This window comes from Saccostrea cucullata, unplaced genomic scaffold (genome assembly GCF_032062105.1).
Source record: "Saccostrea cucullata isolate Sc308-1 unplaced genomic scaffold, CSIRO_AGI_Scuc_v1 ctg1212, whole genome shotgun sequence".
NCBI lineage: Eukaryota > Metazoa > Mollusca > Bivalvia > Ostreida > Ostreidae > Saccostrea > Saccostrea cuccullata.
The window spans coordinates 679-72,767 of record NW_026924449.1 but is presented as its reverse complement, the minus strand read 5'-3'; the positions used below and the strand labels follow the sequence as shown (position 1 = coordinate 72,767).

Here is a 72,089-nt window from a genome sequence, read left to right as displayed (position 1 = left end):
CAAGGATTGCTTTATCTGATTTACAGGCTCTTATGTATTCTGACTATAGATTTTTACCGCACACATTACTCGAAGTATCATGGCAGATACTAGGGGTATGTCAAGAAATCGCAGGAAATCCCCAAGCTGCTCTATATTCCTATCAGCAATCATTAAGGGAATACCCACTTCAAAACATACAAAATGCTTCTCTCATTCGAATCATTATATTATTGTACAGACTTTATTTCAGTTAATTTAAAAAAGATAAATAGTGAAATGTTAGGTCTGACAAGGATTCGCAATTGCTTTTTGTTCAAGAAATAAGAAATATAGATTGCTCACTTTGCAGAGTTTTCCACTTTCCCTGCGGATGTCTTTGCAGGTCAAATGTTACGCTGGGTACCCGTACGTAGGACTTCACTACCACATAAGGAGGAACAATTGAAGGCTTAAATCAATCTTCTCTCATAACAAACATTTATAAAAGTTGATCATTTTGAAACACCTTCAGATATGAACTTACATATTAACAATGAATATGTTGAGGTTCAACTTACATCTGAAGTTGTTAGTACAATGCAATGTATTCCATACAGAATTAATTAAAATAACTTTAAATCTGCAGATCAAAAGTACATCAGAAATATGATATTTCAGATTGCATGGTGCCAATAAAGATATGAAAATATACCCTATCTTGGGATGCTTCTGTATATTTTATTTCAAAGAACTTACAGTTTAAGAAAGAGAGTGTTAGCTATTTTATGCCTTTAAATACGTTACTTAAGGTTGTTATCTGCATTTCTATGGAAGAAACGTTTACAAAATGTTTGGAATTCTAGTTAATTGGTTTCCTTTTTAATTTATTGCGAGTGTCAAGTTATGAGTGTATTGATTATAAATAGGATTCTTCATGTATGTCAAGTGATGTATTTATATTTGGATGCTAAGTTTATATGCCTATAATATGATAGTAAATAGGTTCACAATGCAAACTAGCTTTATGCTAATTGTGTAATCCTTGATAAATAAAAGTTATTATTATTATTATTATTATTATTATTGTTATTTTTATTATTATTATTATCCCTAACATATCGGTAAATTTATTTTTCTTAATTATACATTTGTGAAATGTATACATGTATCTGGAATCATCGCTTACCTCCAGCTTTTATGTAACAGGAAGAGAAAAAATTAGTAATTTAAAAGAAAGACTATGAGCTATTTAGAAAAATACGAATGAAAAATTAATAGTCAGACAATGACCTTTAATTGAACGATAAAATTCGTCATATATTGTTTTTATAAATGTAGACAAAAGAAAATCATTTCATCTTCATCGATAACGACATTTACACTCCTTCTTATTGTGATTTACGAGTCTCTGGGATAATGAAAAAAGTTTGAAGATTTTATCCTAATTTTTTAGTTGAAGTCATATAATATCCAAATTTGGTACACATGTTGAAATACCAGATTAGAATAATTTGAGTAAAAAAATGTTATGGATACCTTTTCGTGATTGGATATGACGCTACCAACCGTGTATGATATAATAATTATTGATTTATCTTTCCATGTTTTTTAAACTGTCATCTCAAAATATTAATTACCGTATTTTTCTAACTAATTCTTTCACTGTTTCCACTTTACAATTGTTTTTAATAGCCCACATGGCCCTGAAATTTAGATCTTTGAGAATTTCGCCTATTTATACTGCCATTTTGGTTTGCAAGATAAGTCGGTCTAACTACCAGAGTACTTTATTGAGTAGGAAATAAGAAAATATACTTTTTTTCAATTGAGGTAAGAATTTGGAGAAGTTAATCCAGAATCAAGCACTCTTTTTTATGTGCAAAAACGCATTGCATAGTAGCTTTCCAGTTTTTCAATATATATTTATCGAGAGCTACAGTTCTGTAGCTAAATACAGTGAGGCTCTACAAGAAAAATAATTTCACTGTTTCTATTCTAGTAATGTATTATAAACGATATCATCCTGCCATTACATTAATAAGAAATATCTCATTGCGATGAACGGAAGCAACGAATGTGAGACTTCAAGGAAATTTCAACAGGTGTAATATCATTTAAACAGAGAATTCGTATCTGAAATTATATAATTAGCCTATCAAAATTTGTTCTTTACTTACATCAAATTATAAAATAAAAATTAATTAATCTAACAATGCGTTTCTTTATATATAAGGTTAATGTAATCCTAGTCTTGTTCATCTCCCACACTCGACCTTCACCTGTTTACCAGGTCTGCATGCATTATCAAAAAGCGAAAGATTAACACCTGATAATGCCTAAAACTGCGACAATTTTGTATGGTGTACACATATGTGTCAGAAAGAGTATTATTAGGTTAGTAAATAGGACACTGAGACTACTTATTCTTAAAAATACTACAGAAAGGGCATGACACATTATACCCGCCGGAATGCAAAACATCCGGAGTGTAAGTTATGCGAAAACCGGTCGACAAAATAATGCTGTCTACGCGGCATCTCATCCCTCCACCTGCATAGCTTTATCATCATCTTTAAATATTCCAAAAAGCTTAAAAAATACCGGTTACATATCCAGTAATTTGGCTTGTGAACTCCATTGTTTTTCCCAATCTCCATGCAGCTTTGTTTCGGAAATTAATTTGCCATTCTCTTTATACATGTATACTGTATACACCAGATAAAATTTCTAACTTTACTCGTTATTCTAAATATTTTGAATTGAACATTTGCATTTAAAAGACCAGACTGGGCATATCTAAAATGCCATTTTTCCAATGCACTGTTTTTATATAAGACCCTTAAATGAGTTTAAAATTCGGTAAATTGGTTTAATGTGTTAGAAAACAGAATTTGTAATCCATCTTTGTATTTGTTAATAGTTTGGATACTTCTATGCAGCTTTCAAAGTGGTTTTGGTATGGAAATCATTGTCAGCAACTGTTAAAATCAATTTAATATTGTTTGAAATCAATGTTTAAAGCACTATTGAAATAAATATTTCAATCAGCTTTGAAATCAATATTTTAAAAACTATTGAAATCTTCATTTAAAAAATAATCATTATTTCAATAGTGGGTGCAACCTGTGTTTGGTATTGAAAGGGGCTCAACCATGAAATAGTTATTTCAATGGTGCTCGTATATCAATAGTGGTTGCAACCTATGATTGTTACTAAAATGTACTCCCAGAAACTATTGAAATATATTTTTCGATAGTGGCCGTATTTCAATAGTGGTTGCAACCTACGTTTGTTATTCAAATGCACTTTCAAGCATAACTGAAATTATTTTAATAGTGGTTGTTATTTCAATAGAGGTTGCAACAGTCTCGCAGTTTACAATCAAATAATATACGGCGGTTGACTTTATCTTATGACCTTGTAGTCAGTCAGTGCCTCTGATTAAGTGTCCAAGCCATGTCTTACCCAACTACATGTACAGATTTCCTCAGTTTTGTGGAATAATAAAAATACTGGAACAGTAAACAGGCTCAAAAGTCCATTAAAACAATACAAATCTGGAGCAGAGCAAACACGGGCCTCTAGAACATCAAAGGTGGGATCAGGTGCCATGAAGAAGTAACCATCCTCTGTCGACCGATCATCCCTGTCACGTGCTCCTTGTCGTGAACTGGTTAATGGAAAAATCCAAAGCAAATTCAATGTGCAAATTATCTCCTAACATACCGCACGAAAAACGACTGTGATAGCTTGACTTATACATCGTATATGACTTTAACTTTGCTATCGTCAATTTTAATAACTTAATGCAGCAGTATACCTCAGTTGATTCGATACGCAAGAGAATGATCTGCGTATAAACATTTTTTTATGAACGAGGTAAATAATTGACAAACAAGTTCAAATATTGATTGATGTTTTTTATACCAATTGTTAGTCCATTGTTTATACACAGAATTAACGACGGGTTTTTTCGTTATTTCCTGATAATGACAAGGAGCACACGGCGGGTGTGACCGGTCGGCAGGGGATGTTCACTCCACCATGGCACCTGATCCCACGATTAATAGTTTGGAGATCCATGTTTGCTCTGCTCACCTGATCCCACCTCTGATGTTTCGGAGGTCCGTGTTTGCTCTGCTCTTATTTTGTATATTTGTTTAATGGACGTTGAGATTGAATACTGTTCGTTATTTCCATATCCTTCTTTATGGACTTTTGATCTTGAATACTGTTCGTTATCTCTATATGTTTCATATGCTGAAATGATTAGCATATCGACTGTAAAATTTGCAAAATATTGACGTTAAACGAGAATGATGATATCCCTGTTTTAGCAACTTATTTGTCAATAGCGTATCCTTGTATTTCAATCAGAACACCATCAGAACACTATCACCATAGCCAAGCAATAATTGTATATTTATTCACTATATAGATAAGGAAAGTTTACGAAAAGTTTGGCTATTTATATCAAAATAACAAAAACCTCAAATTCATTTAACCAATACAAATCGAGAGCAGACAAGGACCTCTAAAACATCAGAGGTAGGATCAGTTGCCATAGTATAATTTTGATATATTTTTTTCTCTACAGAATAAATAAGTCTTTGTTTACAGTTTTATAAATTTTCCCCCCTACAGAAACCATACTGTGTATACGGTGCAAGTTTTCCCACGTTTTAATTAGTTCAAATATAATTACACAAACAAAGAGAAAATATAAATAAATTCCTTCAAAAGAGTATGCATACGATTTCCATTTTTTAAAAATAGCAGCAATAAAATATAATCACAATCAAATACATGTACATCATAAACAAATTTTGGAGAAAAAATATTAAATTTCCTTGTGTGTGCGTTGTGTAGATACTGTCAATTTATTAAATGTATAATGAAAGTTTATTTACATTGTATTTTAATGAAATATGTTTTATTATATATCGAGCAATTTTAAGTGCATTTAATATCTTAAAAAGAAGAAGGTATGGTTTCCATACAAATTTTGCCCTGTGATTTTCTTAAAAATGAAACTGGTGTAAAAGTTCAAAAGACATGCTTTTTAAATAATTGAAATTCAATGCATAAAAATCATACAAGTCATTTTTCTCACATGTGTTTTAAATGCTAATTATGACGTCATAAACTTGTGCATTTTCCCGTATTTTCTTAAAAAGTTGCAGAAGACACCAATTTTTCAATGGAATTTTCTTTCAGGTAACATTGTCCACAGGCATCGCCCACAAAGATTTTGAGATATGTGATTTGTTATTGAACTTTGCACAAAATATAAAATAATTAACGTGGGCGACGGCTGTGGACACTGTTTTCTAAAGAAAAATCATCTTTGAAATGAGCCATTTTAAGGCTTTTTCTGCTGAAAATAGAGAAATGCTTCACTTTAATGGCATCATATTTGCAAAATGGTAAACTTTCATGCGATATTCTTTCCTGATTTATCAGAGTCTTTTATTTAACTAATATTTAAGTCAGTTATGTACAAAACTTTTTGATGTCATTACATTTTAAGGGCGCAATAAAGCTAAAAACCATACCTTCTTCTTCGAATCAACTAATATCAACTCCTCAATGCTTTTTTTTTTAAAGAGATTGATTAATTAGCTCATATTTCATTGAAACCCGTAGACAATTCACATACTTTATTCACCAATCTTCGTTGAAATGTAACAATGTATATACTTATATTGATGTGGATGTTTTTTTTTAATCCAAGTACTTGATGACTTTGATATCACCCGATTCTTGACATCCTACCCACAACCTCCCCTCACTGTCCACACTCAGTCCAATAGGACTTAGAAGTCCACAACTGTCAACACATCTTAGAAAATGTCCATTCTCATCTAATAAATGAAGGCAATCATTATTAACATCAGTTACAATGATCTGGCTTAGTGAATCCGTAGCAATGCATGCAGGAAAGAATGGCTTTATCCTCCTAGATGGTGAACCATGATATCGGAATCGGATTATTCCTCTCTTGTCGAACACCAACACCTTCTTGGCATTCATATCAGAGGCACAAATGTCTCCATTAATATTCTCTTCCACATAAACACCATAATTTCCACTTTTAAAATAATGTTGATTGTGTTCATCTTTATCTATTTCTTTTGCTGCTGCTCCTCCAAGATAACGGACTATTTTGTTATGACTTTTATCAAGATTTCCCATACTAATTAGTATGCCCCCTGACCTGGAAAAGCATAATCCACCCGGATACCATCCCCTAGGTAGAGTGATCAGTGTCTCTATCTTTCCCTTTGTGACTATGTTCACTGTTCTGCTGTCATAATCGCTGTATATCAGTTCTCCCTGTTTTGTCACTGAAATATCATTTGGATATAACTTACATTGGGTGGCAATCCTGCTTTTCAGAGATCCACGTAGGTCAATGCGTCTTATGAATTTGTCTTGACCACGAGCCCAAGCTTCATGGGTTCCAATACAGATGATTGGACCTAAGGGTTTTATTCCAGAAGAAATACTAGCAACAACTTTGTCCAGGGATTTTCTCGCAATTAAAATGGAGTTTTCCTCTGTCAGAGTTGATATCGATGTCTGTGTCAGTGTGGCCTTGTACTCTCCCAATTCTATGTTGAGTTCACTCCCCGGGCATGCTTTGAATTTCAAAGAAGGAATCTTTACATCAAATTCCATAGGAAAAACTATTTTCTTCACTTTTTGTTTGTAACCTGTAGCATCAGAAACTTTATTAGATTCAAGAATTTCTTTGTTTCTTTGCGTTATTAGTGTTAATTTTGTCCCTGAATTCTGAAGCATGGACTGATGTGATCTGAGAGCTTCGATTCCTTTCTCTTTCGTTGTTCTAATGGTTGATTGTAGCACATTGAAAATGGTGTCTACTTCTTCATTCCAGATTCTTCTCAGATTTTCCCCCTTTTTCTCCATTTCTTCAAATTTTTCCGTCATGTCAGATATCTTTTGATCAATTTTTGCTCCATTTGATTCAATTCTTGAAGTTAAAAAGGCAATTAACTGAGTTTCTCTGTTGATTTCTTCTTTTATCTGCTGTACAATATCTCTCATGTCTTTGATAGTATGTCCGCTGTGGGGACCTATGGCACAATTGAAGCAGATAGGGATATCACATTGTTGACAGTGTCTCAGACCTTTCTGGTTTGCATGAGAAGCACATGCAGAGAATACGAGCCGTTTTTTTCTCTCTTTATAAGGAACAATATCATGTATTTGGGACTTCAGACTTTCTATATGTTTATCAATGCAATCTACACACACAGTGACATTGCAGTTGTTGCAGAACTGGTGGGTGGGTTTGTCACAAAGATCACAAGTGATCACATCCTGTGCCCCGGTAGACGAAGAGGCCATCTCTCTCGTTTTTTAAATAATGTAAAATAATGTTAGTCTTTTGGGAGCTTAAAAATAGCCATATCTAATTTTTTTAATTGTAAATAGTACTTTACAGATGCCTAAATTTTCGGAAAAAAAAATATTGATGCTCCTAAATTTTAAGTATATAACAACAGCACATTACATACCACAATCTATTTCCAGTGTAAGAGTTGTGTTATCTTCTCCGATGATCCGCCCCCGGAAGTTCAACTTTCGATATTAAGTATCCGACATAATTAATTAGGGATGGAATTAAGATTTTTAACGGCCATGTGATTCAGACTTGTCGATTTATTTATTTGTTTTTTTCCCTTTAGAATCATTTTACCATTTTTGTCATATTTCTTGGCTGAAATTGAATGAAATAAGTGAAGATAACGAACAGTATTCAAAATCAAGAGTCAATAAAACAATATACAAAATAGGAGCAGAGTATACACGGACCTCAAAAACAGATTAACTTTTTTTATTCTTCGAGCCTTAAATGTGATATTTTTTATTTAGTACAAAAAACACATATGAAGATAACTTTGGAGATAATGAACAGTATGTTTAAGCACACCTGGCCTCTAAAACATCAGAGGTGGGATCAGGTATCATGGATGAGTTAACATCCCCTGTCTGCCGACCGTTCACATCTGCCGTGTGCTCCTAGTCATGATCAAATCACAGAACCGTAGACAATTCAGTGTGTAAATAATGGATAACCAAAATAGTTTGAAAATTTTCAATCAGCATTTGACTTAATGATACTTTGTATTTGTTGAGACTGGTGAGATTCTTGTTTTAGCAACTTTTCGCCAATAATTTACCTCGTTTTAGAAATTGTTCATACGTAGAGCATGTTTAAGCCTCATACGTATCGAATCAATTTTGAGATATAAACTCCATGTGCAGGTAATGAAGGTGTATATTGCTGCATAAGTAGACAATTAAAAAGTTAAAGTCATCACGTTTATCATAAAGCTAAATGTTGTTAGATAACCATTAACTCATGATTAACATCTTTATTTGTAAATATGTAACAGATGTTTCATGGCTCTGAGATATCTTTTATCTGAACCTCACCGGCATCTATCGTATCAACATAAGAATTGAAAAAAAAATCATTGTTATTGTTAACACGTCATCGATATATCTAAATGTCGAGTTGAAAGCCTTATGGGCAGTGTTTTCTTCTTCTTATGTAGATGATTTTGAATAAATTTAAATGAATACACAAAAATGGATTTGCTTATAAATAATGGGCGCCATCGGTATCCAGAAGAGGTTCAACAGATTGTTGGAAGAAGAATTTTCCAAAAACCACACAGAAATTGTCATTTCTAGAAACTCAAGCATCTTTTTTACATCAACTTATGATTTCTCATGTGTACAATTAGAATGTTTTTAACAATATGATTTTTCAAATGATCAATGAGGTAAGTAAATTTACGAGTTCCGTTTTTATTGAAAAAGCAGAGTTAATGATGTCAAAAAGACTGGGACTTATATTTCAATAAGAAGATGGGCGCATTCGGCGTGTGATCTGCAGGAATCATTTGTACGAAACATTTTTGATTTAAATGTCCATGATTTGGTTGGCTGAACATAGCTAGTCAGATTTTACAAACACGTCCATAGGGTTTTTTTTTTCATTTAGTTTGCAAGTGTGAAATTGTAACATTTTTGTCCGTTTTTCCTAGGGGGTACTATAACATAGTAATGTTTCACAAAAAATAAACACCTAAAATATTTATAATGTATATACATGTAGATGCATGATACGTGCACATGTACATAACCGGTATATAGAATAGAAGGTTGGAATTGAATTTCACTCGAGAACCAAACTGAACCAAAATTTATCTTATTCAAAATTTTAATACATCAGTACATAAAACGAAACTGACGAAATAAATGGTTGTTTGCATGAAAAAAAAATATTTATCGCCCCATGCCAGGCTCGAACCAAAAACTTTTCGATTCCAGTGCACTGAACAGGTAGCCCAATTTACTGAGCTATCACCGCTACACATTACACAGTTGATTTTAAAAGGGCAAAGAAGCACCACATTCACACATTTGGATTTTTTGGGGAAAAGTTCGTTTTTCGTGGTCTCTGGGTCTTCTCTCCATTTTTTAAAAAAGTGTATTCATTTCTTTGAATTAAAATACACAAAAATAACGTTTCAAAATCATGGAGAGAAGACCCAGAGATAGAAAATTTTTAGAAAAACGTGTTAAAAATGTACCATTTTGTACCAAAAGTCATGTGGCCAATTTTCAAGTTATTTTTTAGCAAATCAAAGCTCAATTTCGGGAAAATATTTTTCTTCTTTGTTGCACAGGAACCCGATAAAGAAAAAAAATATTCAAAATTTCATGTGACATTTCGACAAAATTTTCTTTTTTCAATTACGCCCAGATTCCTGCCGAATGTCAATCAAAAGCGCCCTCGTTCTTTATCGTGGGGAATGATTGTATATAGCTTTTTTGTTTTCAATTTAGGTTCAAAAGTTCCTGGGATTTTTTAAGTATCCACGTGCACATCTGAATACACCAAGTCTAAAATATATTGTTACACACTATTCCTGGATATTCTCCTTCCCTGCTTTTAATATTTGAGTGAAGAGTAAAGAAAGAAGCTAGATAGAACATTTACTTGACCTTAATTGGTATATCCGTTTATTTCTAAGGATATTTATGTTTCGGAATCCAGTACAGATATGGTAATTCATATTAATTTTGTTTGTTGGGAATATCAAAATTATTCAACATTAGTTTATGTATAATTTCCTCCTTAGAATGGGAACTATGGGTATAAGTTATTGGTAGACTTGTTTTTATATGCATCTGAAGCAGAGTTTATGCAAAATCTTATGCGTGAAAAGAAGAATGCGCTTGCTGTGGCCATCAATTCAACATTTAGATATATCGACGACGTATTGTCAGTTAACCTGCGTCGATGCGATATATCCTAGTGAGCTTGAGATAAGGGATACCACAGAGTCCGACACTTCTGCTTCAAGATTGGATATTTTACTTGAAAAGGACACTGATGGAAATCTAACAAATGTGACAGATTCAAGTTTTATATATTATGCACGTGCATAGCAATGCATATTGCATGTGCATCTACTCACTAATTTAATTATGTATGTTTTTACTTGCAGCACACTTCTACAGCTGAATTATACAATTATTCATTTAATCTGTAGTTAAGTGTATTGATTTTTAAATCATTCTTTTCCAGAGAGGTCCAGAGTTAGCCTCAGGGCACTAATTATATTCTGGCCATGGTCATTTTGTATCTTTTAGTTTCATTGGTTTTTGTTGTCTCATGCTTTTCTATTGGTTTTTGTGTTTCCCTCCAAGTTTTCTTTGTGTTTTTGGTTAATTCTTGCTTGGTTGCCATAGTGTTAGAAGCGTTTTGTCATTGAGTTTACTTGCTTACAAATCTGACCTTGACATAGAGACCAACATTTCCTATTGCATGGTAAGTAATTCTTTCATACTAATAAGTAATAAGATTCTAATTTTATTAAATGTGAAATCTGTAATTTTTGCACTTAATTCCTAAATCACTTTTTCTGGAGTAAATGTATAGTGAGAGTGAGACCTTAGGTATAGAGTTATGTAAATAGTAAATACATTGCTGTCTCACTTTTTCATATTTTATACCCCCCGCTTGAAAAGCGGGAGGGTATATAGTAATCGGTATTTCCGTCCGTCTATACGTCCGTCCGTCCGTCTGTTACGCTTTGGGGTACCCATCTCTTATCCGCAACTCCTCTCATATCACTGAAGGAAATTTAATGAAACTTTCACAGAATCTTTATTACATATTGCCATTGTGCACCTCCTATTTTACTTTTTGATCTGACATATATTTTGGATTTTCCAGAGCAAAACATGGATACTGCCAACATATTCATATGGGAGGCGGGGGTATCATTTAGTGAGCTCATTGCTCACAGTACCTCTATTTTAAAGTAAACTTTATTTTATGATTAGTGTAGATATCTACAAGTTGTTTATTGTTGATTTGTAGATATTGAGTAATTATCCTTTTGCTGTTTTGTGTATGCAGCTTATTTGCTGACCCATTCCCATAGAATGGTACGCATATTCATTGTTTTTATGCTAAGCAATAATTGATAATGTATATATACATTGGAATGATAATTATTGTAAAGATTTTATTATAAATATTCATTGATTAAAGCAATGGGAGATTTTATTGTGTAATTTGCATAGAATTGAGTTATCTCCCTTGATTCTGATAAAGCTATAATTATAATGATTGTACATGTATATTGATTTATAGCTTTATAGTTTTTATGCTTAACATTTATAATTTGTTATTTCACTATAGGGTTTTGATGACTACTATCTTATTGATCCATCGTAATAAAAGATACGTCTTGTCAACTCGAACCAACAGCCTTGTTGTCTATCATATAACACCATCACAAGTCTGTTACACAACCAAGCTATATGATAAACGTGATGAGTTAAACTTTTCGTCAACTTCCCTTACTTATGCAGCAATATACCTTCATCTCCTGCATACGGAGTATATATATCTCAGTTGATTCGATACGCAAGAGCATGTTCTACGTATGAAAATTTCTAATACGAGGTAAATTATTGACAAGCAAGTTGATGAAACAAGAATTTCAGCAGTCTCGTTTAATTTAGTCATAATTTCGTAAGTTCTTTGGTCGATACAATGACCTTGTCAGCAAATACAATTTATCATTGAGTCAAATGCTGACTGACGTTTTCATACCAATTGTTAGTCCATTATTTATACACTGAATTGACGACGGATTTTTTTCCGTTATTTCCTGATCATGATAAGGAGCACACGGCGGGTGTGACCGGTCGGCAGGGGATGCTCACTCCTCCATGGCACCTGATCCCACCTCTGATGTTTCGGAGGTCCGTGTTTGCTCTGCTCTTATTTTGTATTGTTTTATGGACTTTGAGATTGAATACTGTTCGTTATCTCCATATCCTTCTTGGATGACCACTTTTAGAATTAAGGTAGTCCGATCCTCAGGTTTATAAAATTAGCAGTTAAGTTATCAAAAATACTCATAAAAGTATCTCTGAATCCACAAAATTATGTAAACTTGTCCACAGTATTTCTTTAAAGTTAATGATTTAAGTTAATCATATTATATAGGGAAAATTGTCAAATCTCCAGTATTTTTGCAGAAAAAGCGAATTGGAATATGAGCAACGCATTTTCTCATTGCAAATTGATCAAAAAATATGTTTTAGATTAAAAAATGATAGGTATCCAGGCATTTAGAGAAATTTTCATGAGTTTTATACTTATTTAGTATTTTTTTGTCTTCTATTTCCATCATGTCTTCTATAATACATAGTGTAAAAGGCTTTTGCTATCATTGCAATACATCACAAATCACTTCTCATTTCATTTCATGCTAATAAGCATTGATATCTATGGCTGGATTCAAGAAAATCTTATTTCCCTAAAACTGTAATAAGTTTTTCTCCTTGTATAGGGTACAAATGTGAACTTTTATAGTACCTTTTCTAAAACTTCCAAGGACCTCGAATCTTAGAAAGATAAATAAAATGAAAATTTTTGCATGAAAAAATTTCATTTTCAAGCTTCATTTTAATGCATTTCAAATTTAATATTAATTTTTGGAGTTATCCTTCCTGGCTGAGGATCGGATATCCTTAAATCACGGTTCCTCTAAAATACAATTCAGATAATGAGCCTTACAAAAAAGTACAAAACAGGTCAATCAAAGTATTTTAATATAAGCTGTTGGCCCCCATTCTTAAATTCAAAATCTATGCCCTGATATTATTTTCTTTGGTGAAGCCTTGGCTTCATCAACAGAATTAAGTTCACAACGATTACATTCTATTTCGCCGACATTAGGAGATTTGCAGTTAAGGTTTTCCAAAGTTTTGGCATAGAAGTTGATGTAAAAGAAATGTTTGTAATCAAAACCTCACAGGTTTCGCAATTTTCACAGAACAGTTTGAAATATAGAAGACAGGGGATAGGAAAATGAATCTTCAAAGATAACTCAAATGAACTTTAGGTATTATACCAAAACTGGTAGTCTGGAGAATTCACCATTGACATATTTTTAATATCCCCGAGGATTATTTGAGGGGCGCTGATTGAACACTTTGAGTTTGTATCCCTTTCAGATTCAAAAGTGTGACGCCTTTTACACCGGGCAACGTGTCTGCCGGTATAATTTCGGTATTCTGTATAAATATATACTTGGGGACACACTTCCCAGTAGCGATACACGTTCGGTGGTTAAATTGAAACATATAGAGATAACGAACAGTTTTTAAGCTCAAATGTTCATTAAACAATATAAATCAGGAGCAGGGAAAACAAAAGCCTCTAAAATATCAGATGTTGGACCAGGTGGCGTGGAAGTTGCATCACCCACTGACACACTCAGTGTGCTCCTTGTCATGAACGGGAAATAACACTAAATCCGTCAACAATGCACTCTTTAAATATTGGTCTTACTAATTTATGAAAATCAATATGTATTTAGATAGCGAGAACTCTTAAATTTTAGTCTGATGATGAATTTGTATATAATATTAAATTTAAAACTTTTTCCATGTGAAGCAGAATTTGTCCAGAATCTTTTTCCCTCGTTTTATATGAAGATGAAAATGAAAACACGGCAGGTTTGACTGGTCAGCAGGGGATGCTCACTCCTCCATGGCACCTGATCCCCCTTGATGTTTAACAGGTCCGTGTTTGCTCTGCTCCTGATTAGCATTGTTTGGACTTTTGAGCTAAAATACTGTTCAACATCTCCATATATTTTATTAAGTTGCCGCAAGGATTGTTTAAAGTTTATCTACAAATACCCCAAGTATGACCACAGGGGCCGGTAACATACTGTTTTTGATTTTACGTAATCACTATATGTATACAAAAAGAGAAAGGGAAACAACGTCAGCTCGAATTTACACAGGGTCGATCTCGGAAATAACTCGTGTTTTCAATAAAATACCTTGCAGTTAGTGAAATAACGTCTGGGATCATTCAGTAATAATCACTCTTTAATAAAAATACCATTGCGGTCATTAAAGAATCGTGGAAGTCGTATTTTTCAGATCCGATATCCTGTCATGCCAGTGATGTAGTTTAAGTCGTCCACTAAATTCGCTAAACATTGCATCCAATATTTAACACGAGATGTGATTGGTCAATGGTGCTATTCTAGAGCAAATCTGACCAATCACGCTCCGCCTTTAACCAATCATGGGTTATTCCAAAATGTCGTCTGTTCTGGGCTCGAGCCCCTCTGTGAACGAAAAAGCTACCGTATTTATTCAAATCGGAGATGTTGTACCTTTTGATTGCAATTAACAATAGAAAAAGATTATTTTCGTGAACGCTGGATCTTTACTTTGTGTTTTCCATCTCCGGAAAGACATCAAAACTGGAGAAAATTGCGAATTTTGCCTTGTTTTAGTGGACGACTTAAAGTACATCGACTCGCACAACGGGATATCGAGTTAGTATTACCCAACTTAAACGCTATAAAAAGTAACGAGGTTTCTGTTTTATTAAAGAATGTATATTGTAGTATGATTTCTAGTTTTAATTTAATTGGCTACATTCTTTTTTCTATGAGATACGAAATATTTCCGAGATCGACCCTGTGTAAATTCGGGCTGAGGTTGTTTCCCTTTCCTTTTTTGTATATATATATAGTGACTACGTAAAATCAAAAACAGTATGTTACCAGCCCCTGTGAGTATGACGACACCAAAATAAATTATACGACAAACTCTTTATTCTGATGTCTGTATTCTTTAATCAACATGTTTACTGTACTTCATTCTACAAATAAAACAGAAGTTTTTCGACATAAATCATGAACATGATTTTTGAGTTTATAAAAATATGTTTGATCCTTCATCAATAAAACATCTCTGTATTTCAGAGAGACAACAAAATATGACGTCATTTAACTGTCTTTGGGATCTTGGTATCTCCTTATGTTTGTTTGTTCCATAGCACTTCTTGTGCTTTATAAGCACTTTTTAAGTATCATTTTTTACTCTTCTTAGAGGAACTTGATCTGCCGTTGGTTAAAGAAAACAAGATCAGATTTATTACAAAGAAATAAGAAAGAATACATTCACACCTATACAGTAAAAAGCACTTAACATTTATTCATTTCTGCTTTTAAAGTATCTACAACACATTTTTCAAACTGTAATTATTTAACTTGAATACGTCGCCAGGTCCAACAAAGCATGCGTTACAGTCATACTCGATCAGTAATGTAGTAATTAGTATGAATTATAATATAATTTGATTTTATTAAGAAGGATACGATTTGTCCTTTGTTTTGTCTTTGTTTTTACTTTTGTCTTTTGATTTCGACTTCTGTTGGGAATCTTCTGTAGGCTCCTCCTGTTGAAAACAATGTTAGAAACATAATTTAACAAAACAATCTAATTCTCTTTTGCATATTATTTTATTTACAAGATTTTCCTTTAATTTACAAATACATGTACGAAAATTTATTTTCTTTTATAATAGGAATGATTTTTATCAAGAAGCGCGATTTATCAGCCATTTCCTTTCTGTTGCTCAATATTTAAACTTATAAATAAAGATTAATAATAATCATAATCAACAAGTAATAGGTTGCATGAGATTAAAGATATCTTCTACTAACCTTGACCTTAATTTTAACATGGCCGTCTAGTCGATCTCTGGACTGATCACGTTTGCTGTGATGTTTATCGGAATCTCCATTGACCTTTGAACTGGAATGACCTGTAAAATCATGGCAATTAAATGAAAATTTAAGACAGCTATCAAAGAAAATACAAATAAATGGACGCAGTATTGGTTGCATATTTCAAAAATTTATTTTTCCTGAAACAGTTATCAATGGTATAATACTTACTATGCAGAATTTCTACATTTCGGTTTATTTTATTTGAGTTAACTGTGTTTTACCTTATTACATACTTCGATATCACTATTTGGGTTCCTTACTTTGGTCTCTATTTTCTGTCTTGGGGTTCTAAACTTCAGATAACACTTTGTTTACCTTTAGTGTAAGGATTCTAAACTTCAGTTTACACGTTGATTCTACATGTCTATTGCTGTATTGAGATTCCACATATCAGTTTATTTTGACAGTGTTTGGGTTCTACAATTCATTTTGAGTGTAAGGGCTCTAAGGGATTTTACAATGCAGTTTTCTAAGACTACCGAGTTTGGGTTTCATACTTCAGTTTATCATAGCTGTGAGGGTTCTACACTTTTTTTATATATGTGTTAGGGTTATAGGTGTCATAATATTTTGAATGTATAGGTTTCTTCATTCCAGTTTACGTTGACTGTGTTAGGGTTCAGTTTTTGTGTTGAGGTTCTTTTCTATTGTATTGTTTTTTTTTATGGTGTTGAAGTTTATTGACTGTGTTGTTCTACAAGTAAGTTAACTATATGTCGATTTTTGTGGTGGTGGGTGGGTTGTTACCTAAATTTATTTCACTTTGTGTATGCGTCTTTGTGTTGATTTTCTTCACTTCAGCTTACTTTGTGTTGAGGTTCTATATTTCAGTGTTGGGGTTGTACACTGCAGTTTACTTTGTGTTGGTTTCTTCACTTCAGTTTACTTTGTTTAGGGTTCCAAACTTCTCTTAAGTCTGTGTTTGATTTCTATACTTCAGTTTAATTAGTGTAGGTTTTCTACATTTCTGTTTACTTTGTCTTGGGATCCTTCATTTGAGTTTACTTTTGTGTTAATTTTCTACATTTCAGTTTACTTTTTATTATATAATTATTCATTTCAGTTTATTATTTGTTAGGGATCCTACACTTTCAGTTTACTTTGTAGTGGCATTCTACACTTCAGTTTACTTTGTGGTGGCATTCTACACTACAGTTTATTTTATGTTAGTTTTCTACACTTGTTTACTTTGTGTTGTGGTGTGTTAGTTTTCTGCACCTCTGTTTCCTTTGTGTTGGGATTTCTACACTCGTTAAGTTAGACGTTGGACTTACTGTGCTGGGGTTCTACACTTCAGTGCATTATGTGTAGGGATTTCTACACTCGTTCAGTTAGACGTTGGACTTACTGTGTTGGGATTTCTACACTCGTTCAGTTAGATGTTAGACTTACTGTGCTGAGGTTCTACACTTCAGTGCATTATGTGTAGGGATTTCTACACTAGTTAAGTTAGACGTTGGACTTACTGTGTTGGGGTTCTACACTCCTCCGTCTTTTTGTTTCCCCCTCGCTTGCTCCGTCGGGATAATCCTAAAAAATACATTTCATAATGAATTGAATTTACATATAAGAAATAATAAAAAATTATAACACTTGATTCTTTGACATGCGAATAACTGACAAATATTGATTAAGGGGAGAATTCATCTTCGCTAGCCAAGGGTTTCTGATCCGCTACTCTCCTCATGAACCCTTGGCATATGGTGAAGTCAAAAAACGGGATTGTTTTTGTCACGTGATCTCGGATCTATCATGTACGCACAGATTGCGTCATCGACAGAAATAAAGACACGTGTTTAAAAAAAATTAAATCAAAGTTTTTTTTAGGAATAATTAAGAAGCAATAATTGAGTTATGTTTAATTATTACTTACAGCACAAATCGGAAGCTTCAATATAGAATTTTAATCACATATTTAGAAGATATTGGATGATATCATAGCTATTCATAGAATTGCATGTTATCTTACGGATCATTGTTTACTTGCGTTTTTCATTTCCGAGATTAAAGAGTCAAGAAGTATCCCGAACGCAAATATCAAAAACAATTGCTGACTGGTCGACCGGTCGTACCGAATCCCAATCAGAACTGGAGAAAAAAAACCCAACTTCTATCAAGACCGTATATGCCAAGGGATTATGAGGAGAGTAGCGTATCGGAAACCCTTGGCTAGCGAAGATGGGGAGAATTAGGCAACATAGGGACGTATACTAATCTACTCCGCGTAAATTTTAGTGTAGGCAAGTCTTGTTTTATTTTTTTTTTTACTTAGAGGCTTCAATCTTACTTCTCTCCAAATAAGATGAAAAGTTAAAAAAAATATTAGTTTAAAGTTATAGAGAATACTAAGAAACACATTTAGATTTTATCAGTTATTACAATGCTATGGAGCGTATGAAAAACAGATGATTGGAGAAATGAGCTTCCAATGGACGCTTGAGGATGTAATTTACTTTTAATCGAAGGAATTAGTCGGAAAATACTGTTAATATTTCCTTGTTAAATGTGTTGATCTCCAAATAAAGTCATATTATCAATTGAAAAGGCTAAATATATCAACGGTAAAAATTTTTTCATCAATACTAATTAAGGGATACGAAACAATTAATATAGCTTAATGTTAGTAATATTTTTACGACTCATAGCACAGGAAACGTTAAAAGTTTCAGAATCTAACACCAGATCCAAGAGTTTTAACGTTGACAAGTTTTTGGCCGCAAATACTCGCATTCTGGAGGGTATAAAGGAAACTTGCTACAGTATATCATCCATCTGTTTTAAGAGAGGTTATTTTAACCAATAAAATACTTTCTTTGCTTTGTTAGTACGGGAATTAATGTCGCAGCTGTTGCAGAAAACCCCGTGTAAGTGGGCTATGTATTTTTTTCTGCAAAGCTGCGATGTTAACTCGAACTAAAAAAAAAAGAAAGAAAATGACACATTTTCTTGTTTATATTTACATCTGTATGAAAATAAACATTAAAAGTAACATTAAATACCTATTATGTTAAACACTGTATTATAGACATATATTTCACGTGTATGTTATTGTATGCATAAATGATGGAACAGCCATCGTTCAAGAGGTGGTTGATTAGTGTCGTTTATGGACTTATTGTCTTCATAAGAAATAAAGGAAATAATATTCAGTGGATGTAAATATACTACATTATCGGAATAAAACGTAACACCTAAGAAGTCCTGGCATTAGTGGTAGTCTAGATCAGCATGTTACACCTCATACTGAACAGAGACGTATAAGAGAATACGTCTCTGTACTGAACGACTATAGACATGTCAAAGTCAAGATGGCGTTCACTATGTATATTGATTGAGTGTATGTTGTTTAAATTCCCTCTCGAGAATTTTCATATTGAGACGCCATTTGCCGATGGTGAGCTGCAAATTTTGTCCTATGCTCGGCACTCGGGGCCATTGAGCAGTGAGGGGTCTTTTACGTGCCAGCACCTATTGCGACACGGGACCTCGGTTTATACGGTCTCATCCGAAGGACCGGTCTCCACATCCAACGAAGCAACTAATTACTAGAAGTAGTTTATATATTAATTTCCTTGATTCCCACAGCATGTCTGAAGTACACGTTTTATTTTTCCTTGAAATCATCATTAGTATGAGCCTTCTAATTCTGAAATAGATACTGTAAACCAACTTTTATTCGCGTGCCAGAAATTTTTTCCGTCATAGCGAATTTTTCTCTCCGCGCATGTCCTCAAAGTATGCATGTGCCTATCAACAACAGATCCAAAATAGGCTTGATCGCGAAAATTAATCGTTGCGAACTAGTTTATGGCCCGGTAAATCGCAAAATATATCGTCGTGAATAAAAGTCGGTTTACAGTATGTCTGTAACCATTACAAATATATATATATGTAAAGACCTACCAGACTCATCCTTTTCCTGTCCTTCCTCTCGCGTTCTCTTTCATTTGATGGACTCTGTACAATATATACACAAGTTGTCATGGTCAAATTTTAGACAGTATGAAAAAACTCAACAGAGAGAACCCTGCACAGTAAGTTAGAGTTATGTGACTATGTACAATATTTGGGTATTATCACATGTACAAATTGCTAAACTGCAGTACAAAATCTGTTACATGGTAAAGCTCATATTAATGTCGGTGACTGAAAATTTAAGAATTTACGACAAATTTGGCTAGGCAAACATTTCTTGCCCTCAGCTATACAGATGCTAGGGAGGCAAGTTACCCTAATCCTGCAGGATTCTCAGAGTATACAACTGTTATAGTTCTGTAACTTATATTTCGTTCTGATACTGGGAGATTGACTCGATCTGCTATCTTGTATAAGCTGCATGAGTCCCCAAGGCAAATTTTGTAGAATATTTTTTTAGTAGTGTTGTAAATAAATGTTGGAACTCTCAATTTTAGATAAATTTGGCAAATTCGTGTAATACATAAAATGTGAAGAAATTAACACTGATCACTCTCATAATCCACTCAATACAGTAAACAAGAGATGTTTGTAAAAGACTTATGCCCCCTCCCTAAAATAATTGGAATTTTTCTAAAGGGGCATAACTCTGTAGAATATGGTATGATTGTTCCCAAAACCGAACTTGATCTAGATATTCTTATGATAAATCTGTATTTTAAATTTCACTTCAGTATGTGCAACCTCTGCGAATAAAAGGAATGGAAATTGATAATAATTGGAATTTTTCTATGTCCAAGGGGCACAAATCTGTCCAATATGGCCCAATCATTCCCCAAATCGAACTTCATCTAAATATTCTTATGATAAATCTGTCTTTAAGATTTCGTTTCAATATGTGCAACCTCTGCGAAGAAAATAAACAGAAATGATGGACCGACTGACAGACAGCAACAAAGCAAGATATCAAAATGAACCGCGAGACAAAGACCCCAAAGACGGGATCAGGTGCCACGGAGAAGTAAGCATCCCTTGTTGACCGAAAGTATTTAGACCGACACATAGACATGCAATATACACTTGCATTTAAAGACCATTGTAGACTCTGTGAAATATATTAATTGTTCATACAATATGATTGACTCTGTCCATAATATTAATTAGAAATAGCTAAATACAAAATGTTCAAATCCGTAAGGAAAATTCTGTTCATTGTTTTACTACAAGTACAGTTGGTGCAAAATTACTTGTTAACCTAGGATTGGGATTTTATGCTATACAACTAGCTTTCCTCAACCTTTCGATATTAATTCATGCAGTAACAGTTTAAACGAATCCTATTATAACCTTCGGCGATAAGAAGCTATGTAAAGATGCAGGGAGCTAATCAGAAAACGTCAAACAAAATATTTTATAGAAGTAAATGCTAACTTTTACGCAAACTGCGATATACGTTAAAATTGAAAACCAGCTTTTTATTGTATTGACTTACATTTCTAATTCTGTAAATGCAAAGTGTACTTTGTAACAAAAACTTGACTTTCTAATTGGTTTTTCAAAGATTTTTTTAAGGGGTGGGGTGGGAGGCCAACTTTTTTCCAATGCCAACTTTTTTTCAGTACCAATTTTTTATACTACATTTCCTGACCATAGAAAAGTGTGTGTGGGGGGGGGGTTCCCGATTTTCCGAAAATATGACCTCTCAAAGAACATTTCCTATAGTATAACTAAATGTATCAAAAAAATTTAATGTTGAGTAAAATAATCCCCTGTATGCTACGTAATTGTAAGAGACAGCCATTACTTCTTTAAAATTAAGTCAGACGTTTTCTGATTGGTTTCATTGGTTCCTTATATCTTTACATATATAGTTCCTTATCGCCGAAAATTTAAATATATTGTTTAAACTGCTACTGTTTAGATTAATATCGATTTATTGATGAAAACTTGTGTAGCATTAACTTATATTTTAGTTTAACGAGTTATTTTATACAAATAGTCAAAAAATAAGCAAACCAGAAAGTATTTGTCATTGGGTGGGTCAAAATAACAGAATTTCTGGACTCATGTGGTTTTTTGGTCGCACAGGACGTTGAGTGAAAATGTCTTAAGAGAATGTCGTTTCTATTTTGTACATGTATAATAGGGTCAGACTAAGCGATGTCACCCAAAGTGTGAAACTAGCCAACATCATTTATTAATACTAGGAGGCTTAATTTTGTCTTTTTTAAGCCCCCGTTATCAAAGATTCAAGATATATACTTTTTGCCTTGTCTGTCTGCAAAAACTTTAACCTTGCTCATAAACTTTAAAACTCAAAGGATGGGGCTATTTCTTTCATACTTCATGTGCATTCCTTGTGACAAGACCTTTTCTATGGGTACCACTAAATGTGACCTCTTGACCTTGAAGTTTGACTCAACTGCACAAAAAATTTAACACTTCAATCCTGGTCAGATTTTTTGAACAATTAGCGCTAGGGCTTTAATATTCCAGTGCAACCTTTCAGTGCGTATACATATTTTTTACCTTGACCTTTCAGTTTGACCCCTTTTAAAAAAAAAAAACAAAAAACCAAAACTTTAACCTTGGTCATAACTATTTAAACAGATAGAACAAGGGCTTTAATATTTCATAGGTCAAATTTCCTTGTGACAAGACCTTTCTTTTGGTACACCTTGACCTTTGCAGTTTGACCTGCATTTGAGAAAATACTACTCTCTCCATAACCTGCCGTAAGTGGGCATCAGTGTTTCACAAATACATTTTGTTATGTTGCAATTTCCATTGAGGTCCTTTGTGAAGAATTTCAATATGTTTTAATGATCATGGAAACCCTGCTTTATATTGTACACTTTTATTGAATATACAAGGCCTCATCAGGATACATGTATTCTTTCCATGGGAATAATATTTTGTACTTTACCTTGAACTTAGTTTGACCCACACTTAAATCTAAGCCACAACTTTTGAACAGTAAAAACAAGGCTATTTCACAAGTGTATTCCTTGTGATAGGACAATAAATTTTTGACCTTGACCTCCTTTTGAAATACATCACCCTTGGCCTAACTTTTGAAAATCCAGTACTACAGCTATAATATTTCACAGGTACATTCTCTGATACAAGACCTTCAATTGGATTGCAACAATTTTTGCCTTTTGTCCTTGACCTTATTTTAACCTTGGCCATAACCTTTGAACAGTTAGTACTAGAGTTTTTATATTTTCTTTTCATAAGAAATACACCTTTAAAATATTAAAATAAAAAACCATACTAACTGTGCAAAAGTTACATCAGAGGTTAAATTTCTCTTTGAAATGGGTCAAACTCTAAGGTCAAAGTTTCAATACCCATGGAAAAGTCTTGTCACAATGAATTCAAAAGTGAAGTATGAAAGCCCCTACAACAACTGTTCAAAAGTTTTAGCCGAGGTTAAGGTTTGACAGTTGCTGAAAAAGTGGGTAAAACTACAAGGTCAAGGTTAAAAATGTATATACCCAAAGAAAGATTGTGCTACAAGGAATGCACATATGAAACATGAACGCAATAGCTATAGACAAGGTTTATAATTTCAGCTGACAGACAGACAGGGTAAAAAACTTCAAATCCCTAAATCTATGCTTACTTGGGCATAAAACACATTAACACCACCCACAAACAACTGCCCTTTCAAAACTCAAATTGACTCAGTAACCAAATGATATAAAACAAAATTGCTGACAGATACTGTGCAGCAGGGAATTAACTCACAGAGTTAATATTTGCTCTATTTGCGGAAATAGAAATTCCCCAAATTCAACATGTGCAAATATGCATGAAAAGCCCATTAAAATACAATTTTGAACAAGTTCAAATAGTACCAGACTGCCAGATATGTAGAATCATTTTATTATCCTGTATCTATGGCTAGAGAACCAATCAAATATATCTATCTTAATCTACGCATGATATGGATCATCACGTGATCTGATACAACTTCTTACCTTTCTGTGGCGGTCCCGAGTTTCACTGTGATCCCGGTCCTGGTGAAGAAGAAAAAGAAATGAAAAACAAAACACCCAGGTGGTTCCCTGGCACCACTCCTCATCTGTGGCTCCTGATGACCTCCTCACGGATCTAAAAGCCCCCCATCAAGCACCCTATCCACCCTCATTTTAACTTAATTTTAATTGTTCAGTGTGAAAATCATACATAATTCTGATGATCAACAACAATATTAAAACTTTTTCACAATTGTCTACTGTGATTTGAAATGATGTTGGTGTAAATTTCTGAAAATTATCCATCAAATTAAAATGAAGAAAAAAATTAACCGCATTATGTTTACTGCCTCTTTTTTTCAAGTTTGGCTTAAATGTATTGCATGCAACCCCTTATCAATCTGTTCTTTATCAGACTTTAAAGCAGAAAAAAATGTACAAGAATATTTGGAAAAGAAATAAATAATCATTAACTCCCTTTATAAAATCATTTTCTCCCTAAATGGCTGTTAAAAGAATTACATTTAGACAATTGTGCCTTTTCCATATTCAAATAAAAAACATTAATTCATAAGATGCAACATTTAAATCATGAATTTTTATAACAAAGCCAGTTCACAGACATTTCAACTTGAACACATGATATAATACTCATTTTAAAAAAGAACAACTTCCTTGCTTTATAAAATAAAATGAATTCAACAGAAACATAATTCCATTTAAGTTCATGTATATTCAACCTGAATTAAGCACTATTGTACGATAGCACAATTCGCTGTCAATTTAAGAAGAACCAACCAGTTAAGTTCATTTCAACATGATTATTTCAAGAAACTAAATGTTGGATAAAAATGCTAATTAGCAAGATTAAAAGTTGATATGTATTCATTATTATAATAAATCCATTTCTGTGTATCAGCGTTTCTGATATTGTCATTTGTTAAAAGCTGCCTGTACTTTCATATGAACGCATAAAATAATGTTAAATCTTGACGTAAAAAATACAACAAAAATTTTAAATGTAAAACTCCATACTCAAAATAATATACACACTTTTCAGTGTAACAACAAAATCTACAACATTTAATAATGCAAACTAACAGAAATGGATTTCTATCATAAGAACTGAGACAAATTTGGCAAAACTTCATTAAAATTGGCATAAATCACTCAAAAGTTTTTTTTTAAAAAATTTCCCTGGAATGTACAGCACTTAAATCTTACTTAAGGATTTCTACAACGGATTTCAAATTAACAAAGCTTCTTAATTCCATATGGCACTAAATCTTCAGTGAAGAACAATGATTATTTTTAGCACAACAGAAACTGTAGCCTTTCACATTATCTTCATCCCGGCCTCTTCATAAAAGAATTTAATCCCCTAAGAAGCATCACAAATCACAAACAAACCACTTAACCTTAAGAAATTTCACAATCACATCAGCATTGTCTCCAAGGTATTTGATTCTTTTTGGTCCCCAAATATTTTGAAGGAAATCTGGCGTTATCATTCTATGTCCTGGTGGCATATAAAATAGCGGGCTGGTACGTCATTCTAATCATCATATCCAGGGAATAGTAAGGACAAGGATGGTACCATCATACAGTGGGAATACTAAGAGCATTGACTGGAGGGCTGGCAAGGGTATCTTATTTCCAAATGGCAGTGACTTGTAGAAGAGAGAAATTATTACTGGATTTCATGAAAACCTCTTATATGGGTGAGACAAATTATTACTCAAACTCCTGGAAACGTGATGTTGGTTATTGGTATAATGAGGGGGTTGTATCAATGCATCAGCTTTAAAGTAAGACTTTCCATCATCTGGTAGTGGTATGATGAGAAATTATTACTCAATCTCTTGGAAACCTCTTTATCATTGACAGTGGCATCTGGTATGATGAAGGAGTTGCATCAACATATCAGCTTGGAGACAACACTTTTTATCATCAGGTACAGTTCTTTTGGCTATAGAAACCTCATTTCTTCACCAATTCTCACTCAGGAATACACACAAGTCTTTCTCCGATATGGATTTTTCTTCAAATACTGGTGGTAAATATTTGTTAACCAGGCCCCAATTTTTCTACAGCTCTTGCATCAAAGTCTTTCTATTTTAATACTTATATCAGATATGAATTCGGGTGTAATATGACCTCTGGCTCTTTATTTTGGCTTTATCATGCAAATTGCAAGCTTCATCATTTCATTTTCATTTAAATATGGATGCTCAATAAACAGTAGAACTTATGGATAATTTGGAAAAGCAGATATTTTACTTTTTGCAGTCCTTTCTTACAATAAAGGGCAAACCAGAATGAATGCAAACGAGCAATGGTTGAGAAAACATATACAATTGGATGGACACATGGTGCTTTGGGAAACTTCTTTAGCAAACACTTTGGCCCAAACTCATTGGCAAACCTCTGATTCTTTCTTCAATTATTTCTGGGATGTAGTCCATAATCATCACAATTTTCATCTGGAAAACCTTCAGAATACTTTCTTATTACATTATTTCATAATTTAAGTCCCTTTAAATAGCATGAATTTAAATTTCCCATGGTAAAAAAAATTGAAAACTTATTTTCCAACTTCTCTTTCCTTCCATTCAGCTTTTCTTTCTCATTTTAAACCTGGACTTTAATCCTCTTCTAAAAAAGCTCTTCAAATTCCTGTTTTCCTACATGGCAGGCACAAACCCTAAAACTTAAAAACTGACAAGGCATTTAAATACTGAGGATTCCACAACCGCTGGCCTTTACTGTGAGTGCAGGTGACCCTCTTTCTGTCGTACACAACATGACACCAATATTACGAGTAGACTTCCGTCATACTAACCTTTGACCCTGAAGCTGATGAGCTTTCCAATTTTCGACGTTTTGTATCTGAAAAAGAAAGAAATCATTTATTAAAACTTCATTCCTTGGATTTGCACAATGTCAGTTGTTATTTTGCAAAACACAGTGGAAGATGATAACAAGGAAAAAATCTACTCTCCAGATCTCAATCTCTCTTTTTTTTATTTCCAGACTTGCATTCAGTTGATATCTAGGGCTGGGACGATACTGAACTTAGCCGATCCGATACATATCACGATACCTTAGGTGCGATACGATACATATCATGATATATTTAAAACCAAATAAAACTAGATAATTTTTTTTAGAACTTTTAATTTGGAACATAACAGTGTGAGAAAATAAACATATTCATCAAATGAACTGTCAAATGAACTGTGACTTACTGCCATTGGGTTTTGTTTATTTAACATAATCTGTCTGAAGCCATTTTGAAGCTTATATTTTGAATTCTGTATCTCCAAGATGTTTATACTTTATTCTGTTTGTTTAAACGTCTTGATGACTAAAGACTAAAGTACTAAAAATTTCTAATTCTAAAGCCTGGATATTTTTGGAAATTAAAAAAAAGTGCGGTCAGGTATCGTGATGCTAAATTAGATGAATTGATCCGTAGATCGTCAAAATGAATATTGTGATGCATCGGTGCACCGATGGATCGTCCCACTACTATTGATATCCAAATAGATTGACAACAATAAAAACAGCAAAGTTTAACTTAGAAACATCAGTTTGGTTTACAATAGCCTTCAATACACCAGCCTACATATGCTGTCCTACTTGATCACTAAGCAATTCCTACCTCTCTCATCATGTGACTTGGACGCTGATCTCTCTGGACTCCTCCAGGCTCGACTCTCGTGGGCCCCGATGCTGGACGCTCGCTCCCCCCGGTGATCTTTGGGCTCCCTGTCCTTCGTCTCTGAGGGACTGTGGATCCTCTTGATTTTGATCTTCTCTGTCTTCTCCTCTTTGACCTTCACCTCTCCTTGACTGACGTCATGACCTTCCTTTCTGTCCTTGACCTCTTTCTCGGTCCAGTCCTGAGGTTCCTCTTTTATGCGTATTCTCTCCTCCATCTGAGGAATTTTAAACATATTTTCAATTGATGTGAAATTCATTAATGTGAATAGATACCTCATTTCAAATATCATAATCTTACATAGTCTAATGAAAATTGTCATCAGAAATTCAGAGGATTTACAATATCCTATATTTGCATTATGTAGGTCTTAAATTTGAGCTGAAACTATCTTCTTTTCTAAGAGAGTGTACTCCACCCAACATAACAGAACCCTTGAAAATACACTTTCACTTATATTTGTCTGCAATGCATATCTAATAGACTTACAAAATGTTGTGAGGAATTCTGATTTTCAAAACAACATACAACTGAAAACTGATGCAAAATTTCAAGAACATGCCTCCTTTACATTATGGTAGGATGGAGATCCTGGGACAACGACATTGAGAGTTTTAGTGACACCAGATAAATCCTGGATTTATACAACAAAATTACTGACATTAAAACTAATCCATCCTCTCACCTTGTCTGGATTCCTCTCCTCCTTTGTCCCTTTATTCTCTTTATTCTGACCCCTCCCCCCTCTCACACACAGTCTCTCATCTTGTCTGGGTTTTTGTCCTCCTTTGTCCCTTTGTTCTCTATATTCTGCCCTCTCTCTCTCTCTCTCTCTCTCTCTCTCCCTCTCATACACAGTCTCTCACCTTGTCTGGGTTCTTCTCCTCCTTTGTCCGTTTGTTCTCTTTATTCTGCCCTCTCTCTCCCTCCTCCTCGGGCTCTCTCTTCACCCCCTTCTCTTTCTCCCCTCACATACACAGTCTCTCATCTTGTCTGGGTTTTTGTCCTCCTTTGTCCGTTTATTCTCTTTATTCTGCCCTCTCTCTCCCTCCTCCTCGGGCTCTCTCTTCACCCCCTTCTCTTTCTACCCTCACATACACAGTCTCTCACCTTGTCTGGGTTTTTGTCCTCCTTTGTCCGTTTATTCTCTTTATTCTGCCCTCTCTCTCCCTCCTCCTCCGGCTCTCTTTTCACCCCCTTCTCTTTCTGGGAGGACTTGTCCTCCTTCTGAGATTTCTCTTCTTTTGATTTCTCTTTGTCTTTTGATTTTTCCTTTGAACTTTTCTTTGTTCTACATTTCAAAAGAAAACACAATTCTTAAATAATTCATATTTTCCTGCAACGAAGAAATTAACTTCACATTTTTACCCCGTTATCAACAATTTCAAGATACTGTGTACCTATATGTGTATTTCTTTATGTGGGATTCATATTTAAGTGGCGTTGGTGCAAACAACAATGCTTGAATTCATGAATATCGCTCAGAAATAATTAATATTAATAAACAGCATTGAACTCCAATTCATGTTCATATAGTAACCTTTCCACACAGATACAGACTATGCACAACATAGACGTTTTCCCTCTTTACTGTCCCCTATAACCATGACTTACCCACTCCCCGGGTCTCTCTTGTCCTCATCTTTTCTGTCAGATTTAGACTTCCCCTCCGATTTATCTCTCTTCTCTGACTTCTTCTCTTTGCTACTAGAAGATTCCTTTCCTGTTCATAAAAAGGAAAGAATCAAAGGATGAATAGGATTCCAATTAACGAATTTTCGAGCATGCATAATTTTTAAAAAGTAATGTATGTAATATGTAAATGCATCTTCCACACATCTCAATCAGAGACAACATATCATTGATCAAAGCTACTAACTCATATCTCATTTCATTTTGTTTGTGACATACTTCTTATCTACTCACTAATTAACTATTACAAATCTTAGATTGTTCTTTCAATCTCATTTAACCAGTCTGTCCTTCGTTTACTCATTAACCAAAAAAACACTTTTGAATCAATTTTTACTAATTGCAATCTTTGGATATTGATATAAATACTGGTCAGTAATACTTACCCTCCCCATTCTCTTTGGAGGATTTGGTCTCCCCATTAGCTTTGGATTCCTGTTTAACGCTTCCACTTCCAGGCTTCCTCCCTTTCATCTGCCAAATTGAGAGATGTATAAATCAAATGAACAGTACACTAGACTCACATCAATTACTAACCTTAACAGTGTATACACAGGATCAAGAAAATACTAGGCATTGACAAATATTAGACAAGATTTCAGATTTCAGGAGAGTTGGTTTAGACAAGGTTCACTGTTATACCCTTTTACACTCATGAATACTGTGAAATCACTAATTTTCTTGGGGGTTAATTTTCATGGTTTTCAAGGTATGAAGAGACCCACGAATTTATGCCCACCACGAAATGCAATTTTTCACACATATTACTACTGAACAATTCCTCAACCACGAAATCAAATTCCCATGAACCAACATATTTTCCTCAAACCACAGAAATTTGACCCTTAAAAAATTTGTGATTTTTACAGTACATGTATTAGAGCAAACATGAATATATTTTTTTTTACCTCTTTGTGGTGGAACATGTTTTCCTGAACCCAGCTGTTTTTCTTGTTCTTCAGATGTCCTGAATACCTGGGGAGAAATAAAGCAACGGGATAAGAACCATCTCTACTTGTAATAACTTCAATTAATTTCTAAGCTTTAAATGCAACTGCTGTCAAATATGAATTGATTCAAGCAGTCGCACATCAATAAATTGTGTCAACTTTGCATAAGAATGTCTAAAGTATAAAGAAAAACATCCCAGAACAAAATTTTCTTTTTGCCATAATATCTATAATTTCAAAAACAAATTACATCATTGCCAGAGCGTAGATGTCGGGTCGTTTTCCTTTCTCATCCTGTCGTAATCGATCCACTCGTCTCTCCAGAGCTTGTCCAAACTGCTGAATCTTGGGATAGTTTGGCAAGATCTGCAGCAACGTAAAATGGATAACAAGATTTTGAACACAATATTAGAAATCACATTTTTAGTATAATTCACAAAATATTTTTACTGCAGCTTTTCAGCAATGTTTTCCATTTATTTCAAAGTAAAGAGGGGGCTGAGCTTTATGAACAAAATTTCTGTGGACCTCACATCAAATTTTTATTTCAAAGGGGTATTTTTGTCAATTGAAGAGGTCAATTTGGCCGGTAGCCAGTTCATAGGGGAAACACTGTTTTCAGCTATATTTTATTCAGCAAACTGGTACCTTTGTCAGGACAATAAGAGCATTGCGTATCTGGATGTAGTTTCCTGACTCTAAACAGGCGACCATGGCCTACAACGAAAGAAGTCAAACATGAATCACAGAGTGAGAAAATTAATAAGGAACAGCACATAAAATACATGTAAATCAAAGAACACACATTAGCTACATGAAAATCAACACAGTCAGAAAAGGCCCCACTTTGATTTTACATAGGAAAGGTACAATAGTTAATAGTTACTTTTTTAGTTAGCTAAGCTTCATCAATAATAAATTAAACTGATGGCCCAATTAACGTTGGTCACTTATGCAAATCTGAATCTACACAAGTTGTAAACTGCAGGCAAATCAGAGTGTTATATTTAAAATATATTATTGAACAGGCCATCTTTTAACTACATTTAAAGTCACTTGTAAATTACATGTTATTGAAAATTCATATTTTCTTATTACATTTTAACCATCATAAGAAAATTGTTCCTATCAAAGATAAGTACATTTTAATCAAAAGTAAATGAGGCAAAATTTAACCATATTTCAAAATCAGTTAATCATTGTTAGTTTTAAAATCACTTGTTAATTAAAAATTAGTAAAACGCCCTACATGAATCTCAGAATATTAGCAGGTAATGTATTTTTAATCAAAGTGATAAAACCTTCAGAGTTTCATAATACAAGTAAATTTTAACCAACAAGACCATTTTAACTTTTTTTAAAACTTGCAATCTAAGGGTAAAAAGAAACAGATACATGTATATTTCTCTTTTTTCCTTCTGTTTTGATAATGGTACATCTTTAAATAGAAGAGATCTGAAATTCCAATTTTCCTAGGAAAGTCAAACTCAAGAACAAGTCTGAAAGTTACTGTATGTCAACAAATACTGTATCAGCAGAAATTTTTGCATGGATTTAATTTTGGCATTATTAGCGACGGTGTTGAGATCGTTTATATATTGCTCAAGAAATTAAGCTTACTTGTAATAATTTCTTTAGTGAGCATTTTAATATCGTGAAAATTACATCTCACTAAAAATGAATTACCAAAGTTTTAGGACAAATTGCTAAATTTGCATCTTGCTAAAATTTCCACTTGTACAGTATAAAATTTTAACTAGAACTGTCCAATAGGGACAAATACCCCCCGCTGGGTTTTTCAGAGAAGGTGCCAATTCAAAAATACTTTATGGATCTAGATGTGTTCACTATTTACTTACAAAAATTTGTAATGAAATATAATCCTTTGTAACATTTTTTTTTTTTATTTCTGATTAAAGAAATATATTGCAATTATGTGTAATGACACTCTGCAAACTGATTGTTGAAAAAAAAAATTGTTATACAAAATCAAATTAATCTTGATATATCAAATTCATTTTGAAAATAAAGAGCTGGTCATCCAGTAATGAAGTGCTTTGACAGACAATAAATTACAATTAAGAGAATAAGAGAAGAGAGATCTTTAATTCTTGTGCCTTATTCCCTGTAGATTAGATAACACACACGCTTGATAAGAGATGTGCCTTAACAACTTCCAACACCAAACTCATTAATTTATCTTTAACTGGATGCATGTCCAGTCATTATTCCCAAGAGACAAATGAATTTACATTATCTTCTGTGTAATGTAAAAAATGTTTTAAACACTTGATGATGTTTCTTTTTTTAGTTTTAATGAGTTGTTTTAAGCTGTAGTTCACATTTTGTACAGATATTCTAGATTCTATGTCTCAAACCTTATACACAAGCCCAAAATGAACAAGTCAATTAAAATAAAAAAAATAAAACCTGTAAAATGCAGAAAAATGGACAAATAAAGTTGAAAATTCCAGGTGCACACCTTCATATGGTTAATAATAAGTGTACAAATTTTCAGATAAATTCTTGCAATAGTTTGTGAGAAAGTCTGCACAAGACCACAAAATAAAAATGAAAAAACACCTGTAAAATTCAAAATAATCATCCAATCAAGATGAAAATATCAGGTGCACACCTTCATATGGTGAATAATATGTGTATAAATTTTCAGACAAATCCTTCCAATAGTTTCTGAGTAATGGTCCAGACAAAATCTCGTCTACAGACAGACAGACAGACGGACATGGTGATTCCAATATACCCCCCCTAAACTTCGTTTGCGGGGGGTATAATAAAGCAGAATGTGTATGAGGAGAATACAACACGTGTAAGACTTGCTAATGTTACCTTAGTGATTCTGAAGTGCCACTTGTGACAGACGTGTCGATAATTCTCGTAATCCAGCTGATCTGCGATATTGACGCTGTCTGTTCCTTTTCTAAACACTGTCACAAAACCAGGATAAGCAGCACACTCCTGTAAAATCCAATACATATAAAAATGTTTTAGGATTAATTTACAATTCCGAAAATTTATTAAATTGGCAATGTCCATATTTGTTGTCCAATAATCTAGATACATACTTTTTGTGACTTATTACTATGTTTTAAGGTAAAATTTTACTTCAGCCTTTCTGATTTCAAATCTACATGTATGTGATGTCAATTACAGTTAAATCATCCCTGCTTCGTGATATCTATTAAGATTTTCTCTTTTATTGTTTCACATTAATTTGTCACAAATCTTGTATTATTCAATTTTTGTCATGCTTCAGATTCCTGTATTGTTTTCAGTTGTAATTAACTTTACCTTATCGTAAATCTCCTTGCTGCTGTGCCACTTCATGATGGTATCTAGGGAGGCACAGAGAAATCGTCCATATCTGTGGGCCTCATTCTCCGTACAATTAGTCACGGTGTAGGTGATATCACAGAATATCTATCAAAAGATGAAAATACAGTGTATTGCTTGTTTCAATTATCAACTATATGTAAAGTTTAATTATATACTGTAAAATCACATATTTTTGTGGGGTCAAATTTTCGTGTTTTGAGTAAAAAATATGGTTCTTGGGGATTTAATTTGGTGGATGAAGAATTTTTGAGTAGTAATTTCTGTGAAAAATTACATTTCGTGGTGGACATAAATCCATGGGTTTTTTCATACCTTGAAAACAACGAAAATTAAATCCCCAAAGAAAATATGTGACTTCACAGTATATATACTGAAAGGAAAAAGAAACGCAGGGTAAACTTTTCAGGTGAATTAAATTTGTTTTTCTTAAAATATGTTTTAGTTTTCCTATCTAACTTTTAAAATCATCTTTCAATAAAGTGCCACGCCACAGCATGATACGCCTGTCAAAAATTTTCAATTACATTGTATCTTAAACAGTTAAAAGTGCAGGAAAATCATTTCAACCTTGATTTTAAGATTTCAATGATTTTTACACACCTTAAAAAAATTGTTTATCCATCCCCTGTGGTGTACTGGCATTAATTAATTATAACAAATATTGCATCATTCATAGATTTCTATACCTTGCCAAATGCCTATCATATTAAACAATATCAAATTAGTCTTCACAATTTAATCTATACTTAATTAATTTTGGAAATAAAAGGCTGGCCATCAAATATAAACTGACCAACAGTTCTTCTGTCTAATTCCCGAAGGATACAGATAAAATCATGCTCTTAAGAAATGAAAGAGACATGCAGCTAGCCTTCCTACATTGAACACATTAATTAATCTTTAACTGGATGCTTGTCTACTCATTACTCCCAAAAGATTATTGGATCTGCACAACTACCATAAACATTTTTAAAACATATAAAACATCAATGATTTTTTTTTTAGATTTAATGTCAGACAGTTAATTGTTAATATGCAATTCATATGGAAATGCAGATTCCACCCCTACCCCCATAAAATTAATTTTTAAGTTCATAATATTATGTAATATCAAAATAGTTTCATATGCAATATCAAATTAGTTTTAATTACTTCTCATCAAATTCATTTTAAACCTTTGGCTAGCCAACAAGATCTATTTTTAATCCAACAGGCTTACCCATTTGGCCCAATACTCAAGGGATATAGATAGCACCGATGCTCTGACAGCTACTCCTCACACTAAACTCATTAATTTTCCTCTCTAATTTGACATGCAATTTTCTGTTATCAAAATTCTTTTTGACCAGTGCTAGATAATTAGACTCATGGGAGTGGTGGAATTTCTCTAACCTACATTATATTTGTTTAGATTGCTGTCAAGTTTATGCTAAAAAAAATAAGTATTTTCTTGATTTAACATTTTTCTAATAAGGTTAGTGCAATAGTTTTACATTTTTTGAATGTGTAAATGAATAGAAAAAAAAAGACATTTTTATTAAAATTCCTTTCAAATTAAAGGTCACAGTGACCTTAAAATAGGTCGCGACACACCTTCTACCTAAGATGCATAAACTGGCCAAGTTTGATGATTCTAGGTCTAATAGTTTTCTAGTTATGGACCGGACAGGATTTTTCCATATTTGGCTATAACTTTTTAGTTATAGGTCAGAGCGACCTACTTTTTGTGCGCGACACACCTTCTACCCAAGATGTATCAGCTGACAAAGTTTGATAACTCTAGGCCTTATAGTATTAAAGTTATGAGCCGGACACGAGAAAAGCTAACAGACAGACGGACAGACAGACGGACGGACGGACGGACACGAAGCCTATAACATAATACGTCCCGTCTTAAGACGGGCGTATAAAAAGATATAGCCAAATTCACATTTGATTTTGTCTAATAATTCTTGAGTTATTGAAGCTCAAATGACGATACCCCCCAAAAGTGAAAATCGAAAATTCTCATTATCTTCAATGTCTTTCCCGTGCATCTGTCAGAGCCTTATTTCTTCTTTGCATGGAATTTTAACTTTATGTTTATCTTTCAAACCCTGGCTATATTTGGCATGAGTAACCACGCAAAAAAAATAAGTCAAACGGCGCGCGCATGCGCCAGTGAGAGGAATACAACTGTAAGTTGATTGGCTCAAAAATCCAAAATGCGGAATTGTGTTCTTTCAAATTTCGTATGAATGTAATGATTATAATCTTCTACTGTATAAATGGCTGTTTTTGTGGTAGTAAGGTGGCGATTTAAGAGATGGCAGGACGAATAACCCGCTCCTAACATGACTCTGTTTCGTGTTAACGTCATAGTCACGGTTGATTGAAAACCATTCCAGACCCTCTCTGACAACGGGTAACACGTTTTATGGGGGAAAATTTACAAGAAATTGCTTTGTAAACCGATGTTGCCTTTTTCATTAATTAGACAATTCGAAAACAAGACCCCATTGAACTTCCGCAAACTGTGCCAAGATTGCTAAAAATTCATAATGTCTCTTAATATTGAAAAACGATGTGCATACCTCATATGCATCAAATAATGCAACAAGATTTGTTGACAAACTCGTCGTTATCAAATTGCACTTGTTTTGGCCTTTTTAGCGTTTTCCCTACGTGACGTCATAAATTTTACAGTTGAGTAATTATGAATACTGATTTTGCTGCACAGTTACTAAATTTCTCTTCTGACCAATTTTCATAATTTTCGGTCATGTGGTCAAAATTTTTTCAAACATTATGTTACCCTGCGTTTCTTTTTCCTTTCAGTATATATATTTTTTTAATACCTTTTACACTGCATAACCATATGTACAATGTACATGTATCTTATAAGTATTCTCTTTTTGACAATTGACATTTAGAAATGATATGAAAACCTGAACAATTAATGTTGACACTTACCCTATCACAACAGATAAGAGTGGAGAAGTTGGGAGTCTTCAGATCGTGTAAGATGTGGATAAACTTGGCACAGTACACTGCATCGGAGGCCGTGAAACAACAGCGAGGGAATATACACAGCTGAAGGAACTGGGTTATCGTCTCATTCTTTGTGGATCCTAAACAGAAATGATCAAAATTTACATAACTGTTCATAAATTTTAAACATGATTATTCATTGTAGTTTTCAACATACCATATATACGAATTGGTCTCCATAATATCAGAGAGCATATGACATAAAGTAACTGATGCTCCAACTGTTAATCAACTTCTGTTCACATTACCTATAATTCCTTTACTACAAATGAACCATGAGAATTCAATCTACCTAAAGAGTATTTTATGATGACTAAAATGTACAACGTGATGAATCACTGGGTACTCTAATACAGTATATTAAGTCTATACAACATATAATGTCAGGGGCACCATTGTAAGGGCTATATAACTGCCATTTAAGACTACAATCTTGAATGATTAATAGCTTAGTGTCTCAGTTCTTGAATGTAACCCAGTCAGGACCTACCTCCAAAAGATCAATTATTTTCTGAATGGTCATTTGCACACCCTAAACACAACCTCATTTTACAACATAAATGTTTTATTTACTGGAAATGAAACACAAATCACATAAAGCCTTCCATCTACCCATTACATATACATGTGTATAACATAAGATCTATGTTTAACATACTGGAGATGAACCAAGAGTCCCTCTGCGCCTTCAGTCTAGCCATCACACGACTACAGTGGTCTCCTTGTTTCTTCATCTCGTCCTTCAGTTTGGTGATCAGACTGCTACATCTCTCCTTCTCCTTCTTCTTTTTACTCTGGGGCTGAGGAAAGCAGAGGAAAAATGAGAATAATGCACTGTAAGGCCTGAATTTACTAACACTACTTGTACATACAAAACCACAGGAAAACTTTGATGTAGGTATTGGATCTATTGTGGTTTACATGTGGGTACTTGATCTACTTGTCTTACATACCAGATCTTCATTGTCTTCTATCGCTGTTATCTGGGCACTAAGTTGTTGTATCTGTTTATCATACACATTTGTAGGTACAGCAACATCATACATAGACATGGACCAAAATGTCACAAAGAATGTTGCACTGAAAATGGAAAAACAAAACCACATAATGAATGACAGCATATCATACACAGTAAAACATTATTAAAGAAAATATACTGTAACATACATGTTTGACATCTTTAACTGTAGAGTATTCAAGTGCACTTAAACTTTGATATCTTGAAAATTGAATACATATATAGGATACGTCCAAGAGAGTTTGGAGCATCAACCTCATTTTTATTATTTATGAATTTCCCAATCATATCAACTCTGAGATAACAAGCCTGACTCATACCTGAGGTCCTCCCACACTCGAGGACTATAAATAGGCTGTATCAGTTCTACCACTGGGTTCATCACCTCCTCCGCTGCCTCAATATACCGCTGTTGCTACAAAGATTAATTAAGTCAAATATGATATCGCTTTGCAAATTAAAACTGTAGCTGACATTAAAATAAACAACCAAGACAAAAAGAGAAGAGTTATTGTACCTTTAACTGGCTTCCTGACTGTTTGTTGTTTTTGTCCATTTTGCGAAGTTCATCAAATTTAGACTGTAATCATAAAAGAGTCCACATAAATGAACTATTTCTTAACATTTCTAGTGCGAAATAAAATTGATTAACTTCTTAACATTATTAGTAGGAAATAATTTTTATACATAACACTTATGGCAAACTGCTGTAAGCATACATATACTTTATATACATTTTACAAACAGTAAAATGTGAAGGCTTACATTGATTGTATAGGTCAAACAGTGAAATGTGAATGCTTACGTTGATTGCATAGGTATACTGTGGACGGCATAAGAAGAAGGCGGCGTCGGCTGGTACATGGTACGTCGTGATCAGCGTGTCTATGGTGGGCAGTCTCTTCACAAACTCCTCAGTGCTCAGCTGCATCGACAGGAAACTCCCAAACTGTACCAGGGTGTCCTGACACTGAAACACAAAAATTATACATAGACAGGAAACTCCCACAATAATATCGTGATTTTAAACTACATGGATACTGTATCTTATCATTTTCTGGACTATACCTGATCATACAGCTTTCCTACGAGTTTAAGGTGACTCTCTGAGCTCTCCTCGTAAATCACGCTGTCTCGCTGCTGAGACATTAAGATACACAGAGCCAAGGCCAGATCATGTTCTAACAGAGAGTCTTTTAATCTCGTGGATGACTTCTTTGTGTTCCTCACTTGAGCGAAATATCCACCCTACAATTCATATCTTATACAATTATTACAAAATCTTAGAAAACAGAAAAAAAAGTTTTATCAGCATAGTGCACATAACAGAGTACACAATGAAACTTTTTTTGCCACTTTGAAAATCAAAGTTCATTTTAAACAATCAATCTGATGTTAAGTTCTATGTCTTTGCAAAAATCATGTGAAAATCATACTAATGGACTATAAACTTAGATAAGCTCACTTTGTGACCTCAGTCTAACTTTTACAGAGGAATTAATAGTGGAAAAGGGAGACTGGAGATCAGAAGTGAGATCCTGTAAAATTTACGGCCCCAGAGGCTGCTGTTTGTTACCTCCTGTCTGAGGAGTTCTCCACCAGACATGGCATCCAGCTGGTCGTCTGTGATCTCCTCCGAGATTTCTATACCCGCCATCTTAGTGACCACCTCACGTAACAGCAACAGGTCAAAACTACAAAATAGAAATTATAAATCAGTTATGTACAGTCATCAACAGGTCAAAATTACACCAAAGAAATTTCACATCAGGTATACAGACAAGAACAAGAGTACAGGAACTGAATAAAGAGTACAATCTTGGGGCATTCTGCGTACCTTTTACCAGCTTTGAGTTGATTTGCCACATATTGCATCAGCCCAGCCAAGTCTACTTGGTATTTCCTACATATACAACCAGCAAAGTTTGCAAGACCTGTAAAGTTAGAAATGAAGACTACTTAAAAGTATCAAACCATGTGGCAAGTAAGTCTTTGTACTTACACAGCTATTTGCAATAAGATATTGACACATATATAATAGAAATTTTACTGAAATTTCAACTCAACCAATTTCATGTACAAGTACAAGTTAAAACTGTTTATGTATAATTTAAAGAGATTCCATACTCTGTAGCCACTTTGATATGTTTGTATCATCATATTTCATCCGGCTTTTGTCAGGATTGGCCAAAGCATCAATAATGCAGTCTGTAGCCCGTTAAGGAAGGAATAATTCATTAATTTAAACCTGATCATTGTCAAGTAACACTTTATAAAGAGGAAAGTGCATCAATGTGACACAAAGTCAATCTACACCACATTCTATCCCAATCTTCTAAATCATTACATAAACCCAGGTACAAATTACAAGTATTATCAAAATAGTCTTCAAACAAGAACAAAACTATTTACATTTGACAAAACAATAAGTCAATAACACTTGAAGCTCCGCTTGGCATTTTCTGCTGAACTAAGCTGCAGCACATATTAGCATTATCTACAGTCTGTACCCTCTGTTGCCCCATTTTGACATGACAAACACAAAACCTTGTTCTTTACAAGCACTTGCAGTAACTGAGCTACAAACAATGAAGATTTGATTTATGTAAAGATTAAGAAAGGATACAGGCCAGCATGTCGTAGGAGAGGGACGTTAAGTATTTCAGCGAGTCTACCACGGGACCAATGAAGTTATCATGGGTCTGAATCTGAGAGAGAACCTACAACAGAATTTTATAGAATTAGGGCACCTGTCAAAAACCAAGGAGATATTATGAAATACCTTGATCTGGGAAGTGACACAACTTACGTATTCAAACAGGACCCCTGGGTTACTGTGGCTGAGTTTACCAAGCTGTCTTCCTGATGGCTTCACATTTTCTTTTGAAAGACGTCTGCAAAATCAAACAAGGAAAATACGATTAACTTCACTTTAACTTTACATGAGGGATAAGATTATGTAACATTATTGTCTCATAATGTCTTATTTATAGGATTCATGAGGCTTTGAGTTCAGAATTATTAATAAAATCAAAAAGAAATATACTTTGTACAAGGTTACTTTTGCCCTTTCACCTGTACAAACAAATTTGTCTCATTTTAAATTCGCGCAGTCATAGTTTTGTTTAAGAAAATATACTGCAGGGTTTGATTTGCCCCATTTTAAAATTAGCCAAATAAGGATGGAAAGAAAAGGACGAAAATAAAACGGGGGCAAAAATTTACTTTATACAGTATTAAGGTTTGATTTGTCATTTAATAAGCTGTACTTACTTCATGAGGTATTTAGCTCGCTCCAGACAATCAGCCCGGACACGTACCAGTTTAGGATGCTGGTTGTACGTGTCATTCTTCCAATTCCCATACAGGCGATACCTAAATACGTACAGGCTCATAAATACTTCTAAACATCAAAACTCACAGTGTAGATAATACTATTACTAATAGATACTGTGGAATCATTTTAATCGTAGGGGTCAATGTTCATTGGTAAGCAGAATATGACCTGTTCTTTGGGATGTAATTTAGTGGATTACTCGTAAATACAATGGTTCAATGAATCAATATGATAACAAAATAAATGTTCCTGGGGATGTAAATTCATGAGTAATGGTCACCCACAAAATCACATTGGTCCCAAATGAACATTGATGATTCTACAGCACAGATAATTAACATGTTAAATTAATAAAATGTCTACCTTCAATAATTATTTTTAAAAAAATTAGCCATATTTTTCCATTTTCTGTCTTTCATTAGTTTATACAGAATGTGTTCATCTTTTACAGAGAAATTCAATTTCAAAGAGGGCTTACTGGAAAACTTGTTTACCTACAGTATAAATGAAAGTAACCGTAATTCACCTGAGTTCATAAGGGAAGAGTTTGAGGAAGCTCCAGAGTTCCTCCGACAGACAGCAGTTACAGGGCAGCATGGACATACTGGGTAACAGCACCTCGTCTAGAACGTTCAGAAATCCGTAATACGCCACGTCGTCTTCTGGTGTCACGCCACCATTCTGTCTCTGTAAACAGACACACAATATACAGAGGGGTGAATTACAGAATTAATGTACATCTGTACAGGAATCAACAGCATCTCCTTAAAAATATTAGTAGTCAATGCTGTGATGCAAAAACTTGACAAATCTAAATTATTATTCTGAATAATTTACAGAACACCAGTGACTTACCTTGGTCATAAAACATTTGCCGAGCCTGATGAACTTGACCAATAAGACGGGGTCACATGAGGCGTAAGGACCGATGTATCGCATGATAGGGAACACCTCAGTGTGCAGCGCCCGGTACGAGCCCACTTCCTGTATGTTCTTAATCAGGTTCTTATCTCCAGACAACTTCCCTTTCAGAATTTTTCTAGGCAGGCCTGCATTACTGTGAAAATCAAAAATTTAAATCATAATGAACATTGTCTCATCTTATAAACTTCTAACTGTTTAGCCAACCTCTGTGAAATCACTCCTACACAAAAATTTTACTCTGAAATTTTATCAGACAATTCATTCTGATAATTCCCTGAAGTCTTCAGCGTAGAAGTGATAAGTACACCTGTACTTACTCTTTGTACAGCGAGTCCATCATATAGTGCACCATGTTACACAGTCCTGTAGCAATCTGTTTGTGGACCGTGCCAAAGAATTCTGGCATTTTGTCCAAAATCTCCTTCGCTTTGTTCCACACCCCGAGGCTGAGTAGGGCCTCGGTCAATCCCAGCTTCTGATTTGTCACATACTAATGAAGAAAAGAGTATTTAGAATTAATAAAATATATGGAGAGTTTTTTGCACTTTAAGGACAATCTACAGTGTATATATATGAACTTTAATAAATGAGATGCATATACTTAGAAGGTACATGTAGGGGTAGACTGTTTATGCACTCAAAATGTTAGAGTCATCACAATTTTTTTCTTAAAAGGATAATGTCCGATATTCATGTATATATATATATCTTTCTCACTATGTAGATTGTTTGTAAAGACATTTTAACCTTTGACCTACCAGATCGACCTTGACCGTCTCGGTTTCCTTGGAGTCCTCGGATTTCTCAGCTAGACTGACTACGCTGAATTTCCGAGCATACGCCTTAGCCTCATCAATCTCCTTTTGATGATACTCCTTAATCTTAGCATCTCCAGGAAGCAGCTACAATTACAAAATATATATATATATATATATATATATATATATATATATATATATATATATATATATATATATATATATAGTGACTTTATGTATCAAATGACTTTTATCATACGCAATAATACCTAGTCCTGCCCAACATTATATTTTATCCAAAGACACTGTATTAAGTAACTTGCTGCTTTAAATCTTAATTTTATATTCCCAAAGTGTTATATGAACTGTTACTTTCTGATGCAAAGTCATTATAATGTTAATTCTAAATTCATTTGACATTCGTAACATGTCATCATTATTTGCCTGTTAGAGTAACATTGAAATAAATGAAGAAAAAAACCTACTTTGAAGTGGTAAAGGACCATAAAAATCCAGATTTTAGAAATGTTCTATTAGAAAGTACTCACATGACCATACAGCGTTCCCAAATCAATTAGATCATGTCGCAGTAACAAGGCTGCAACTCTGTATAAACTTGTGGGGGTTTCTTCATCCTATTTAGACAGAAAACTAAGATTTGTATTACAGTGTATGTCCCATTTTGAATATAAAATTTACTAAGCTTTAAGTCATTATTGGTAGGGAAAATTTTTCCCTCTAGAATTTAACAACAGACAAAACAGCTATAGATTTTTAAGAAGTCAGAATAGAAACACAATCTTGTGCTAACCTTGTAGAAGTGGAATTTGAAGCCGAGGATGTGACAGAGTGTCTTTCTCTCCGTGACGTACTCCTTAAACAGTGGGACATAAAAGTTCTCTAGGTGTGGTCGACACTCAAACGACTCCAGTAAAATATCCAACACTCGGTTAGGGTCCAAGTCAAAACAACCTTAATAAATATACAACAACATTTCATGATAGATAGATGCAATCTCATGGAACATTACACAGCACATCAAAATTAAATTCAGTTTTGTGACAAGGTAATGATATGGGAGAATATGTTCATGAAACGTTTCTGATAAAATCTACATCAATTGATATGTCATTATGTAGCTATTCTAGCATTATCAATTTGAAAAACAGAAGAAAAAACTCAGTTTAATTTGAAACTCCAAGATTAATCAGGTTCATTTTGTTTTCTAAATGTGTGTATGACATTGAGTTACAGTTACTATACATGATCTAGCAGACCTACCTGTATGAGAAATGTTGAGATTTTCTACACTTGGATTCTATAAGCCTATGACGTTTAGAAACATGACCTACCTATAAGAGACTTGAGATTTTCTACACTCTGTTCCACAGTTATCTTCTCTGTAATGTCCTGATTCAGCTCTGTGATCAGTTTGGCATATCCCTCACTTTCTTCTCTCAACAAATTAAACTTCTTCTGTTTGTAACTGAAAAACAATTTTGTAATGGTGCTTAAAAATATTACAGCCTTCAAGAAAAAATCTTTCTTAAAATTAACACTAAAAAAATAAAACTGTTCGTGGACAATGGAACTCAAAACAAAACAGTCCATGGTTCAACATTAAAAGCTGTATGTTTATAATCATTCTGATCTCAAACTAATGGCATCGAAGTTTTGTACTCGTTTAGCTTTATACTCACTAGAGTTTTGTTTTTGTTTTGACGTATTTCTGATTAAACTGAGTCTTTGACGACAAAAGACCCAGTGATTCCAAAGTCTCCTGATCTAGTCTCTCCTTCAGAATAGAAGCAGCCACCATCTTCTGTAACAATTCACAATAAAAAACAATTATTAATTCCCAAATATATTTTCATGTTTCTGTAGCTACCCAGCAGTTGAATTTTATTGAAAATAACTCAAGAATTATCCTTTACTGCATTTTATGGTTTCACTGATCATTTTTGGCATCAACACACTGAGATTCCATTTAAATGTATCTATGTTGGCAATATTGATAAAAAAGCAAAACAGATAGTTATCTTATACAAACTTCATCAAGACTTACAGCAATAAAGTATTTACAGAAATTAAGAATGTTGTACATTTTTACAAAAAAGATGCTTTACGTACCTCACATCCCGTGACAAGGGAGATAAACTTGTCCCTCTGTGCATTATCATCAGAAATCGACAGCTCAACATCTAAACAAACAAAACTGATCAGTTAATTTCCTCTCAAAGGAGCTGGGAATCTGACTATCACTGAATGATGAAGTATCATCTTTAAATTATTGTTTATACAAACCTAGGATAGCAAACACATCTGCAATGGCAACAGGGAGTTCTTTAACACTTTCCTGTTAAACAAAATTAAAGTATTTTTAAACGTAGATTCAACATTTTCCCATTTAATTTTTTAACAAAGTTTTTAAATTTCCATTTTCTAATTTCAAAACAAGAAATTTTCCTTGAGAAATTAAGGACTATGGATAACAGAGTGAATCATTTCAAAACTTTTCCCTATGATTTAAGATAAGAATTAGAAGGAATGTAACCAGGCTAAATGATCCTCCTACTTACACAGAGCTCTTCCAGGAGGTTAATGGCGGATTCTACCTTCATCTGGCCACCTATAACTCTCCAGGACAACTGATACAATGCATTCTTAAGGGCCTTGGCTTCCTTGGTCAAGAAATTCTTCTCTTTTAAAGTGCTCCACTGCTTTATACTACAATAAAAGGTAGTTTAACTTTTAAGACATCAGCTGGACATTTTAATGATTTTTGTGTAACTGTTAAAAGCCCTAAAAATAATTCTGAACATACTAAATAAAATGAAGAACAAGCATTTTTTCAAAAACTTAGAATTGAGCATGCAAAAGGGATTGGGTACATCCGTATGGTAGCTCACTAGAGGAGCACCTGCTAATTAAGTGGGAGGATCCAGCTTTTTTTTTTAGTCCCATTCCTTGTCTGGCCACCCTTTTTCCCTGTCTATTATATATCATACATATATTTGATGCCTCGCCCAGCAACGCCAACTAGTGATTTACTGGTCTCTGTATGGTTTAAAGTTTGGAAATTAAAGAAATGGGAGGGTGGATATTTTCTCCATTGGCAGCTCTAAGAGAGGTTTTGGTGATATCAATTTATTTAGTTTTATTTAATTGGTTGACAATTTAACAGTTTGAATTACATATAATTATTTGATGCCTAAATGTTGAAGACTGACCAGCAAATCACACAACACACATCATCTGACAATGATTTACAAAGTCTCTGTATTTTCTTTACATTGTTTATAAGTTTGGAAATAAAGAACATGTGCTCTGCTGTTAGCAATGCCAGCGGTATAGGTGGCGCTGCGCGCGCACAGTTTTGTAAACACAATTGGCATGTTATATTACACTAAAAGTTTTGAGGTTTTGGTTATGATTGATCAACATTTTATGTGTTCTTTTTTTCTTTTTGTTTTGATTGGTTGACAATTTTACAGTTTGCAATTACTGAATACTCTGATTAAGTAAAAACAGATTGGAATGTAACTGCAATGTATTTTTGCTGTATTACACATAAATGTTTTTAATATTATCTGAAAAAAATCACGACTGTCAGTGCTAGGAAAGACACGTCAGTACCACTATAGAAATACAATATGTACACTATGCAAATAATACGGCAATCAATGAAAATAATCTTTTTGAAAACTTTAAAAATTAGTTGATCATCTAAAAATTCTACAGAGTGATGTGAGTATGTGCACATTGTCATAAGTAATTCTATGCATGTACATTTATAAAAATAAATAAAAATCAATGTACAAGCTTGTTACAAAAAATTTTGAAATACTTTAAAAGATGGCACTTAGTGACTTACAAACTATTATGAATTCACACCTTTGAAACATAGTGGATATAAAATGCATTTGATCATTTTGTTTCAATTTACAGCATATTTAAATAACAACACCATTTATTTTATAAACTTAATGACTCTTGTCATTTGATGTTTGAATTGTTAGCTATAACCTAGCATGCTAAACAGTTTTTAACTTGGAGAAAAAGCTTAAAATTTCGAAGTTGGTATGTTGATTTTCAACGTTTACCAACTTCTATAATTAATAAACATTTTTTTCTGTTCTTGTTAACACAACATTTATTGCTTTAAAAATAATTTTATTACCTTTTAATTGACATAAATCAACTCATACACTTGTGCTCTGCTGCATGCAAAGTAAAATGTAAATAAGGCTATACATTAATCTGACATGTTGAAATATAACACAAAACTTATGTTTACCTTTTTTTTCTTTTTGTTTTACACTTTATAAATTGTCGTACCTGTCCCATAATTGATGGGGAATTTTTATTTTTTGTCTCAATTATTAGTTATACCTAATTTAAAATGTAGAAATTTGATTTTTTTAGTGGTCAACTGGATTTAAATTTATCTGTTTTTCATATTTCCCCTCGTACAAAAATTTTTAAAGTAGGAAAAAGCACCCACAACAAAAAAAAAATTAAAATTTTCATTTTAAAATTTTTGAAAAATGCAAATGTACATATTTCGTTAAACCAATTTACTATTTAAAGACAAAGCTCCTCATCGGCACGTTGCAGCCAGCAGGTAGAAAGAAAAACAAGAAGCGCAAAACATGCAAGTCTGTTTCAACATGATACACAACTGAATAAGAATTTGAGACTCTATATTTCAAAGTAAAATCAATTCTATATGTATTTAAAATGACAAAAATTGCGTACAATTCTGATTTGCCTGACTTTTCCCAAAGTTTTAGACCGTCGGTTCCTCTGCTCATCGCCGCCATTTTTTTCTCTTTGCCGAATAATGACGTCACAAAGTCTCAAAGCTATGAAAAGTTATTTTATATGTAAAGTGCAAAAACGAAAATCATTTATATTTATACAACTAATAGGCTAGTTGAATTCTGTTGATGGTTTAACAAAATATTCTTGTCTATTTATCGCAAAACAATAATATTATCGGGTACATTGTTTCTAGATTAAACAAGATGGCTGCGCCCATTAAATGAGAGTGACAGTGGCTGAACGACACAAGAGAGAGATTGGAAGTTCATGATAGTAGATCTAAAGTCTCTGCATAGACAAAAATGGCTCAGAGAAAAGAATAAGATCTCTCTGTTCACAAGGAAGAGAAATTTTACTTAGTGAAATATTATGGATAGCAAAACAGTGCCCAAATTATCCAAAACAGAGAGAAAACTTCAGAAAAAAGTTGCAAAATCACAGAAAACTCTGTTAAAACATGATGGTATTGGAACATCAGAAAAAACAACTAAGGTTCATAAATTTATCAAACCAAATATTTGCGTTACTCACAGAACACTTCATATCTTTATCATAAATGGAGTCAATTATGTGCCTCTTTTTGTATGTATAATTAACTTATTGGTTTCGTTAAATTTTATTATAAATACAGATTTTGTGTGTCAATAATGCTGGATTGGATGTAGGTGTGTCATATGATGAAGTGGCTGCTCTCTTTGGTCGAGTTGGTCCTGTGGAGGAAATTATAATGCTCCCCAAGAAACCTTATGCCTTTGTGTGTTATAAGGATGTAGATTCTGCAGAGAGAGCCATGACTGAGCTCAGTGGTACAGTGCTTCTAGAGACCCCCAGCAGAAAACAATCAGCAACACTGTACATCTTCTTTGTGTCCAAAGGTAATAAAATTATACATGACAGGCCAAATTTTAATAATAATTAGGAATTGAATTTTACCTAGGCCAACTTAAGAGTACATTTCTCAAATGTTTGTGCTACATGTATTATGCAACTGCATAAACTGAAAATACAGGAATTAATTTGGTACCTTTTGAGGTTATATTGCAAATATTTCCAACTGCAGAAAATACCTCTATGCAGTACACGTACACATAAGAATTTAAATCATTTGATTTCTTTATTTCTAAGTTCCTCTGGGCCTGTCCCCCTCCACCGAGACTCCTCCTGGTCTGATTGTCCTGGAGAACTTTATATCAGAGGAGGAGGAGACACAGTTTCTGTCAGCAGTCAACTGGGGGGCACCAACACAGGGTCTGTTTTACCATTACATTATTGGTTTATAATCATTCTATGCACCTGTAAATAAATCATCATCAATAAAATGTTAACTAGGCAAAGTTCCATTTTTTACATTACCAATGCTCTATTTTTGTAGCATTTGTCAGGGGGGTATAACCCATGTAAATATTGATAAGTAGAATCCAGTCTCTCACTACAGAAAATCGAGAACCCATTCATCTCTTGTAGAATCAGGTATTAAATTTGTATACATGTATTTTATTTTTCATTCTAGAGAGAAGTGAATTGAAACACAGACAAGTGAAGCACTTTGGATTCGAGTTTAAATATGGAATTAATGACGTAGACCCAGACGATCCTCTCCCACAGGGAATTCCCGATGTCTGCTCTGCCTTCCTACAGAGGGCACTGGCTACAGGTCATGTGGCCTACCTCCCTGATCAACTGACAGTCAACAAGTACCAGGCTGGTCAAGGTAGGTGCATTGTATTGTCCCAGAATGTTGATAGTTGTTATGGAGATACATGTAAATGAAAAGCTGGTACCTACTCTGAATCAATGTCTGGCTATGTTTCTTTGTTTCTTCAGGAATTCCAGCTCATATTGACACTGGGCCTGCTTTTGAGGACGGCATCATGTCCCTCAGTCTAGGGTCTCAGGTACGTGTCACCTTGAGGCATTGATCTCATACGAAATGAAAGTAAATAGATTCTAATTTAATCAAGTAAAATAAACATAATACAGGTGTTGATGGACTTCCATCACCCAGACGGACGTCAGCTGTCAGTGTTACTTCCTCCCAGAAGTCTCCTTGTCATGACGGGAGAATCGCGCTACGTCTGGTCACATGGTATCACCCCGCGGAAGTCAGACATTATCTCCTCGCCAGAGGGAAACCTGAGTGTGGTACCCAGGGGGACCAGGACATCATTCACGTTCAGGAAAATTATCCACCCCACAGAGAGGAAATGGAGAGAGGCAGCAGAAAGGTATAGGGCAGTTATTCCTTAACCACAAGTGTTCTAACTATAATTTCTACAGCGCCGTATATAAGTGTATTTTACATCTAATGGAAATGTACATTACAACTAATGAGCATATGCAGTTCACTAAGTGGTTCCTTGAAAAGCTTTTGTAATTGCAATTGAAAGAAAAGGCAAGGCAAAAAAAAATATATGTTTACTTTTTCATCTATTGGAGTAGATAAATTCCAGAAAGACCTTGGTCTTCAGAAACCGTTTGAGTGCCCGCAACAAATTCAAAATGCCTAGTCTAGAGTAGATTTCTCAGAATTTGACACATCCATTCGGGTGATTAAAATATTTTTTACTGGATAACAGTGAATTCTGTTACTGTTGCTATATATATATTATCATAACAATTGCTGTATTGCATGCATGTAATTAATATATTTTTTTTTAACTTAATTACAATGAATTCTGTTACATGTATTGTTCTTTTGCTGTAGTTCAGAACAAAGACCCACTCTCCCTGTCTCCTCTTCTGAGGCAGAAAAACTGGAGACTCAGCATGTCCATCAGGTAAAAACAGAGGGGTGGATCCATATATATACATATATGTTTAGGTGTACAAGATAGCCATGTTTAATCAATCTCATGCATGTAAAGCAGATTTAAAAAGATTGCTCAATACTATCATGTTTATATTAAAGTTTATGAGGAGATTCCCATGTTTTACATGTCTCTATATTTAGGTATATTAGGGGAATCCTATGTTTTACTGTATCTATATTTAGGTATATGAGGGGATTCCTATGTTTTATTGTATGTATATTTAGGTATATGGGGGGAATCCTATGTTTACTGTATCTATATTTAGGTATATGAGGAAATTCCTATGTTTTACTGTATCTATATTTAGGTACTGCGAAATCACAAATTTTTGTGGGGGTTTAATTTTCGTTGTTTTCGAGCTGTGAAGAGACCCATGCATTCATGTCCCCCACGAAATGTAAAATGTGACACACATAACTACTCAATAATTCTACATCCACGAAATCAAATCCTAACAAACCAAGATTTTTTCCTCAAACCACGAAAATTTGACCCCACGAAAATATGTGATTTTACAGTATATGAGGGGATTCCTATGTTTTACTGTATCTACATGTATATTTAGGTATATGAGGGGATTCCTATGTTTTACTGTATCTATATTTAGGTATATGAGGAGATTCCTATGTTTTACTGTATCTATATTTATTTTTAATAAGAGATTCCTGTATTTCATGTTTTGTATTTAGGTATATGAGGAGATTCCTATGTTTCTGTATTTAGGTATATGAGGAGATTCCTATGTTTCTATATTTAGGTATATGAGGAGATTCCTATGTTTCTATATTTAGGTATATGAGGAGATTGCCTCTCACTTCAGTGGTACTAGACACTCCCCGTGGCCCAGAATCTCAGAGTTCCTCCAGAAACAGCCCCCTGGGTCATTAATGGCTGACATTGGTTGTGGGAATGGGAAATACCTCGGAATCAACAAAACCATCTACCAGGTGATGACAAATATCAGTTATGACAGTCAAACATGAATGGTAAATGACAGATAAGTTGATAAACAATTGATGTCAGGGCTACATTTTATGCAATTGCTTCAAGAAAGTACACCTACCTATATTTATTCAAGAATCATTTTCAATAGGTTCATTTGCATCATCAGTATCTGTCACTGTGGCTCTTAAGATAACTAAAGCAAAGATTAGCATAGGTTACTTACCCAAGTTTTTCCTGCTATCTTTCTTAGCTGTGTCATTATTTAAAACAAGTAGAGTTTCAATCTTTCCTTTGTTACAGATAGGATCAGACAGAAGTACTAAGCTGACAGAGATCTGTAGACAGAGAGGATTCCAGGCCTTTGTGGGGGACGTTCTGTCCATTCCTCTACGATCCCAGGCTTTTGATGTCTGTATATGTATAGCTGTCATTCATCATCTCTCAACAGAGGTATGCAGGGAACTTTTAAGTCATTTATGATGTAAACATCTTTGCAAGCCAAAGAATAGAAGTGATCCAAAATGATATTTTATTTATATAAATAACAAGGATGAAAGAAAAAAAGTTTTCAATCAATTGAAAGTTATTTATCATTTATGTATTTTATTTCCGGCATTAAATATTGTACGTGTACAAAATTTGGCGCATTCAAAATTTAGCGTAATCACTGGGTATGGAGTTGTTGATGTAATCATAAATTAGCACTACACATGCTGGTTAATAATTCCTTAGAGGTATTCATGAATGAGCGCATCGTAGTCTAGTGTGTAAAAGCTGCTAAAATATGAAGCCCGCTTTTTAAAGTACACGTACAGTATACGGTAAATTCTTAGAATGGTATTTTATTAATTCAGTCCTCTTGCAATATACCGTAAATAGTTTATTAACTTATTCAAGAAATGAATTTTTCTTAGGAGAGGAGAGTACAAGCTATAACGGAGCTGATCAGGATCCTGAGGTCAGGAGGTCAAGCCTTGATTTATGTTTGGGCAATGGAACAAGAGATCAACAAAGTCAAATCAAAGTACCTCAAGGAGAAAGACTTCAATGTAGAGGATAATGACGATAAACAGACTAACCTTGATGGCTGTGATAAATGTGAACAGTCAAAGAAAGATAACTCTGATATTCCCAGGGAAATGAAACAGGAACAGCCTTGTGGTAATCAGAAAGAACTTGTTATACACAAAAATCGGACTAACTTCCAGCAGCAGGACTTGTTAGTTCCATGGCAGCTGAAGGGGAAGTCCTCAGTGGAGAAGACAGACAATGTGTTCCACAGATTCTATCACGTGTTTCAGAAGGGAGAGCTGGAGGGACTGTGTGGTCAGGTGACTGGGTGTCGTGTAGTGGACAGTTATTACGACCAGGGAAACTGGGCAGTCATACTACAGAAGTCATAGGGATATCCTAACTTATTAATAAAGTATAGAAAATACTTCTTTGATGTTGTTTTTTAATTAGTATGGGGTTAACATAATTACTCATAGGTAGAATTTGTATAAATTAAGGGGATAGGAAGAATTTGGGGAAAAACATTTTTGGAAGCTTAGGAAATCTTTTTACAGATTTATCGTAATGTTGATCCACTCTTTTAGAACATATCATAGGCTAAATATACAACAACAAAAAATACATGTACCTGTTTTATGTTGCATTTCTTTCAATAATTACATTTAAATATCTGTTTGAAATTCACCCATACTGGGGGAATGATCTACATGTACAAATAGCACACTCTATTGTCCTGGTATCTGATTAATCAAAAGAAACACAACAATGACCAAAGAGGCAAAGATTAATACCATATATGAACGTCTTTGATATATATTTTTTTCTTAGAAATGGTTTGCATTGAAATACTGTGTATCTCCAAATTCTTTTCAAAGGATTAACACTATCATTTTGGTCTTAGTCTTAAATCCTGTTTTATATATGTCCCTTAAATACTAAGACTTTAAAGTGTGTATCTTTTGTTTTATACGTTTCAAATAACAAACCAGGGTTCTTCATGAATTAGTGCCACAGGAAAGTTTCTCTGTATATATATCACAAACAAATCCTTAAATCCTAAGTGCCTTGTTAAAGAACAGCCAGAGTTACACAGGGCTGACTGGAAGACGGGGACGGGGCAGTTATTGAAAGACATATGAAAATCAGTATAAAGGAAAACTTGGGCATATGTCCTTGTTTACCTTAACATTTGGTTTTACCTGTCATCATGACAAATTGTCATTGATATCTGAAAAGGTTGTTTACATGCTCTGGCCCCAATACCATAAATTGAGAACAGACTTATTTATAATAACATAACAAAGTTTTTAACATATGTTTAAATTGGAATATTATACAGACCTGCAAATTTTTGATAATGTAAATGTCACAAATGACAATTATTCAAAATCAAACTTTTCACTATATTCTGTACTCAGTTTATGGTTTCAAGGCATGAGCAAACTCTTCACTTGTAAAGTTATGAAGGTGAATGAATTCGTATCTTAGATTTTATTTGGTAATAATGATCTGTTATCATGGAAATTAACAATTTCAGAGTACAGTATATTTAGCATCTTTAAATAATAAACATTTAAAAAAACAAGCTCATAAATACATGTAGAAATGAATATATGTCAACACAATGTAAAATTCATAAATATTGTAAAAATTGTTTCTTTAAAAACAAGCAAAATGCCTTTGATACATGACTGATGTAGTGCAATTTTCTTTTAAATTTTTTTTTTTACCTCAAACCTAGAGGTTTCTACAATTAAAGTAATTTTCATTTAAAAAGAATACAACCATGTTTGTTAAATTTTCTTTTAAAAAGCAATTGAAAGTTAAAAAGATCATATAATTTTAGTGAATCACAATAACACAATACATTTTGAATTTTATCAAATGATAACAATTTCATTATTTAAGATGTATATAGAGGTATCTGGTTTTTAATAATATAGAATGAAATCTTCAACCAATACATCAGCTCCCATTTTAACAAACATAATTACCAAGGTAAGCTTCTGTTTTATACAATATTGAAAATATTTGCACATACAAGAGAAATTTTTCTTGATGTAAATGTAACCGTTAATCTATAGATTAACTTTGATTGTACTGGCTGTAATTGGATGGGAGGTGCATGTATTGGTGCAGAAGCGGTTCTGACATGCCTGGTCGGACGATGTTTGGGTAAACAGCATTTAACTGGTTCCCATTCCCAGGTTCATTAGATTTAGACTGTACAGAGTTGTAATTTGTGGGTGGGAGACCAGTAAAGTAATTATCATACATTGAACACTGCCCTTGCCCCTGGTTGGCAGGAGATGCATTATTATTAAGGCTGTGTATGTCAGTAAGAGTCCGAGAATTTGGCAGAATATTCATGTGTCCCTGAGGAATCGTGTCGGGTGTCTCAGATACTGCAGATTCTACCAGGGCACTGTTCTGTTGCTGTATACCAGAGGTAGCCATGGAACTCAGAGCCAGCGCAGCATGAGCTCTCGAGTCAACATTGGAACCCACTTGGCTTTGTAGGTCCTTTGAACTGTTGTGACCGTCTGCATCCATATGTTTTGGGGGTTTTCTTTTCTTCAGTTGTGGTTGTAGTTCCCCATTCAGGATCTGAACAAAATGATCTGACTGTCTGGGAGTGTTAGTTTGAATGAAAGACCTCCAGTCCTTAGAATTGATTTTGTGTACCAGGATCATGTGTCGCCGTATGATAGATGCGTCGTTAAAATTCTTGGAACAAATGCTGCAAGAAAAGGGTTTGTCCCCTGAGTGAACTCGTTCATGCCGCAGTAAAGCCTGTTTCTGAGTAAAACCTTTCCCACACACCTTGCACAGATGGTCCTTTGTTTCTTTGTGAATCTTCAAGTGAATACCAAGAGATGAAGGTTGCTTAAATTGTTTACCACAAACTTCACATTTGAATTGTTTGCCCTCTTCATGCATGTACTTGTGCTCTCTCAGAGATTTCTCATAAGGGAAGGACATACCACAGACCTCACACACAAAAGGACGCATTCCAAGATGGACGTTAGCATGGATGACGTACGACTGTTTCTGTGTAAAACTTTTTCCACAAGTGGGGCATATAAATGACTTCTTTTGCCCCATGTGTTCTGACTTTACGTGATACCTAAGGACGTACTTTGTGCTGAATTTTTTACCACACGTACTGCACTCATATTCTGGTTTAACAAAGTTCTCTTCATGAGTCTTCAGGTGTGCATTAAAGGTTCTAGAACTCTTATACATTTTCCCACATTTATCACAAGCAAACTGAGTACTATGGTGCTTAAGATGCCTTTTTAAGTCCCTATACAGGGAAAACAGAGTGTCACAGAATTTACATTTAAGGTTCTTCACGGTATGCATCCTTGCATAGTGCTCAATCATGTTGTGTTTCAGTTTGGCCACAAACTTGCAGTCTTTAATTTGACAAGGAATATTTTTGGCTTTGGGATCAATGTGTTTAAGGCCCTGTTCTTCCACTTTTTTGTAAAGCATATTGTCGCTCTTTGATACATCAACATCTCCAACACTACTGTATTCTTCCAGTTTAAGAACATTGTCAAGGTGCATTTTCACTTTATGTTGTTCTAAATCATGGGAATGTGTACCAACAAAGTCACACAAATTACATTTGTTTTTCTTGTTTAGGGTTGATTTTGCAGTTTTAGGGGGAGATTTGTTTCTATCATTCTCAGAATCCTCTTCTGACATAACAAAATCAGAATCCTCCTCCACCCTGTCACCAGATACATCATCTGAGTCTGACTCCAGTTCTTTTGATTCTTTAACCACATCAGCTTCACTGTTCATGTCCTCTCTATCACTTTCTGGCTTCTCTGACTCGTTATTATCATCACTGTTGTTGGTCTGCTTTTCTGAACCAATACAACCCTCATCAGTTGTTTTCATTTGTTTTTTACCTCTTCTTGTTTTCTTAGATCTTTTCTCCCCCATTTTCAAATCACTTCTTTCTTTATTGCAGTTGTGCACCTTCCTTTCTTTCTTTGTCTTCTTCAGCTTATTTGAATCTTCTTTCACAGACTCTGTGGTTCTTTTAACACAATTATTTATATTCTTAAGTACTTCAATCTCTCTAGTTACTTGACTCTCAGAAATTTGTTTTGATTTTGCCAGTTCACTATCACATTTGTTCAGTGTTGTCAGTTTGTCGGTGCTTGTTTCTGAGTCAGCTGCTGCAGGTTGCCATTCAAGTCTTGCATTGCGGGACTTGACTACACCATCAGACAGAGTATACTCCCCTGAATTATCATCGATATTGATCGAGAGCACTAAAGGATCTGGAACTTTAATTTTTCTTTTCAATCCAACACGACTGCTATTTTTGTCTTTGTTCAAAATCTCAAAGTCCGCTTGTAAACCTGTGAAGTCCTCGACTGGTATGTGTAACCTCTCATTTTCATTTCTCAATTCCGAGGAACCACTTACACCTGGGTTCTTTAAACTAACTTCATTTTCTATCATCAGATTGTCTACTTTGATCTGAAACTCTGAGTCTAGGAGCCTTGACAAGGCTACATAAGCACTAAACACGGACTGGATGCTGCCGACAAGTTCCCACACAGAACCCGTCTGCATTAACATCAAACCAGTTTTTGACACAAGTTCCTGTATAACAGCGCTCTCACTCAAACATCCATCAGTGTTTTGACAAAGTAAATCTTGCACATCTTGAGTTAATTTGGCAGCAACACTTGTAAATAACTGCATTTTTCTTCTTCTTGACAATAGTTTACATTTTTTTATACCGGAAGTGAAAGGTACGAAGCAGTTTGTACGTGAAAATATTCGTTCATATTCCTAATACTTTGAGATAACTTGTAATTGTATAGAGGATTTAACTAGACATAGTTAAGCAGACAAATATATATGCGAATCTCGGTATGAAATTTAACTTTATATATAGACAGGCACAGATCTTGGTTTATTGATATGTATGTATACTTTTTTGATATGTAAATTTTTCAAAAAAGTACGTATTTATATAATCCAAGACAAATGTAAAGAATGGTGTTTGGAAATCAATGTTAACGAAACAGAAATAATTATTTTCAACAGTAGTGGGCATTTAATAAAAGAAAAGTTTTCAATTAATGATTTTAATATGTGTAAAAACGTACAAATACTAAGGTAAAATACATGTACTCTCAAATGCTGCTTCTTTCAAAAAGCCAAGTTCTCATTTAAACATGTTAAAGACTTCACTTATATTAAAATATACAAAGATATAAAATCAACAGATCCACCCATTAAAACTTTACTCCATTTATTTGATCAATTAGGATGACTTTTAACGAGGCTGTTGATATTCTTGTTTCATCAACTTGTTTGTCAATAATTTACCTTGTTTTAGAATTGTTCATACGTAGAGCATGCTTTTGCGTATCGAATCAATTGAGATATATATACTCCGTATGCGTATGAAGATATATTGCTGCATATTAAGTAGGGGAAGTTGACGATTGTAAAGTTAAAAGTCATTGCGTTAATTTATCATAGAACCTGGTTGTTAGATTATCATTAACGTCTTTTTCAAGTATAATATCCAAATATGAAACAGGTGTTTCAGACTCTGTGGGATCTTTAATCTCAAGCTCACCAGGATGTATCGTACCGACAAAAGAATGGAAATTATCATTAATTGTAAATTGAAAACACGTCGTCGATATATATTCACGCAGTACCTAAATGTCGACTTGAAGGTCATATCAATTGTTTTCTTCTTATCACATATAAGATTTTGCACAATGATTCATATATGAATAAATAGGTCTGCCAATAACGGGGAGCAATTGGTACCCATGGGAATTCCAATAGATTGTTGGAAGACCTGGTCTCCAAATACCACATAGATAATTATCAATCAGAAACTCAAGCATCTTTTTTATGTCAACTTCAGAGTACTTTTGTGTACAATCAGAATGCTTTTTATAAACAAAATAATTTTGCATTTGACCAATGACACATGTAGGTAATTAATTTACGAGTTCCATTTTTACTGATAAAAAAAAAACAGGTGTCAATGATATCAAAAAGCCTGGACTTTTATTTATCGTGGTGAATGGTTGTGTATAAAATTGAAAAGTGTTAAGTTTTAAGCTTTTGATTTTGGTAAAATCTTGTGATTTCAAATTGTCCAAAATTTCCTTTTTAAGTATCCACATCTGATTCACACCACTACTTGAATGTATTGTTGCACAGCACTTTCGAACTTCCTCCTTCACTACAGTTAATATCTTAGTGAGGAGTAAAGAAAGAGGAATTGGTTTAGCATTTACTGGAACCCGCTATGCATCTTTGTTTGTTAATTAGGATTTTTATGAACTTTCGGAATCCAATATAAATCTATATGGTATATGTTGAAATTCATTTTGGTTCTTTGGGATCTTAAAAAATTGTATTTAGCTGAAAATTGAAGAACATGTTGTTTATAGTTACGTTGTTTTGGAGGTCCATGTTTGCTCTGTTCCTGTTTTGTATTGTTTAGGGGATTTTTGAATATTCTCCATTATCTCCATATATTTCATTTAAGAAGCCAAATTTTATGTGAATATTCACTGTGTTCCAAATGCAATATCACACCTATAGCATGTATAGTTGGGGGAAAAAGTCATGCAGAAATATCACTAATTTCGATATATATGTAAAACTGTGTGAATTCCTTATTTTGATGAAATTAAAAAAATAATGAAACAATAATCCTTTAAATTTTAAGATGTTTAAGTTATTCAATGTACAATGTTAAAATTAATGTACATTGTACTTAGCATGCTGTTCAGAAGCTCGCAGATGTGTCAATATTATTTGTGAAGTACTGAAACATACGTAGAATACATTACGTGTTGTCAATATAATACACCTTACGTCTAAAGTGCATGCTTTTAATTTTCATATAAAACCAACATTCCTTGAAGGTTAAGGTCATTACAGTGTTTTGATGCATGAAATTGAAAGAAGAGTCACTGTAATACTATTCCTTTAAAAAGTCTAAAATATGCAATTTTTTTCCCACTTAAATACATTAATGAAAGTGGCTTCCAGCAAGATGAACAGGTAAGAAACAATAAATTTCATTGTACTTGCAACTTAAAAATTTGAATAAATAAACTATAAATTAAAAATTTAAGAATAAAACAAGATTACATCAAATTATTTTACTATTTTTATCAGTGAGGGAGTGATACCTTACTTGTCCGAGCCTGTGTTTGTGGGACTGTGTGAAATAATAGGAACTCCATATGAAATAGCTATGAGGAGGGATATGCTCGAAGTCTTGATCATCGTACAGAATCCTTCCAAAGTTAATTCGCAGAATATTATTTTGAGTGGGAGCTATCACGAAGGCTTCAGACTGAAGAAATCTGATGTGGACTTCATGACATGGCCAAATAACTATCGAGTGATCTGGGACTTAAGGACAGATGATACAAACAAATTTTTTCTTTGAAAAAGATTTAATATCATGTCATAGATTTAGAAATGTGGATGGTTCTTAAAATTTTTTCTCCTAAGAACTGGAATATGAAAAAGACTTGGAAAATATTAGTAATATTTCAATGAAAAAACAAATATAGACAAATCACATTCAGTAAAGGTTTACAGGTGAAAACAAATTTCAGAATTTGTTAACATGGTGCAAAAAGTGTAATATAAACTTAAGAAAAATATACCAAGCCAGGTGAATTTTATTAGGAAAAGCTAAATGGTAAAAATCAGCCTATGTGATATTACTATTTTTTGTCATTTTGATCTTCCTCTTAAAATTCACCTGGCTTGGTATATTTTTCTAAAGTCTATATTACACTTTTAGCACCAAGATAACATATTCTGAAATTTGTTTTCTCCTGTAAACCTTTACTGAATGTGATTTCTCTATATATGTTTTTAGTATTGAAATATTACGAATATTTTCCAAGTCTATTCCATTTTCCAGTTCTTCAGACAAAAAATTCTAAGAACCATCCACTTTTCTAAACTTGTGACATGATATTAAATCTTTTTCAAAGAAAAAATTTGTTTGTATCTGGGACTTAACTCAGAACCATCTCTATAATGTAAGTACGTGTTCAGCAATTTTTGCGGACAGTTCTGATAGTCCACCTGGATTTACCCTACTCTGGCTACCAACATCTTCAGCAACCATGTGTGTTCTGGCATCGTGTTTCAGAATGAATGAGAGATTTTATATATCAAGTTCTCTATACAGAGAGAACAAGGGTTCCTTAGAAATCCCCAATTCTACTAAACATAGATCATGCAGTTTTATAATTATGGAAGGAACTGAATTTGATTGTGCCGCTTGCTTTTTTAGTGAAATTTGGCCACCGTCTGCTTCCTCATGGATAATCAGGTGTCACTCGTGGCCAAATCTTAGCATTGTTAATGATATTGTCAAAAAGGGTTGTCATTTTGTAGCAATCGGTCACGAACTCGGAAATCATGTAGACAATGAATGGAGGATATCTTTCTCTTTGGCAGAACAGCAACTTGTGTTCACTTGTGAATCACTGTCAATTTTTAACTTATGGCTTACTAAAAATCTTCTTAAATGAGGTCATTAACCACGGATACAGCGAGGAAGGTAAATTACTGTGTTCCTACCACATAAAGACAGCTCTCTTCTGGGTGATTCAACAAAACAGAACACAGCATTGGTGTCCACAAAATCTTCTGGAGTGTTTCTGGGTTTGCTTTAAACTCATCCTTAAATGGGTGTATGAAGGAGTGTGTCCTAACTTTTTCATTCCAGAAAATAACATGTTCCTGACTAAAATCTATGGTAATTCACAAGCAAATTTATTTCGTAGACTGATAACATTATACGAAAAAGGAATGGCATGCTTGTTACAGAGTACTTCAGTTAGGTCCTATATCAGTTAGGTCCTATATCATAAAAGTAAGACCTGACCCAAGACTCTCTATCAGAATAAATACAAACCTTTTGATCTCCGAGGCTGAGTTTGATGTAGAGCTATTCCTAGAAATGCAGAAACATGCAACTCTTTCGGTACGGGATTTATATAATTTTGAAAGAGTCTCGCACCAGATAGAACAAACCATCATTTGTTTCCCCTTGACAAAATATCAAGTTGCCATGTTACAGAACTATACATCAGTAATATTTCAAGGAACTGCGTTTCTTATGTACGGTGAGCTGTCTGAAAATTACAAAAACAAATCGATATACATATATGAGAGAATGTCCCGTTACATGTTGTATTTAGCAACCAAGTTTGGTTGTGTTTCTGATATGTTATATGTTGCAATGTATTATTACCAGGAAGGCCGATACCAAAAAGCTCTCTCTGTTATAAAGAAAACAAAATGTAAGTTGACACAACCATATGTGATATATATGCATGGAGTGGACGCGGAGATGTATTCTGAAGTGTTTTGGGGACGGCCGTTGTCTACAAAAATGAGGAATGGGTTGCTAAAAACATCACAATTGGCAATAAAATAGTTTATATCACTGAAATAGTTCCAGAACAAGTGTCTGCTTTACACAGTGGAGAATCATTTTTATTAATTCCACCCCTTATAATCTCACATATGCTAGAGTTCCTATTTTTAAGACATGTCAGTCCTCTTTGTGCGCACAGAGCTTTAAATGATCTACAGATCCTTGTGCACTATGATCAGGGGATACACATACCACCACTTTTCAGAGATATATCCTGGCAGATCCTTGGTATCTGTCTACAGATAAAGGGGGACAACCAGGCTGCTCTGTATGCCTACCAACTATCACTCAAACAAGAGCCATATCATAAAATACAAACTGCTACATTAATGAGAATACGGGGTATTCTGAAGTAGTTTAAATAAAACAATTCCAGCATGGTTAAAATCTAATTGTTTTTTCTTAAATGATGTAGTTACATTTTGTAAATTATGTACCATTTTCATGTTTTTAATGAAATAATATTATCCTTGTGCTACTCCATCAAACGATACAAAATAGCAGCAGAACTAATATGGACCTCCATCACGTAAGAGGTGGGATCATGTGCCATGGAGGAGTAAGCATCCCCTGCTGACTGGTCACACCCGCCATGTGCTCCTTGATGCGATCGGGGAATGACGAAAAAATCCATCGTCAATTCAGTGTATGATAAACGTCAATCAACATTTTACTCGATAATAAATTGTATTTGCTGACATGTATCAGATTCTATATTATCTAGTAGCCTTTGACTCAATTATAAATTGTATTTGCAGACAAGGTCATTGTATCGACCATAGAACGTACGAAATGGTGATTTAGACGAGACAGCTGAAATTCCTGTTTCATCAACTTTTTTGTCAGTTTAATTTACCTCGTTTTAGAGAGTGTTCATATGCTCTCAGTATGCAGGTGATGAGGTATATTGCTGCATAAGTGAGGGAAGTTGATGATCAACATGTTTATCATAGAGTTTGAATGTAAGACTGCCTTAAACGTCTTTTTCAAGTAAAAAACTTAAGTGACAACTATACTTAGTACAATTAATTAACTGTTTCGATGAACATAAGGAGTGTGAGTCTATCTCGACAAAAGCAGCAAATTGTCTTGATTTTACGAGAAAGTTGTATTGAATTCACACGATATATTATGTTGAAAAAAAATTACCTGGATGGCATACATATGCTACAAAGTAAGTACTGGCCTAACAATTAGAAGAAAAAATCTTTCAGCATTTGATCTAATGTTCCCATATTGTATTTATATTTTTCCCTTATGGGAAAGTACAATTAAAAAAAATTAAAGTTAAAAACTGTAAAGTAATTTTATCCCACAAAGTGTTTTTGGACAGACGGACAGTAATCATGTGACATCTGTTAGTCTACGTATATAATTCGGGGCACCAATAATGCAAAGATATATGATTCTGAAAAAAAAGCAGATTTCAATCGGATATTTCAGAATTAAAAATAAGTACTGAAAACTTCCTGCAAAATTCATATTTTGTCAAATAAAATGGATTCCTGTAAAATTTCACGGAGGTAAGAAAAAAAAATTATATTTTAAACATTTGGTATCTGTATTATCAATTAGGTTTTGAAATTAGGATAGGGATTACTGACATTATCAAATTCCACACACAAAAAATCGATGTATGGAATAATTTTGTCCCCGATTTATTATATATCATTCGTCCGTCCGTCTGTCAGTCTGTCCGTCACAAAAACTTAAACATTGATCCCATCTTTTACATGAGGAGGGCTTTCATGATACACATACATATTACCTGTGACTAGACCTTTCTCAACACACTATGATTTTTCACTCCGTGAACTTGACCTTGAAGTTTGAGCTACTTAATAAAACAAACATTAGCCATAACTTTTGAATGAGAAGAGATAGGTCTTTTATATTAAACATTCATATTACCCGCAAGACCTTTCTAAATACACAACGGTTTTTGTTTGACCTAATAAAATGTCATTTTTATCTCGTAACTCTTGATTTAGAAGAGATATGGTTTTCATATTTGACATGTGCATTTCCTGTGACAAGATACGCATGCATCCCCGAGTATACTAGGATTTAGACCATTTTGGCCTGACCTTTTAGGTGATAAAAAAATTTTTACTAAATTTAAATGACTATGGAATTTAATTTTTGAAGATTCATGAGGTTATATATTTACATTATTTTTCTAATAACTTGCCTTAAATTTACGTCATTCAACTGTCATTTTTAAAGCAAAACAGTGTGCATTATATTTTTTAATGTCATACACAAATACATATGTATTTGACACAATATGCCATAAAACATGCCATTTCACCCCTACAGACACAGAAAACATGGGACCACCGTTCTTTGAATTTGCTTGTTTCACACTCCTTATCAACATTCCGAAAAAATTTCAAAAGTGATATCTTCTTATTTTTATTTTGATTGGCGATCTTCTAACAAGACCGACACACACTTTTTTTTTTTATTTTTCAAACCTCAACTGCAAAAGTCCATTGTTTGAATGCCTCAACCATTCATGACGTCTCTGAAAATTTACCCTCTGATCGTACCTCAGACTTTACATTGAATACTTGTTCATACAATACTATGCTATAAGTATGACCAACCTATATCCATACATTGATACATTTGTATAGCTCAAGTAGTGCTGTAAAGGAGAGGTATTAGCAAATATTAGTGTATAGAGTTTAATAGTTTGTTTAAGACTAATACGAAATGTTATGTGTTATTAAACATCTTTAGTTAATGTTTCTTTTAGTGCAAAAGGGATGGAACAGTTGTCGAAGTCTATATATAAGGGACTCTGTAATATATTGGGAACTCGACATGAAATGGCCATGAGGAGAGATGTGATAGATGTCTTTTATGAAGTGATGAATCAATTGAGAGAGACAGAAAGTTGGATGTGTAGCGGGAGCCACGGCGAAGGATTTAGACTAAAGGAATCTGACATAGATATAATGATATGGAAAAACTTCTATCGAGTGATCTGGGAATTATCTCAGTCTCAGTATTACAACGTACACAGATATGTTACAATTCTTGCAGACAGTTCAGATAGCCCACCAGGTTTTACTTTACTCTGGATACCATCACTTTCAGCATCAATTTCTGTTCTGTCTTCGTGTTTCGTATTGGATGGCCGACTTTATATATCTAGCTCCGAATACAGAGAAAACATGCAAACTATAGAAATTCCTACTGCTTCCATACATGGACCATGCAGTCGTACAAATTCATCTGGAATTGAACAAGATTTTGCTCATTGTTTTGCATGCGACTTCTGGCCTCCATCTGCGTTGTCATGGATTGATAGATGTCACTCATGGCCAAAAACGCATATTGTTCATGACATTGTAAAATCTGGATGTCATTTTGTAGCAGTAGGACACAGTCTAGGATATCACAAAGACAATGAATGGAGGATATCTTTTTCGCAGGCAGAACAAAAGCTTACCTATGCAATGAGCCACTCTCAGTTTACAACTTATGGCCTATTGAAAATTTTCTTAAATGAAGTTATCAATCAAGGATTAAGTGATGAATCAAAATTACTTTGTTCTTATCATATGAAAACAGCCATTTTCTGGGTGCTTCAACGAAACGAAATGCCACAATATTGTCCAGAAAATGTTCTACAGATTTTCTGGGCTTGTTTTAAATTAATTCTAAAATGGGTGTATGAGGGAATATGTCCAAACTTTTTTATTCCAGAAAACAACATGTTTTTAACAAAAATCTATGGCAGATCACAAAAAACACTATTCTTAAAATTGTTTACATTTTATAAACAAGGAATATCATGTCTGTTACAGAGTCCATCAATCAGGCCCTACATTATAAACTGTCTCTGTTACCCTGGACTCTCCATGTACATAGATAAACAAAATTGGATGGTGGAGGTTGAGTTTGACAGAGAGCTATTTCAAGAGGTTATACCCGTTAGGCAAGATTTGCCATCACGACTCTATCTGCATTGTCTTATAAAGGCCTTGTATCAGATAGAGCAATTAACAGGTTTTCCTTCAACAAAGTATCAAATCGTCATGTTACAAAATCTAGCAGCGGAAATACTCCAGAGATCAGCATTTCTATTATATAACCAGTATACAAGTCAAAAACTACACAACCTTTACACTAGAAATAAAAACAACAGCTTGACATATATTTCTGATAAAATTTCTTGTAAGATGCTTAAATTAGCAGCCAAGATTGGTTGTATTTCGGACATGTTGTACCTTGCCATGTATTATTACCAGACATGCAGATACAGAGAAGCTTTATCCGTTATTGAGATTTCGAAAGTGAAATTAACACAGCCACATGTGATGTATTTGTCAGGGGTTGAGGGAATGAGTTATATTGAATCTTTAGGTGGGAGGTCGTATTCCATAAAATTTAAGCAAGGTATTGCAAATGATCTCATTCTTAAAACTAAAATAAATTATATTAGTGAAGTTGTAATAGAACAACAAATTGCTTTAAGACATAGAGAATCAGGTTTACATATCCAACCCATCATACTGCTATATATGCTAGAGTTTTTATGTGAAAGACATTTTGACACTGCAAGAGCACAAAGAGCTCTAAATAGTCTGCAGATGTTAGTTTCTGGTAGTCTATATGATATAAATGTTAAAGTTTATGATATTACCCCACCAGTTAGAGCTATCTCTTGGCAGATCCTGGGGATTTGTCAACAGATCACAGGGGACCTCCATGCTGCTCTATATTCCTACCAACAAGCTCTCAGACAACATCCATACAATTGTATTAGAACTGCCACGCTTATAAGAATTATTATAATTATTTACAAACTTTATTTTTAGTTAATGTTTGCGATGGATATACCATTCAAAGCTAATATGGACTTTGTGGGTGTTACGTGATTATAAGTTGCTTCGTGAAAAGGTATCAGAAGACTTCCAGGCTGCTCTATTTTTAACAGTGCAATGACTAAAAAACAATTTGCTTACAGAGTGCGAAGTTCTAATTTAAAAAAATATAAGCAGCAATGACAGCTTGCTTATTATCAATGTATATGTTTTTATATGCTGTGTTCAACATCTTTACCTTCAATATAATGAAAATATATTGGTCACTAGCTACATTTACATTGTATGGTTAATTATGAATTCAAAATAAACAAAACCATTAAAATGTGTTTTTTTTTATGTTTGCACCTTCTGTATGTGATCTCTTCGTATTTTGATAAAAACTCAATCTTTTTAAGTCAGCGAAGACATATATTATTACATTTAACTACAATATTTGTGCTTAAGCAGTGGCTTATTGACACATAGCTCTTCCCAGCTTAAATTTTGTTCAATTTTGAACAGGTGAAAATTCTAAAGTGAAATACATGTATACCGAAACAGTAATCAAGTTCAAAAGTCTATTGAAACGTTAACAATTAATACAAATTGGGTGCAGAGCAAACGCATACTTCTAAAAACATCAGAGGTGAGATCAGGTTTCATGGAGGAGTAAGTATCCCTGTCACCCAGATACATCCGCCGTGTGCTTCTTGTCACGAACGGGCAAACGGACAAACAGAAAAGCCTGCAGAAAATTCAGTGTATAAATAATGACCTAATAACTAGTATGAAAATGTTATTCAGCATTTTACGTAATGATAAATTGTATTTGCTGACAAGGACATTGTATCGACCTTGGAACTTGCAAAAAGACAACTTTAATCGAACTGTTGATATCGCCGTTCCATTAACTTGCATGCATATCAGTAACTTGCCTAGTTTTAGAATTTGTTAAGACGTAGAGCATGTTCTTGCAAATCAAATAAACTTGGAGATATAAAATCCATATGCATGTGATGAGGGTATATTAATTGCTAAATAAGTAAGTAAAGTTGATCGGTTACCTTAGAGGTGGCTGCCCATGGGGCATTGAAATGTTATGCGAATTGTATAACGCTTTGATTCTTTGGCACTTAATAATTTCAGTTGTCCACACAAGTATTTAAAATAAATTAACAAAGATTCAAGACGTTTAATTTAAATCGCATTTGGTTTCTGAATGGTTTGTAGGGACTAAGCTCTAATGATGAAACATCCTATGCAATTATTACATAGTTCTATTTCGGATTTTAATTATATTTACTTCACCATGACATTAACAAACAATAGATGTGACTGGTCGGCAGGATATACAAATTCTTCTATGGCACTTGATCCCTCTTCTGTTTTCAGGGATCTGGATGGGATATCTTGCTCATACCTTGTATTAATTAGCTGGCATTTTAATTATGATCAATGTTCCTTATCTTCACATTTTATTCCTCTAACCAGAAGTTCTGTTTTGGACATTAATTCAATCAATTTACATTTCGTAGTCTACTTGGACATACTCTAAATCTTCCTAGCAGATAAAATCTGTTTTTCGGGTTCACTATAGACCGATGTTGCTATTTTTGTTCATGGAACATTTTTAAAAAAATATATTTTTAAAAAGGCCTGTCTGTACCAGAAAGAATTGTTTTCAGCGTAAGCGTTAACTGTTTCAATGCAATTATATTGTGTGAACATTGATAAAATGCTGATAAAGAATTGAGAATTTTTATAACTCCGGATATCATGATTAAAATGAAATTTATATAAAGAGAGAACACAAGTACAAGGTGATTCTTGGATCAAGATCAAATCAGAAATATATTATCATGATTATATACCCACGTAAAATAAATACTAGTAGATAAGTAAAAGTGTGTAATTTTTTGAATAATAATAAACTCAGGATTGACACACCAACTACACAGTTCACCTTAAAATTATTATTTTTTTAAATTATGAATGGACAACGTGCTCTGAGAGAAAACGTCTTTGCTGTAAGTTCATCTCCGAGACAGATTTAACAGTCCCGTTACAGGCGACAGCTACAAAATATCAGGGAATTTGTCAATCAGACAGCTGCATTTATGTCATCATGCAGTTGTAAAGTTTGTTTCGAACAGTATGATGGTGAAACAGGAGGTCTCCGCAGGAGAATAAATAATCACCGCTAAAACATTTAGACCAAAAAAAAAAAAATCAAAAAACCCTTTCGGGAACATTTCAACACTGAACGTCACAAATGGAGGAAGTGTCATTATATATGTAATATAATAAGGGCTATATCGTCGTACTGAAGTTTGATAATGATATTTTTATCACAAGAAGAATATATGAACTTTATTTGTGCGATAATCCCTGTGTGCTGTAAAGGTGCATTTTTTATTAATGTTAATAAAAGAAATCTTGCAATATGCACGTACATCTAACAGTCTAAGACAGTAATTTATATAACAGGGAGCGCCTGCCTTTCACAAATAAATTGCCACTTCGATCCACACCCCATATCATTATATCCGCCATTGGTAAACATAATAACACAGTCCTCAGTCAATTTGCAACAGGGATGTGGCTCTCCCGGACTCCAATTCAGGTAGAGAGCACTTCCGTCAGAAAGAAGCCAAGCATCTTCCGTTACTGCGTCACTTCCGTCGATAAAAAATCCCCTACCTAAAAAAAGGTTTCAATTTAAGATATTGGCCAACACAAAAGCCTAAAAAATTTACGTACATCTGAGTTAATTACTGGAGATATGGTTAAAACATGCATTTTAATAATTGCACTATTTCCTTCACATTCTTTATGTGAACTCTAATATGAATACTTACTTAGTATATGAATTACTTTACTTTAATAATAAACCATATTAAGCTTAAAAATGGGCATATTAATTTAAAAAAATGAATGTTGATGATTCCAAATGAGGACTCGCTTTAGCAATATATGATCATCATATAATCAAGTTAAAGTTCGTAATATTGTTATGTATTTTTTGAAATGAGTTGCTCACCCTGGTATATCAAGTTCAAGTAAAAATATCATTTTGAATAAAACTTTTCAATCAAATAGAGATATGTACGAGTATGTACCAAAAAACCCTCAAAATATCAGCAAGATTATAGAAAAATTCGTTGAAATCCTTAAACATTAACTTATTCGTCATGCCTGTTTCGGTTTAAAAAATTGATCGGTCTTTAAACATCCTTATTTTGAAGACATAGATTCCACAAAACTTACTCAGAAAAAAATTACTCATTTACCATAACGTATATTTTTTTAATTACTTACTTGATAAAGATTTTATGTAATCATGTACGATTTTATGCTTTCCTGCAGATGTAAGCCGAATAAGGTGGCCTCCTTCTTTCATACATTCTGCATTAGCATCATGTTGATTTTCTCTTCGCTAAATACTTTAAAACATGTTCCACTTATGGTCAAGTCTTGATATTCTATATCAGAACACGTGAGGCCTCCTAATGGTATGCAAAAATACACATTTATAGTATTTTGTTTTAATTTATCACAATTTGAATTAAGGAAAGAAAGATATGAAGATAACAAACAGTATTCAATATCAAAGTCCATAAAACAATACAAAACAGCAGAGCAAACACGGACCTCCGAAACATCAGAGGTGGGATCAGGTGCCATGGAGGAGTGAGCATCCCCTGCTGACCGGTCAAGTCCGCCGTGTGCTCCTTATCATTATCGTAAAAAAAAAAACGGAAAAACCTGTCGTTAATTCAGTGTAAAAATAATGGACTTACAATTTGTATGAAAAACGTCAGTCAGCATTTGACTCAATGAAATGATAAATTGTATTTGCAGACAAGGTCACTGTATCGACCATAGAACTTACGAAATGATGACTTTAAACGAGACTGCTGCTATTCTTATTTCATCAACTTGCTTGGCAATAATTTACCTCGTTTTAGAAATTGTTTATATGTAAAGCATACTCTTGTGGATCGAATCAACTGAGATATATATACTCCGTATGCAGGTGATGAAGGTATATTGCTGCTTAAGTAATGAAAGATGACGATAGAAATGTTAAAGTCATCACGTTTATCACATAACTTAGTTGATAGATTACCATTAATATCTTTTTTAAATAAACTATCAAGGTATGAAACAAATGAGTCAGACTCTATGGCATTTTTTTTACCTCAAGCTCACCGGGATATATCGTATCGAGGAAGGGATGGAAATTACCATTGTTATTTGATAATACACCGTCGATATATCTAAATGTCGAACTTTCTCCTTATTGCAGCCCGGAGGACCGGGCTGCTCTATACATATAAGTTTATGTGTTGGTGTATGGCGATTGGGGTGGGAGTAGTTATTCAGAATTAGAGGTTTTATAAACATTGAAAAGATTGTTAATCAGAATGTTCTTCCCCTTTATAAATTGCGAAATACATAATATGTTTACTTCCCTGAAGTGAATCTTTAAAAATATATATGTTCTTTCCCTGTTTTTCCATATTCTTTAAAAATATATATTTTTTCATATTTAATATATAAAGTTGTTTATCATATACATCGAAAAAACCACAGGTCCCTTTTTTTAGAGCATCGAATTTTACTTCTCGCATAAAAACGTACACTGCACAGTTCGTGTTTTATAAATTAAACAATAAATAAATTTTTGAATATAGGTGATGCATGTGTCTGACATCAAATTTTTATTTTATGCAGCCAATATTAACTCAAGGAATTCAGTGAAGTTTAAAATGGTATCGTTTTTCTTTGATATTTATCCGACTTAAAGTTTTCAAAATATTGGTGACAACCGTCTTCATGAACTAGACGCATCCCTTTTCACACATATCGAAGCGTTTTGATGAGCAAGACTCATTTCCATTGTTTACTTTATATATTTCCCGGGCGACAATTGAGGGTTACATCAATGTTTTCTTGTAGTCATTACTTGTAAGTTCTATGGTCGATACAATGACCTTGTCCTCAAATACAATCTTTTATAAAGTCATATGCCGACCTACATTTTTCATGCTTTTTATTAGGTCATTATTCAGTGCACACTGAATTGTCGAATATTTTTAAGCGCTTACTAGAGTGTCTTCAGATTCCATATGGATTTTCATAATCTTTTAATCAACGACCTCCGACCATATATTTCACGGCTGCGTGCAATACCACAGTCGATAGTAAACTTATGTGCACTTATGTGTAGTCTTTATATCTGTAACAATATAGTTTGGTGCAAAAAATTCTTTTTCATTGAACGCTTGGGTGTTGTTGCCATTTCATTCTAGTCAGCATGTTTGCATGATAGTAAAAAAAAAATCCGAAGCATTATAAAGTATTTCCACCAAAA

At 33.8% G+C, this 72,089-nt stretch overlaps 4 protein-coding genes across 4 annotated transcripts; 1 reads left to right on the top strand and 3 right to left on the bottom strand.

Moving 5' to 3' along the window:
- Positions 1–5,685: 5,685 nt before the first annotated feature.
- On the bottom strand, positions 5,686–7,335 carry LOC134266439 (uncharacterized). Its single transcript, XM_062748678.1, has one exon. It carries the CDS (start codon positions 7,333–7,335, stop codon positions 5,686–5,688), a length of 1,650 nt encoding a protein of 549 aa, XP_062604662.1.
- A 7,832-nt stretch (positions 7,336–15,167) lies between these two features.
- LOC134266444 (THO complex subunit 2-like) lies at positions 15,168–47,672 on the bottom strand. The gene is made up of 41 exons (XM_062748683.1): positions 47,574–47,672; positions 45,395–45,542; positions 45,120–45,171; positions 44,946–45,016; positions 44,516–44,637; positions 44,168–44,301; positions 43,627–43,787; positions 43,364–43,450; positions 42,816–42,959; positions 42,375–42,547; positions 41,989–42,190; positions 41,660–41,820; positions 41,070–41,171; positions 40,606–40,690; positions 40,423–40,516; positions 39,924–40,004; positions 39,634–39,730; positions 39,373–39,490; positions 38,865–39,044; positions 38,602–38,766; positions 38,314–38,376; positions 38,117–38,211; positions 37,732–37,858; positions 37,437–37,578; positions 36,701–36,858; positions 33,704–33,832; positions 33,242–33,370; positions 31,043–31,111; positions 30,645–30,760; positions 30,353–30,419; positions 29,831–29,918; positions 29,367–29,475; positions 28,863–29,043; positions 27,693–27,969; positions 26,871–26,917; positions 24,032–24,070; positions 20,034–20,087; positions 17,597–17,660; positions 16,065–16,165; positions 15,717–15,796; positions 15,168–15,458 (listed from the first exon to the last, which is right to left on the bottom strand). The coding sequence occupies exons 1-41, from the start codon at positions 47,636–47,638 to the stop codon at positions 15,428–15,430; spliced, it is 4,608 nt and encodes a 1,535-aa protein (XP_062604667.1). The 5' UTR covers positions 47,639–47,672; the 3' UTR covers positions 15,168–15,427.
- Positions 47,673–47,853: 181 nt separating this feature from the next.
- LOC134266443 (alkylated DNA repair protein alkB homolog 8-like) lies at positions 47,854–52,832 on the top strand. The gene is made up of 10 exons (XM_062748682.1): positions 47,854–48,131; positions 48,271–48,514; positions 48,765–48,887; positions 49,150–49,350; positions 49,464–49,534; positions 49,620–49,864; positions 50,344–50,416; positions 51,241–51,396; positions 51,695–51,844; positions 52,309–52,832. Exons 1-10 carry the CDS (start codon positions 48,009–48,011, stop codon positions 52,795–52,797), a joined length of 1,875 nt encoding a protein of 624 aa, XP_062604666.1. The 5' UTR covers positions 47,854–48,008; the 3' UTR covers positions 52,798–52,832.
- A 1,500-nt stretch (positions 52,833–54,332) lies between these two features.
- Positions 54,333–57,165, bottom strand: LOC134266442 (zinc finger protein 37-like). The gene has a single exon (XM_062748681.1). The coding sequence runs from the start codon at positions 57,137–57,139 to the stop codon at positions 54,494–54,496; it is 2,646 nt and encodes an 881-aa protein (XP_062604665.1). The 5' UTR covers positions 57,140–57,165; the 3' UTR covers positions 54,333–54,493.
- Between the last annotated feature and the right edge of the window lie 14,924 nt (positions 57,166–72,089).

Coding starts and splice junctions, on each gene's coding strand:
- LOC134266439 (XM_062748678.1), bottom strand. CDS start 7,335: ATGGCCTCTTCGTCTACCGGGGCACAGGATGTGATCACTTGTGATCTT.
- LOC134266444 (XM_062748683.1), bottom strand. CDS start 47,638: ATGGCGGCGATGAGCAGAGGAACCGACGGTCTAAAACTTTGGGAAAAG. Junction 44,302..44,515: donor AAAACAAAAACAAAACTCTA/GTGAGTATAAAG, acceptor ATTGTTTTTCAG/TTACAAACAGAAGAAGTTTA. Junction 37,859..38,116: donor CGAGTGTGGGAGGACCTCAG/GTATGAGTCAGG, acceptor TTCCATTTTCAG/TGCAACATTCTTTGTGACAT.
- LOC134266443 (XM_062748682.1), top strand. CDS start 48,009: ATGGATAGCAAAACAGTGCCCAAATTATCCAAAACAGAGAGAAAACTT. Junction 48,515..48,764: donor CATCTTCTTTGTGTCCAAAG/GTAATAAAATTA, acceptor TTTATTTCTAAG/TTCCTCTGGGCCTGTCCCCC. Junction 49,535..49,619: donor CCCTCAGTCTAGGGTCTCAG/GTACGTGTCACC, acceptor AACATAATACAG/GTGTTGATGGACTTCCATCA.
- LOC134266442 (XM_062748681.1), bottom strand. CDS start 57,139: ATGCAGTTATTTACAAGTGTTGCTGCCAAATTAACTCAAGATGTGCAA.